Source organism: Chionomys nivalis, chromosome X (genome assembly GCF_950005125.1).
Source record: "Chionomys nivalis chromosome X, mChiNiv1.1, whole genome shotgun sequence".
Lineage (NCBI taxonomy): Eukaryota > Metazoa > Chordata > Mammalia > Rodentia > Cricetidae > Chionomys > Chionomys nivalis.
The window spans coordinates 22,333,650-22,405,738 of NC_080112.1; the positions used below are offsets into that span (position 1 = coordinate 22,333,650).

Below are 72,089 nucleotides of genomic sequence, written 5' to 3' on the forward strand. Positions count from 1 at the left end.
GTCAGCTTGCTTCTCTCACTTTGGGGCCCAGCACGCCTGAGAGCACTAGCCAGCCATAGACCTGTGGAGAAGATCTCTTTGCGATCGAGAGAGACGGGAAAGTCAAGTTAGAGAGAGCACATAATCAAATGTGAGCAGGGAGACAGGGTGCAGGGCAGGAAGACAAGGGCAGCCATGTTCAGTGCAAAAGCAAAGCAGTTCCTCCACAAGCAGCTGCCTCCCTGGCTTACTCAGTGCCTCAGGGCCCACAGTAAGAGGCCAGAGGTAGGTAATGGATAACAGGCAGATGGGCTGCAGCCCAAATGCAGGGGAATGCCTGTGAGGAAGCAGGTGTTGTCACAGAGCAGAAAGGGAAAGTGTTTGGAGGAAAGGGGTACCCTGCCAGGCTGGACTGTGTGCCACCTTGCTCATATCTCAGCCTCATGATGGGTAAACGAGGATGGAATGAGTCCCTGTCTGTGGGGCAGAGACAGAAGTCAGCAGCTGGCAGTGCTCAGATTGGCTCCAGGCATGACCTCTGTGCAGATGAGCCTGTCTCTGCTGAGGGCCAGAGAATCTTCTGATTATCATTTGGCTTATCTCTGCCCTCCCAGAACAGTCCCTAGAGGCACATAGTTCTTTTTCACCTGCAGAGTCTGTGAAGGGAATCCATAATTTCCCAAGCTCAGGTGGAGAAATCAGTGCTGGAACAGCCCCAGGTCAGGACAGCTGGGTCAGCTCTGATATCTGCCCTACAACCACCCAGGCAGCTAATTTCAGCAGCCTATTCATGGGGTCCATATGAGAAAAGAAGCATGTGGTTTACCTGTGGGACGCTGTGTGTGTCGCTTTATGCATGTGGGGGGAGCATTTGTGTGATGACTGTGTGTGTGTGTTTGTGTGTGTGTGTTTGTGTGTGTGAGAGAGAGATGAGAGAGAGAGAGAGAGAGAGAGAGAGTTTGTGGTGTAAGTGGGGGAGATAATCCCCATGTGTATCCACCTCAACTCCAGCAACTGACATGGCAAAGTGTGTGAGCCACATAGCCCCCCTCTGATGATAGAGGCTCTTGTAAATTGCTTCTCCCTGATGATTCACATGGACATTTTCTGAAGTCATGCTAAGGTGGCTGTGATAATTCGAGTAACAACTGTGGCTCTTATGAAATTGTGACAAAGACAGACAATGTATAATGAGGGAACTGTGGGATAACCCTTCCTCATAGGGGACATTGTGGCTTTGGCAGAGTTTATTCAGAGGTTCCCATTCAAACACTCTGAGGAATGCTACCTTACACACTATGTCCTTTGGGATAGGCAGTGAGGTGGGGGCAGCCTCTGGGGCTGATCCTCCTGAGGAAGAGCTAACACCGTGAGCCTCTTTGTCTCCATTAGAGGCTAAGCCAGGCTCTCTGATGTGTCTCCTGGATGATTTGTTGCATAGTTAGCACACACATACCACACTTAGGGGCCTGTGTCACTTAGGGGACTGTCCCAGACACAAGTGGAGGAATCTCCATCAGGGAGGTCACAAATTCTAACAGCATGGGCTGACACTAGGGAAGGGCTCCCACCCAGCTACAGAATATGTGTAGAGGCTTTAAATGGTCATGACCTCATAGGGAAGGAGAGTGCCTGTGTTTGTGTGGCTGCTTTTAAAATCAGCGTCGTCATCACCTTCCTGTCTATGTCTTGAAACTCTCAGCTCGAATGTCAGCCTAGACAACCTGTGCGTGTCGCACTAGGGCCATGTTTCCAAACTCCATTTTTTTGGAGCTCATAAACATTTGCACCAGGGGCGTGAATTTCTCTAACACATATGGGCTACAAAGACAATTCTGCTCAGGCCTTCCTTGATCTAGGTTAAAGGCCAGTGCTGCCCAGGGTGGAGACAAATGCCTCCTGTGGAAAACTGCTGCCTTGCACGATGTCTATCCAGGTCTGAGGTGGAGTGCACATTTAGGAAGGTCTGTGTAATGCAGCCAGAATCTTACTGCAGACAATATCAAAGAGGGACCTGGGGTTTGGATGCTTTAGCCTGTTCTCTTTGTTCTAATAGTCCACACTTCCTCTGACTGGTTCTGCAGAAGTACTGATCTGCCATTGACTGATGTGAGGAAAAGGGGCCAGCTTTACTTCACAGCACAGTGAGAGACCTCAGTCTGAGATGAGGATTCGCAACCTTCCTTATGCTCCGGCCCGTAACATTGTTCCCCATGGTGTGGTGTCCGGAATCTCAATACCATATGCCTTGCTCCTTCAGATCTATTATTGTGCTATTATGAGTTGTAATGTAAAAATCTGATTTACAAAATATGCGATATAAGACCTCTAAGTGTTTGTGATCCAAGGTTTAGAATCGCTGCTCTAAGTTCCTGAAGGTCTGCTGGGGTGTTATTCCCAATGTGTTCACAACAAAGCAGACATTGCTCATGGCTGGGACATGTCGACTGAAGGTGCATGTGGGAGTCCATTTCAAGAATGTCCCCATGTCCTCTGTGGAGTAGAAACCTTGGTCTGAGGCAAGCATGCTCCTGCAACATGCATACTTTCCATCAAGAGCACCGTCAGGAATCTGAAGCACCCATCATCGGGCAAGGAAGCTGCTCTCCAGTGCCCAGCATAATACAGTCCGGTACAGTTCCTGCCACCTGAGGAAACATTTGGCCAGAGGCTATGACAGGCCCTGTAGCATCTTAGAAGAGCCCTTCTCTGAGAACAGTGAGAGACATGTTCAGTCATAACTGCTAAGGGAAAAGCAGAGTAAAAAGACATGGAATGTCCATTGTTCTGAGGAGGCGGTTGCACATAGACCCTCACTCTCTTTTCCATGACCAGGATATTCGTCAGTTCACACGGATGGTGGTTCTGTGCTTTGGAAAGGATGATCTGAAACTACACACACGTGCAAGAAGATACACACACACACACACACACACGCAACACACACTCTGTATCTCTCTTACACACCCACCTCTTTCAAACCTGGGGATCTGATGTTGATGGATGTTTCTCTTTTTTTTTAGGATGTTCTAATCTCACCCTCACCAGCTCAAAGAGGCACACTGGTTGTATGTCTGTCCAGGGCCTGCATTCCTTAAACGCAGCTATCCAACCTCTTTGATGCCAGAATTTTTCCACAGATTCGGTCTGTTTCTACTATGGGGATTAATTCCTGGGTCATGTCAGATGGGGTCACTCCTTGACACAGTCTGATATGGAGTTGGAAGGTGACAAAGTGAAGGGGACACGGCCCCACCGTGATGATCATGTACACATTTAAATCCCTAAGGAAGAGATTCATGTGTAGGCCAGCAGGGTTAGTGAGATCCAGGGCCTTTGGGTCAAATGTCAGTGGAGGACAGTTCTGGGTGTTGTGCTGTAGTGTCTGTCTGAGTGGCAAGCTGTCAGAGGTAGGGAGTGAGTGACACAAGGAGCAAAGGTCACTTGGCTCCTCAGCCTCAGGTGCCCAGCAGTTCCAACACTCTGCTGTTGCTGTGCTCTCTAGGAAAGTGGGGATGGTGCCAGGCCTAGAGGCTGTGGCTCCTGAAAGCAAGGAGGCTCACAAACTAGGGTGTCCCTACCACTGCAAGTGGCTGCCAGCTTGAGAATGCTCCTTTTTGGTTTTTGCTGAAAGTTTGAGACTGTGCTTACAAAAAGACCCAGTCAGAATGCTGGACTCAGGCCTCCAGTCCCGTTCCCCCTCTGTTTTCTCTTTTGCCAGTTCTCTCCCTCCCCCGTGAGCAGCTCTCTCACTTGAGAAATGGGCATTTTGATATCATTCATAATGTGGGTTATTTCAAGCAGTAGCCAACAGTTGGGTACCTAAAGTGTGCTTGACAGTTACGTGACGTTCAACAGAGCCTGGCACAACACACAGGCTGCCGGCTGACCACAGGCAGCTGAGTTAATTGGGCCTTGAACGCCTGAGAGACCTCTACCCTTTCCAGATCCTGCTATTGAACAACCCTTGATTTGTGCTCGATCCGTGACCTCTGCCTAGTGCTACCAGTTCCTTTCTGCCACCCCCGTGCCAATCATTTCCCTCCCTCCAATTGCCCGATGGCAGCCTTCTCCTGGCCTTCTCATGACTCCTCTATGCCCATTTTCTCTTTTCTCAACTACAACAATACAGCACGGAAAACGCTTACAGACTCCTCTGGTCCATGCTTCTTCCATTATCTGTGAAACCTCTCCAGACCAGGCTTGTCACCCGATCCTGCCATGGAAGCTGCTCTGATGAATGTTGCCAGAGACTTATGCATTGCTGGAGGCAATGGCTGGTTTTCTGCCCCCTTTTCAACCGCCCTTGTCGTCCTGTGTTTGTGGTCAGTGTGGTTTTCATGACAGTTTCCTTCTTGTGGCTCAGAGGGCACTCTTCACTTTCCTCGTTCTTATGCTTCACTTTCCTCGTTCTCCAGCTCCTAAGAATCTACTGTTCCTTCTCCTTCATATGGACATGCTTGGATTCTATTAGTTATCTACTGTCCTTCTCCATGAACATCCACATGCAACCCCAGCTTAGCTCAGGCTAATTGTAGCTCCGGAAGCCACCTGTATATCTGCTGCACAGACCATTTATGCTGGCTAGTTGTATATCAACAAGACACAACCAATTGTTGTTGGAGAAGAGGGAATTTCACTGGGGAAATGTCTCCATAAGATCAGAATGAAGGTAAGCCTGTAGGTCATTCTCTTAATGTGCAATTGCTGTGTGAGGGCCCAGTCCGTCGTGGGTGATGCCACCCCTGGTCTGGTTCTGTGCAAAAGCAGGCTGAGAAAGCCGTCGAGAGCAAGCCACTGAGGAGAACAAATCCATGGCCTCTGCATCTCTTCCTGCCTCTGGTTGGGCCCTGTTAGTGTTCCTGTCCTGATATTCTCCAGTGAGGGGCCACTGGGGAGAGGTGTGATCCACATACACCAGTTTTCTTCCCTGGCTCATGCTACCTCATCACATAATTGATAAACCTAGCAAGGAGAGTCCTCATCCCAATCCCAGAGTTACTCTTTCAAGTTTACTCAGCTCGCATGGGTCATCTGGATCCAACATGCACTGTCCAAATTTCTGATCACCTCTCTGTCTGTAGCCCCCATTCTCCTTTGCAGGACTCCCTATATCTGGCCATACTGACCACATGTCCGTAACCCCTGGGGCGGAGAGGAAGTGAGATAGTTGAGAGAAGACAGTGAGTTCAGACTTGCTCCTTCTGCCATTCACATCTAGTCCCTCAGGAAATCTGTGGAGGCATTCCTTGAAATGCAGAGAGAGCCTGTGTTGTTCCCACCATACACTATGGAGTATGCTCAGGAAGGGCTCAGTGCTCATCTCTGCCTGGCTTCCTGCCTGCTCTCTGTGCTCTAATCCCCTTGCCTCATTTGCTCTAGCTGAAGACATTGAGTCATGAGTGATTCTCCTGGAAGTCAGGCCGGGTCACACTGCTCAACCTCCACAGTGCCTCCCCCATCACATTTTCCTTGCAAACATGAGGCAGCTTCCTCCAGTTCAGTGGAACCCAGGGGCTTGTTCCTGCCTCTGCATGTGTGTCCTGTACTTTCATTTCAACTCAGTGCACCTCACAGCTGATGGTCTTTCTGCCATTAACCCAGTAGGGTGGGACACCCTCTGGCATTAAAGCCTCATCCCTTATATCAGAACTCTACTACTATAGGTGTCAGAAACTTCAACACCCTGCTCCTCTTCCTTTCTTTCCTACAATATCACCACTCCAAGGGAGTCTACCTTCCTATCATAAACTGTTGACTCAAGCCCTCAGACCAGCATTTCCAGTAATCTTCACAGTCTTCCCCAGCTCTGAAGTCCCTCCTCATTACCACGACCACCTGGGGCCTAGGCAACTACCACCATCTTCTGTACTTTCAGACTCCTAGCTGGAAAGATGCCCATCCTTTCCTACCATAGGCACCATTCATGGTGAGAAGGGAACTTGTGATTTATTCTGCCATGTATCACCCATGTAGACCAGAACTATAGCTGAACTAACAAGTATATAGTGTGTGAAAGGATGATTTTTAGGGCATCTGTCAGGATAATTGATAAAAGCCAGTTCATTTTAGAAGACTGTCGAGCAGAGCTGCAAACAGGAGCCTCGCTGATAACATCTGGAGTGTGGAGTGGGTGCCTGGCACAGCTGCCGCCACACACCCAATAGAGCACTTGGCAGGGTGCCTTGACCTTTTTTTCTGATCCCTCAGGTTGTCCTTCCTCATATTATTCACTGTAGCGCTCCCTCTCTCTACTCCTCTCTTGCCTTGACAAGGTCTTGGTCCCTCATCCATTGGAGTGGTCCAGGACCCAGGTGTTCACTCTTGCTCCTTTGTCCTTGCAAATTGAAACTGCAGCTTCCCCACTGATTTCTTGGAAACACCTTTTCAGCCTTCTGGGTTACTCAATCAAGACTTCATTGTTTGCTGTCTCATCTCCACAGAGCTGAAGGCTGAAAGAAGTTGCATCAATGTTACTACTGAGCATGCTCTTCAGCTCACCCTCTTCCATAGGCCCCGTTTCCTGACTCTCCTGCCCCCACCCCCACCCCTCCCCAGCCCCCAGTCACTCATCTCACAGCCACTGGGAATCTCTCCCTTTTGCAGCTTAGTCCACTGAAGGAAGTGTTGCCTTGCAGTTCTTCAACAGTGTGGTGGGAGGTTTGGACCCTTAGGGAGACGAGCCTAGCCCATGAAGGCTCTCCCCCTCCCACCCCAGGCAATGCAGGTCATCCAAGCCTTGGTTTCCACAATGAAGCTGGGCAGTGCCTCCTGCTGAAGCTGTTGGGATTCCAGCAGCTATGTCTGGTACAGTGCAGCTGGAGGCTTATTCCTGTTCTTTCCCCCGTGTAGGGATTCTCCTGCTCTGGGGTCTTCTTGAAGCTTCTAGGCATGTACACAGGGATAGTCGCATTGGATCTTTAGGCCCAAGAGAGTCATCGCAGACTCAGGCAGGTATCAGATGGACATAAATTACATCTAGCCCTGAGCTAACTGGGACCTCTGTAAAACTTGTCCACTGATCCCCATGGCCTGGCAGGACAAAATGTGACACTCTTCTGGCACGCATGAAGTGTTTAAGAATATCTCTGGTACAGCCTCTCCTACTTCCTACCTGAGTTTCCCAACTGGAGTTGAATGACTGCTTAGAGGAACCTCTGCGCAAGGCAAGGAGGAGACCCAGAGGATCTCCCCGTGCCTGGCGTTGATGGCAGAGAGCTGAACCTTCATTTTTCCCTTGAAGGAAGAGACTCTGTGAGTGTGCACTGGAAAGACATAACAGATTCAGGGTGGCCAAGAGAAAGGAGCTCTGGGAGTGTGGAGAAAGATTTAGGATTATGTCAAGTTTGTCACTTCAGTGGATCTGGCCCTGAAAACCTCTTGCTGACCTCCCCTGGATTCCCTGGCTGCCCACCTCTTGATGTAGACCTGATGTCACCTGTACCTCCAGAGGTAAGTGACAACCTTGTTTGTGTCTGTCAGGCTTCTCTGGCACTTCCTGAATCATAGAAGATGCTCATCATATGTGCTGGGACCTGCTGAAGCTTGCTTCATGGGTTCTGCTTCCTGTTTCAGCCTCCTTAGCCTGCACACTGCTGGCTGTGCCTTTGGGCTTTGCAGACAATCATTTTCCACCCTGCCCCGCACCCTGCAGCTGGGCCTTGTCTTCAGCCACCAGCCAGGTGAAACTGTGGTGGAAAACGGCAGAAAGTACATGGGTCTCTGTGGTTTGTGTGGCATGCCTGGGTCAGGCACCTGTCCTTCATGTTCCCTAGAAGGAGACTGCAGTGTGTTTTCTTAGTCCTCTCCCTGTGGTAAATGTGGTCAGCTCTAGGGCCTGAGATCTCTCCCGAGTGTCCTTAGCCAGGTAGTTAAGGAGCATGGTGAGCAGGTGCCTATATCTCCACATCTGTAGTTCCCAGATCACCTCAAAGGGTAGTGAAATGGCAACATTACCTTGACCCTAAAAAAACAATACACAGGGCACACTCATGCACACACGCGCGCACACATACACTGAGCCAGTTGAGCACTGTGCAGCACCTGAGAAACTTTGTTTCCTAGTTTTAGGTTCAATCTTCTCTCAGGTTCCCCCAACATGCTGAAGGCCAGCTGTTTCAGAGTCCTGGTCCCCAGTGTCCCTGGGTCACCACAGGTATTGATGATTTTATTATCACTGCTGTGACAGCCAGCTGTGGGGCACTGGCTCTCCTGCCCCCTCCTTCTTTTTTCCCTCTACTTCCCCCAACAGCACCTGAGTAGTTCATTGAGGAATTTCTTATTCCCTAACTTTCTATGTTGCCTTCAGTGACTCCAAATTTACTCCCACACCCCAATATTACCTTGAGAACTCGGACTGATATAACCTTAAGTATTTTCTAGTTGTCTCTTCCCTGTCACTTTGTGTGTCCCCACACCTACCTATTTCTCCTGCTATCTGTCTCTCATAATAATTCCCATGTATTTATTATTTTTATAGTACTCTGGAATGTTTTCAAGTCTTTGCCAATGGCTTTTCTCTCAAGGTGTGTTGAGTCCAGTGAAACTCCTATAGCAAATACTCTATTATGGTGACCTTTTCCAAGCTTTTCTACATTCTCCAAGTGTTTCTTGGTTTTTCCCACATCCTATAATGCCCTCCTTTCCTGTTCCAGTCCCCCTAGCCTGTCTACCTTCTCCTTACTTTTCTATGCTCATTTCTCACCAACACTTACTCCATTTCCACCTTCTCCCCTCCCAAACAGTCTAGAAGTTTCTTGGAATGTAGGTATTGTCTGTTAAGGACTGTCCCTAAAATCAAAATTTGATCTTAACCGGTAGACAATAAATGAAGAAAACATACCATTTACTATGCTTTTATTTATGCTATTTGTGCAGTGAGCATATCCACAGACGGACTTCTTTACAAGACATCAGACACAAAGACAGAATGAGTCTGTTATTTTCCCTCACTCACAATGTACTAGTTATTCCAAACTTTCAAAGAACAGCCCCTCACCGTGGTACAAATCCTGTACATCCCACATGACAAATGGCCTTCATTCAATAAGGTAGCACAGCTGTTGTAGCAAATGTCAATGACAGGAGAAATAACATAAACATCTTCTCAATTATATATTTAAACATACTGTGACTCTTAATCAACAGTGTTATAAAACGAATACAAGATTACAATATCTAAAGCAAACACTATTTTGCAATTAAACAATTAGCACTGATCACAAATACCAAATACAGTGCCCTCCCCACCCTCCACATCATTTTAATTTCAGGACCCTGCCTATCTACTCCACGGAGTACTTTGGATTCTCTTTTCCACTCCTAAGCGTCTGCCTGGGATCTCTCTATGGAGTGGAATAACCCCTAGCACCTGAATTGAGTATAGCCTCAACCTCTGCATCATCATCCGAATCCCAGTCATAGTTACATGGCCAGTCTTTGGAGCATCGGTTCCGAACTCTTGCCACAAAATGCATGACTTTCAGTTTGCTGGATTCCACGTGTGCTCGAGGGCCCCAGAAGAACTCGTACTCCACCGGACTGCTGCGGGGCACTGGCTTATAAAGCAGATACCCTCTGCGAACAAACTCTTCCGTTACGACCTTCTTCGGATCTCCAAAGATGCTGTGCTGCCTCCCAGGCTGCATCCCTAACTTCCCCAGCACTTTCCACACCAGGGCCTCCTTGGCGCTGTTGCCCATGATGAAGATGAGGGCTAATATGGACATTAGGAGACTTTTCTTGGTGCCCTGAAAACTGCTCCGCTTAACAGGCTTTTGCACTGGGGCAGAGCTTGAAGCTTCTTCAGGAGGAGTGGAGGCCTTCTCCGGAGTGCTTGTGTCTTCTTCAGGGCCGCTCAGGTAGTCTTCGGGTGTGCTGGGGATCACAGAAGCCGCCATCGGGGTCTTAGAGGCCTCTGAGGCCTGGATCTTGCGATTGTTGCGATTCTCTTCTGCTGCTTTTGCGTTCCGGCGGCGCCGACTCTTCCGTCCCCGAGGCATGGCTCCGGCCAAGCGCTCAAAGCCCGCAGCAGTTCTAGAGAACGATCGCTACAGCGTCCGAGTAAAGCGGCGAGCCTCCGCAGGGAGAGCCGCCAAAGCGCAAACGCCAGCGGAGTCTTTGTAGCGAGGAAGCGGTCGCTTTCGGCCACAAAGCCCTTTCCCTGGCTATCAGACTTGCGCAAGCAGTCGCCGCCCGCACTCGCCACAGCGCCAAGCGCGCGAGAAACCGGAGCAGCATTAGCCCCGCCTCTCCTGCCACGCACACGCTGAGCACCCAAGAGGAAGTGGGACGCTCCCGCACAGGAACTTCCGCTAGCCCAAAGGAAAAGGAGCGGGCTGCATTTTGGGTCCCCCCAAGGGTAGATAAGACAGCTAAGGGTTGGCGGGGATTTGTCCTGTGCGCAGGAGAGAAGAATCTCGGTATTCTTTAGGCAGGTGCACACGTTATCCTATTGGTTCATAGGTTTTGGCAAGCAATAGGCCCTTCCATTCTCACCAAAGGCGCCGAACTGAGGGGGTGTGGGAGGGGCGCGGCGGAGCATAGTCTTGCAAGGGGTCAGCTGACCCTACCCCTCCTTGGCTGTCCTGGCTTACGCAGCACATTCATTCTCCCGCCCGGTTTTCAGAAGGCGTTTATGTGTGGCTAATTAATTCGTGGGCCCATGAGGGAGCTGAATAATAGACTTAATGACCAAAGCGGTGGGTGAGGGGAGGAGATGGGAGTGCAAAGCCAGCTAGCAGTGCTCAAGAGGTGCAGAGCCTGTACAGGGCTACGTGTTGGCCTGGGCAATTAAGCGGGGCGGTGAGAAGATCAGACATAGATTTGCGCAGCCTCACAGAGGGGCAGAATACTTCCTGGCAGGCCACAGAGGAAGCAATTAGAATAAGAAGCAGCTGGATGAAAGTGAGCTTTAAGGCTGTTGCCATGGGGACTGAGAGACAGAAAGGCATTTGAAGGGAGACCACTGGCAGGCTTCAGACAATGGATGGGAATGGGGAGCAGGGAGATGGTAGGGTGCAGTTGGAGCTTAGGTTTCTAGGCCAGCGAGCCAGCAGGCGTGCCTTGCCCTGTCTCCCCCGTGCACACTCTGACCTTTGTCCACTCCTTCTCTCTGCTCAGATTCCTCTGCCTGAATGTCTTCCCTCCATTCTGCACCAGCTAAGCTCCACCTGCTTGCTCACGGGCATCTTCCTTGTTTAAGTTTCATTTTGGCCTTCCCCAAAGAATAATGAGTCGGTCCTTACTCCCCCAAGGAAGGCCCCATAGTTAGGCATTCTGCTTTTCTTGTGTCATTTGAAATGTGAACTTGCTCAGAGCCTGGCTCCCCCACCCCCACCCCCTTAAAGTGGATGGATGTAACTCAAGTACTGGCTTCAAAGGGTTGTGTGAATTCAGTGAAAAGCCTTCATTGCGTAGTGTAAGACAGGCTTTGCCTCTAAGTGTGTTTCAAGCAGCAGCAGCAGGTGAGAGTGGCATTTAATAAATGCATGTTGAAGGATTATGTGATGGAAAAGCTTTTACATGTGTTCCTTTTTAAGATGTGTTTTAATTTGCGTGCATACGTACGCGCATGCATGCCACGTGTGCTGTACACGAGGGGCTAGCAGAGGGCATGGGATCCCCTGGAACTGAGTTACAGGTGGTTGCGATCTGCCTGATGTGGGTGCTGGCAAGGAAACTTGGTTCCTCTGGAAGAGTAGCAAGTGCTCCTAGCTGCTGAGCCATTGCTCCAGCCCCTCACGTGAGCTCTTATGTCTTAAGAGGCAAATGGGTACTTTGTACTTGTTTGGCTAGAAGGGAGAAACGTATGCTTGAGTGAGTCTCAGTTTGTAATCCTACTGGGGAAATGAGCCTGTGGGGCTCATAGATTTTGACATCTCCCAGCTTTTTGGTGGAGTTTGTGGAATCGGATATGGCTTGATCTAGTGAGTGAACTCGGTGTGGCGCGCAGTGTGTCAGTGGCAACAGCATTGCCAGCAGAAGCTCACCTAGTGAGGCCGAGACTCCTCTGTGTGTGTGTGTGTGTGTGTGTGTGTGTGTGTGTGTGTGTAGGAAGGAGATGGCTGCTGGCGAGAAACGGTCACTGAAATCAGAGCTGGGCACATGAATTTGGAGCCGGTTTGTATCGGTTCGAGGCCCTTGATAAGTTTACTGAATATCCTAGTCCTCTGACTTGTTCTGTGCAGAAAAAGCTGATCTCTCTGGCATTGTCTGTCCAGTTTGCTGTCAGTCTCTGTGGAAGTTAACATTTCACACTAGTCATTTTTGAGTTTTGTCTTTTACTTTATTTTATTTTTGTGATAATAATATAATTATATTTCTCCCTTCCTTTCCCCCTGTCCAAACTGTCTCATATGTCCTTCCAATTCGGGACTCTTTTTTTCACTAGTTGTTATTGCATGCATATATGTATATTGATAGTAGGTATATATTTCTAAATAGGACCTGTTCATTCTCTATAATGTTACTTGTATGTATATTTTCAGAGCTGACTCTTTGGCACTGGGCAACCAGTTGGTGGGCTCTTTTCTGTGGAATATGATTTCTTCTGCTCCCAGCTTTTCTTAGTTGCTTGTAGTTCTTTGTGTAGGGTTGAGATTTCATGGATTTTTTTCCCAGTGCAGTTTGCCATGTTCATGGTGTCATCCTTTTTTAGTGTCTGGGCTGTAATGTTGGTGAGGCTTTATGGGTGCGGCTTCTGATATTACTAAGAGACACAATCTCCCAGCAAATTCCTTGATCCTTTGACTTTTACAATCTTCATGTCCTCATCTTCGCTATGCTCCCTGGACCATTACAGAAGGTCCCCTTGACTCGGGATGTATTTATTATTTATTTATTTATTTATTTATTTATTTATTTATTTATTACTATATTTGTGATTCTGTATATAGACTGAAATTTTGGGTAATTTCTTTCCAATTTTGACAGTATATACGAAAATGTAGTTCCCCAAATTTACTCTCTTACTGGAGTTTCCTTTTATAAGCAAAGTTCACTGATACTTCCTACTTGGTAAAGCAATTTCAGGTATATTTAATGCTGCACTTCCTTCTGCCACACCAGTGAAATGAGGAGCAGGTACCATTTCCCCCTGTCTTTACTTAAATGAACCATTGTTTCTCTCCACAAGGACAATGTAACTTTGCTCAGCACAATAGATAGAGCGGACAAATAATGGCCTCAACTGCCAGCTAGTTTTCCCAGAGAAGTAAGTGGGAACAGGGCTTAGGCTCTAGGAATTTTTTGCAAAGCCACAAAAACTGATTCCCATATTGCTTCCCAGTTATTTATCTAGAGGAAAGCAGTCATATACTGGTTATAAAGGCATGGACTCTAAATGGAGATTTCTTGGGCTCAGTTCCAGATTCTACCATATATGAGATTAAAATCCTTGGGACGTTGCTGAACCACTGCTATCTATGAAATCATGGAGACTATACTTGTCAGGTAATTTCCTTTGGGAGGGATTAAATTAGTTGTTATAAAGTAGTCCAGAATTAAATATTAGTGACAACAATACTCTAGGTCAGAAATTTTATTTTTGCAAGAGCCATAGTTACATAACATCTATTATGTGTTAGGCATTGATCCAAAGTCATTGGAGGTTTGAGAGCTAGTCCACAGCTTGTTAGTGAACACAGTTTAAAAGCTTAGCATTTTAAAAAGTTTTGTGTAAAGGATGCTGGCTCTGATTAGCAGAACCATAGATGATGCATCCAGGCATGAAGTAGGACATATCAGATTAATTTAGTGTAATCAGGAAGAGTATATCCAAATAAATGAGTCAACATTGCGTTAAAACCTTAATGCTTAGTGGGCGTTATGCAATGGAAAAGGAAAAACGTTGCATACAAACAGATGTTTGCAAAGCTGAAAGCCAAAATGAACAGACTCCTAGTGGTTTCAGTGATTGGAAACTATTCTGTCTATGGGCCAAATTTTAGTTCCTTTATCAGTGTGATATGAAGATCGTGAGGCACACAAGAGTTTTTAGTTTCTAATACTATATATACTGTATAGTCACATCATAATTTATTATACTATAACCCACTACTTAAACGTATTTGCTTGCTTTTAAAAGCAACAGTCCGTACACATTTGTGCACTTATCTACTTATTTGTATTTCTAGTCCCAGAATTAGTGGTTTGGATGGTTTTGTACATGTAAATCATGGTACAAATATCCAGGCTTAATTCCTTGAATAGTTGTGTCCTTTCTTAGTAAGCATTACCAGCAGTGAATGGATAGTATGTTTTTCACCACATCTTTGCCTTCCCTAAACATTAAATGTATATATAATACATTAGCAATCTCATGGGTAAACTAGAACATCTTCTTGTTATTTTATATGCAATTAGCATAAATAAAGTACACATACTAAAATTGCACAATTTTATGCACTTTAACTTATGCATGTAACTGTTACTAGAGTTAAGATAATCATTGCATTCTTTTAGAATATTTTTATTACATTTGTTTAGTGGGGGTGCACACATGTTGCAGCATGCTAATGGAGGCCAAAGAACATCCCTCAGGAATGGGTTTTTTTTCCCTCCACTATGGGGGACAATGGGGATTGAACTCTGGTTTCCAGGCTTGGAAGCAAGCATCTTTATTCAACCTGCTGAACCATCTCAGCAGCCCAATCGTTGTATAGTTCATCATCAAATTTCTTCATGCTTTGTTATAACTGTATCCCTTGTTGCTTTTCTCCACCCTTCCTCCATCCTAGGCACAGTTACCAGCTTTCTATCACAAGAGATTACATTACATTTCCTGTCATTTATGGAAATAAATTCAAACAGTAAGTGCTTTCCTAGCTTTTAGAATTTTTAAATTGTCTTGATTTATCATGCAAAGTAATGGGGTTCATAGTTTCATTGGCATAGCTTTATAAATATATGCCATTTTATTTTGTTCTTTTTACTTCTAATATTTCAAATGTTTTTTGAATTTCTGATATTATAGTATAATTATGTTTCTCCCTTCCCTTTCCTCCCATATACCACTCCCTCCATACCCTTCCATATACCACTCCCTGCTTGTCTTTGAATCCATAGCCTCTTTTTCTCACTAATTATTTTCGCATGCCCCCCACTCCGTTACCCACTGCTTTCCTCACTCTTGCTTTCCACTCCGTCCTCCTGAAATACTTCTTCCTCCTTTTGTGTTATATATTGTCCCCTCTTGTTCCATACTCATCTCTCCCTTTAGACACCTTTCTCCTCATAATCCTCTTTCTACTTTCATTTGTGTGTATATATATATACATATATATATATATTGCATAGACATTTATATTTAGGTTTTGCATATGACAGAAAACTAAAGTGGTATTTATTTTTCTTTGTCTTATTTTGTTTAACCTGATGATCTCCAGTTTCAACCATTTTCTTGAAAATATCATCATTTTATTCTTCTTTATGGCTGAGTAAAATTCCAGTGTGTGTGTGTGTGTGGTAAATTTTCTTTATCTGCTCCTATCCTGGTGCATATCAAACAACAATAAGTAATGAAATAAGCAATAAATATGTGTGAGTATATCTGTGGCAGGATGTAGAGTCCTTAAGGTCCAGGAGGACTAATTTGATTCTTTTGGGGAACCTGCGTACTGCTTTGCAAAATATCTACATCACTTTATACCTCCACCAGGGTTCCTTCCACTTTTTTCACAATCACAATCTCACCATATGTATTTCTTCTTTTGGCCAATAAATAGTGATTTACAAAAAACAAACAAACAAAAAACCCCAAAACAAGATTTAGTCTTGCTAAGTAGTCCTGGCTTTGAAGGGGTGCTCTTTCTGTCTCAGACTCCAAACTGCTGAGATTAAAGGCATTAACTACCACACCCAGACTGATAATCAGTCTTTTTTCCTTGTTTGAATGATTTCACTCATCATTTTTCTTTTGTTTTTGTCCTGAATGACACATCAATATACAGATGCGGTACACTTTGATTAAGCAGCCGCCCATGCATAAACATTTTAACTATTTGCAGTTTGGCACTATAATAAAAACCAAGTGACAAGGGCACCAGCATGCTTTTACTTTTAAATAAACAAAATATTTTTCTTTTTAATTTATTAATTTTATTAATGTATTTTGTTCTTTGACAATTGCGAATGTCTTTTTATCTTAGTTATTATTACTAGTGTGTGTTGTGTGTATGATTTGTATAGGCACACTCATACCATGGCATGAGGAGGTCAGGGAACAATTTGTGTAATCAGTTCTCTTCTTCTGCCTTTATGTGGGCTCTAGGGATCAAACTAGGGTTATCAGACTTTCACAGCTAATGTTTTTATTCACGGAACCATCTCTGTCCCTTTTTTAAATTAAAAGTTTAAGTTAGTATACAGCATGATGGGTTCATTATGGCATTTTCTTTTTTTTTATTAATTAATTTATTTAATTATTAAAGATTTCTGCCTCTTCCCCGCCACCACCTCCCATTCCCTCCCCCTCCCCCAATCAAGTCTTCCTTCCTCCTCAGCCCAAAGAGCAAGCAGGTTTCTCTGCCCTGTGGGAGGTCCAAGGACCACCCACCTCCATCCAGGTCTATTAAGGTGAGCATCCAAATCATTATGGCATTTCCATACACACTTTTTTATCCACCTCCTCCTGATGCTTTCGCAGTCCTGCCACTTCCCTCTGACTAGTTCCCTTTCTTTCCTCTTAGTTTTAAGCCCCTTACTTTTAAGCCATGTAAATTCCATTACCTTTTCTTTTTCCTTCTTCTTCCCTCCCTTAAAATATCTTCTTCCAGCCAAATGTGGTGGTGCATTGTAACTCCAGCCCTTAAGAGAGGAAGGCAGGAAGATCACAAGTTCAAGGCCAGCATGGGCTTCATGAAAACCTCAAAAACAAAACAAAGGCCCATGAGATGCCTCTGTTAAGAAAGGGTCTTGAGGCCAAGCCTGGCAGTCTGGGACTCACATGGTGGAAGGAGAGAACAGACTCCTGCAGGTTGTCCTCTGATGTCCTCATACTCACATGCACACCAACACACACAAAACAAAATAAATAAATGTCAACATTTAAAACCCCAGAAAAACAACCGAAAGAACCCCAAACAAAGTAAAATCCTTTTTCCCCTTCTCAAGATCCCTTCACTTATCTCCCTCCTACTCCTGCTGCTTATCACTCTTCTCAACTAGTCCCCCCTCAAGTGTGTGTGTGTGTGTGTGTGAGAGAGAGAGAGAATGTGTGTGTGTGTGAGAGAGAGAGAGAGAGAGAGAATGTGTGTGTGTGTGTGAGAGAGAGAGAGAGAGAGAGAATGTGTGTGTGTGTGTGAATGTGTGTGTGAGAGAGAATGTGTGTGTGTGTGAGTGTGTGTGTGTGAGAGAGAGAGAGAATGTGTGTGTGTGAATGTGTGTGTGAGAGAATGTGTGTGTGTGAGTGTGTGTGTGTGTGAGAGAGAGAGAGAGAGAGAATGTGTGTGTGTGTGTGTGAGAGAGAGAGAGAGAGAGAATGTGTGTGTGAATGTGTGTGTGAGAGAGAATGTGTGTGTGAGTGTGTGTGTGTGTGAGAGAGAGAGAGAGAGAGAGAGAATGTGTGTGTGAATGTGTGTGTGTGAGAAAGAGAATGTGTGTGTGTGTGAGTGTGTGTGTGTGTGTGTGTGTGTGTGTGAGAGAGAGAGAGAGAGAGAGAGAGAGAGAGAGAGAGAGAGAGAGAGAGGTTAATTAGGGCTACTCATATAGCATAGGTAGGTTATTTTCTGGAGCACGGACAATTTACTAGTGGCTAAGCACAGAAGAAAATTACTCTCCCTCCCCTAGCAGCCATTAACTGTCAGTAGGTCCTCAGTCAGGGGGTGGGGGCCTCCCAAGCCCTTCACCTATCCACGACAGAATGTTGAAGAGCTCCATCTTGTGTAAGTAACCATAGCTACTGTGTACATGATGACAAAAGCCATACCCTATGCAGAAAACAGCATTCATAGCACTCTTCCGCATCTTCCAGCTTTTACAGATTTTCCGCCTTGTCTTCCACAGTATTTCCTGGGCCTTGAAAGAGTTTAGATAGGTGTCCTTTTAAAGAGTGAGCACTTGACAGTGCCTTATTCTGACAATTTTGACCAGTTGTTAGTCTCTGCATTCACCATCACACACAGACTCTATGCCCAAGGCCAAGAGTGGCACTAATCTATGGGTATAGACATAATGATTTAGAAGGCAGCTTAAAGAAACACATATTTAGCAAATCAATAGTAATAGATTTTCCCTAAGGGCCTGTGATCTCCACAACCATTGACTTTAAGCCAGGGTTGCAGCATCAGACATGAATTCCTTCCGGTGGAGCAGATCTCAAATCCAATCAAAAAATGGTCAGTTATCCTCAAACTAGTTATTAAAATAACTGGAAGGAACTCATGTATGATGATGTAACCTTGGCTTAAGGTATACCCTTGGCTAGAGAGGTCATAGACCTTAGAATCGAACCTATTACTGCCATTTACACAAGCCAATATAATTTCTAAATATTTTATAAATATTTATCCTTATTGTCACAATCATCAAAGAAGTTTCTTTTTGCAACAGACAGAGACTATTACAAAGATCCACAACTGGTCAAAATGCAGAGAACAACAGACCATGGGTGTCCAAACCCATATATATATATATATATATATATATATATATATATATATATATATATATATATATCCAAGATGCACATAACAAATATAGTAATTGTGTTGGTACTATGAGTTGGCAGATAGGGGCACTTGCTGCCAAGTCTGACGGCCTGAATTTGGTCCCTAGGATCCACATAGTGAAAGTAGAGGGTTGATTTCCCCAGGTTGTCCTCCGACTTCCACACAAGCAGACACACACCACACACACACACACACACACACGAGATGGGGGTGTAAATATAAAGGTACCATGGTAATGGTCACAATCTAGCAAATGGAACTTTCCACATAAAGGACATTTGTAGAAAAATAAATCAGTTTCTATAGAAATACTGAATATCACTGAGACAAGAAACCTCCAAGTCAAATGCTTTCAATTTTTAAGTGGAAATAGCTGAAGCTTGGTTCCAATTTCCCCTACAAACTCTAATGAATACTAACACTGACTGGTTGCCAGGAATTGTGCAGAACTAATGGCCATCATAGAGACAACCCTAAACAGTTCTTACTTTTTAGAATTTCACATTGTGGACACAGGTAGACATCTTGATGATGTTCTTTATTTTTATTTTAAGTTAACTTTTAAGTTAGCATGCAACATAATGAATTTCATTGGGACTTTTTCATATGTGTGTGTCATTATACTTTGTTCTTATTTGTCTCTACCTCCCACTTCTCAATGTATCTCCCTGCCTACTTCTTTTAAAAAACATTTTTATTAATGTTTTGAGAATTTAAGACAATGTATTTTGGTGTGTGTGTGTGTGTGTGTCTGTGTGTCTGTGTCTGTGTCTGTGTATGTAGTTTTTGAGACAGAAGTTTCTCTATGTAGCTCTGGCTGTCCTAGAACTCAGTCTGTAGACCAAGCTGGCCTTGAACTCACAGAGATGCACCAGCCTCTGCCTCCCAAATACTGAGATTAAAGGCATGTACTACCACTGCCTGGCTTTTAGTATTATTATTATTATCATCATCATCATTATCATCATCATCATTATTATTTTCATACAATGTATTTTAACCATATTCACTCCCCACTCCTCCTCATGGCTCTTAACAGGTCCATCCCCACCTCCCTACCTCTCCCCACTTCATGTCTTCTTCTTTTTTTTTTATGTCTTCTTTTTAAAAATAATAACTCACTGAGTCCAATTTGTGCTTCATGTATACTTATGGATGGGGGCCATCTGCCGAGTGTGGTTAACTTACACTCTTAAAGAAAACTGATTCTCCCTCCCACTAGAAGGCATCAGCTGTCAAGAGCCCATCAGTTATGGGTTGGCCCTCTGGATCCCCCCAGCGCCCCATGCTGGAATGTTGACTGCCTTGATTTGTTCAGACAGTCACAGCTGTGTGAGTTCCTGAGTGCATTCGTCCTGTCATGTCCAGAGGACACTGTGTCGTTCTAGTCCTACCTGGCTTCGGCTCTTATCATCTTCCTTCCACTTTCTTCCTCCAAGGCCAGCTCTGAGCTTTTAGCAGGGTAGTAATCGAGCTGTCTGGTTTGTGGCTCTGCAGTACACAGACATTTATTCTCTGCACTTTGACCGGTTGTATGCTTCTTGTTAACCACTGTCCACTGCACAAAGAAACTTCTCTGATGAGCTCTGAGAGCCACACCTACCTATGGGTATATAGATACGAATTTCAATTTACCCAACTCTTCTGAACCTCTTCCCCTTAAATGGCTCCCTTTGCGTTCTTGTTCTATGTATTTCACTATCCTCTCCATGCCTCCTCTATTCCTCTCTCTCCTCCTTTAAGATACTTTCTTCCCACAATACAGTCCCCTTTTTAGTTTCAACACACACACACACTTAAATCTGGATTCCACATCTGAGAAAAACAATGTTGTTCCTTACTTATAGTCATCTGTGCACAAGGCTTTTTGTACCTCTAATTTCCCTAAGACTTTGAATATAGTTCTTGAAATCCCTCTTTCAGATAAGGAAATGAAGGAAAGAATTTAAGAAACTAAGTGGCATCCAGGCGGTGGTGGCTCATGCCTTAATCCTGAAAACGAAAAACAAGAAAGAAAGAAAGAAAGAAAGAAAGAAAGAAAGAAAGAAAGAAAGAAAGAAAGAAAGAAAGAAAGAAAGAGAGAGAGAGAGAGAGGGAGGGAGGGAGGGAGGGAGGGAGGGAGGGAGGGAGGGAGGGAGGGAGGGAGGGAGGGAGGGAAGGAAGGAAGGAAGGAAGGAAGGAAGGAAGGAAGGAAGGAAGGAAGGAAGGAAGGAAGGAAGGAAATGAAAGGAAGGAAGGAACTAAGTGGCAAATTAGTAAGTAGGAAAGCTAGGGCTCCCATCTAGGTTGTGAAAGAAAAACAAAACAAAAGAAAAAGGCTGAGCTCTTTTCAGGTTCTATTCAGACTCTATACTGGTAATATTTCACTAAAATGACACATTCAATGGTAGATGTCACTTACCTTAGAGCAGTTAATAATCTTCCTTACCCTTCAGAGCATTATTGAATGTCTCTCCGTTTTGTTTCTGTCCGTGCTCCTGGAGTCTCCTGTCTTTCCGTTCTGCCACAGCCATCATCCGTTTTTAGTGCAGCTAATGTGTTTGCATGTTTTCCCAGCTGCTTGACAATGAGATAAGAGCCCATATCCAGCCTGAGAGATTTCAGAGCTATCTGTTTACTCAGCAGAACCTCAAACATAACGCTCAGTATTCACGATGAGACATGTTCTTTGCTTGAAAAATAGCAGTGACCCTTATTTGATCCTTTATAATAACATACAGTATATTATTAAAGATAGGCCGCTGCATCTCTCCTAGTCTTTTTTGGACCCTATGAAGTATGCATTAGTCAGAGTAGTTAAGCCTGGATGCTGTGTGGTTTTTACTCATACAAACACTCCTAAGAATGTTCCCCATCAGGAAGCTTTTCTAAACATCTCTCCTTCTAACAGAAAACATTACCTAGTTTCCTTACAACCCATACGATGACTACATTCAACCTTACTGAACTGTACTTGAGAGATGAAGAGAGAAATAGTCACAATGGGCTGTCTCACACTGTTTATGCTACAGATAATGCACATCACTTATGCTCATATGTCATTGGACGGAAGATGGGCCCTGCATTTCTCCTAGAACCAATATGGAAATGTTGCTTGGCTGTGTGACCAGGATAGAACTAGCTGTCAGTGAGCCTAACTGCTTGAGCCTTGTAGAGGTTTTTTTTTTTTTTAAAAAAGATTTATTCATTTATTATATATACAGTGTTCTGCTTGCATGCCAGAAGTGGGCACAAGATCTCATTACAGATGGTTGTGAGCCACCATGTGATTGCAGGGAATTGACCTCAGGACCTCTGGAAGTGCAGTTAGTGCTCCTAACCTCTGAGCCATCTCTCCAGTTCCCTTTGTGGATGTTTTTGTGTTTCATCTGTGCCCTTCTTTTAGAGCCTTCCGCCTGGAGTTCATGTGCACTTCCATGTCAGTCTTCTACTTCCCCATCAAGAAGGCGGCTCCTGGCCCATTGAGTGCAGCCCTGAAGGCTTCTCAGGCAGGCAGGCAGTGATACTGATGTAGTCAAGGGCACCATTTCAGTCACCAGTGAAATGCCAGGACAGGTGAGCTCTGTAGATATAGGGAAGGTTTGAGCTCTCTTAGTTTCTTCGTGTTTGTTTTCAACTGGCTTCTCTTCAAAAGAGTCCCTCACTCACACAGTGATCAGCACTTATAATAGGCTTATGCTATACTTTTTAAAAACTTATTTTTTTAGTATTTAAAGAATGAGAACTATGATTTTATAGTTTAAATAACCAGTTATAAGAGTGGTCTGGGATATGACAGGCATTACAAATGTTTCATTGATTGTTCTATTTTTATTGTAATATTGATAGGAAAATTAGCCTGTCCCACTTAGAGCTCATATGGCAAGCACGTTAAGAAGTAATGTATGTGTGTGCTGTATATCCCAAGTACTCTTCAAATTCTTAGAAGCTGCTTCTTCTAAATAGGTGGCTATTTACTTATGATTCATTTCAACCTCAAGTAGCTCATTTCCTACTTTGGTTATTCTTCAGATCGTATAAATCTTTCACCTTTTACTACTTGTCCTTACTTAAGGAAAAACTTCCAAAATTTCACTAATTTTTAAAACCACTGTCAAAGTACTTGTTATATCTGTTTAGCACCCACACATTTTTAAAAATTTATATTTAATTAAATATTATCTAACCCCCTTTTACCAGACTCTCTGTAAAATTTATGACCTCTTTTTCTTTACTTATTATTGTGTAAGCTGGGTATAGTGGTGCACACCTTTCATCCCAGCACTTGGGAGGCAGAAGCAGGCGGATCTCTGTGAGTTCAAGGTCAGCCTGGTCAACAGAGCTAGTTCCAGGACAGTCAGGGTGATTACACAGAAAAACTCTGTCTCAAAAAATAAAAAAAAAAAAAACATTATGTATATATGAATAGACATATAAATACAACCTGCTGGGTCAATTTTGTATTACTTGTGTATGATTTTAGGTCTGAGCACTTGGTATTGGGTAACCAACCATTCTGAATTCATATGTGAAACTATCTTACTGTGTCCAGAAAATACTATTTTCTTGTAGTCATCCCCACTTCTGGCTCTTACAATAGAGAACTACAACTGGTCAGGGTGCTGAGAATAAGACACTCCAGGATTCTCAGTCCTAAATGAGACATCTATATCACACCCCTCCTCCCAAGGCTTGGCTCATTGTGGAAGACAGAGTGGAAAGATTGTAGGAGTCAGAGAAAAGGAAGGAGGAAAGGAAGGAAGGAAGGAAGGAAGGAAGGAAGGAAGGAAGGAAGGAAGGAAGGAAGGAAGGAAGGGAAGACAAGCTTTTTTAACTTTTGATTGAAACTTTTCTATCCTATTTTTAATTCTTGCATTAATACTTAAAATAATTTTTGTTTTTAATAATCTTCCACAGGTATTTGATATACCTTAAGGTAAATTATGCTTAAAATTTGTAAGATATAATTTTCAAGGAAAATGTTCACTTACACTTTAAAATTTTGCATTATCTGAAAGTTCATAAATGTCAATCTGTTAGAGATGCCCTCAACACACTCCTAATATTGATTTGCCAGTCACAGCAGGGAGGTCACAATAGTAAAAGTTATTTAACTACTTGGATGGAGCTGGGAATGTAACAGAAAGTATCCTTTTCAGCAAGGGTTTAGTGGATACCTTTATAATTCCAAGTTGTTTTTAGAAATCTTACTTTATTCTATTTCTTGCTGTGTAAAATTATCACAATGCTAAAAGGATGTTTGTCCATTACCATCTTGTCTCAGTTGGGAGAGTTATTTGCCATGACATATTGCATCTGCAAATAATAAGAAGTATGGTTTCTAGTTTATTGGCAAGGAATCCAGTCTTGGACTATATGTTTAGATCTGTATTTACATTGTTATAAGTTTATATATTCACTTACTATCAATAAATTTTGCACAATTATTTATAGTTTCTACTTAGTAGATTTTGTGCTCTGTGATTATACATAGATTTATTTTTTTTCTTTCCAATTTGAATCACCATTCTCTATTTTTCTTACCTGATTGATCTGCCTAGTACTTCCACTATAATGTTCGTATTGTGCATGGATCTTTTCTTTGTTCCCAATGTTAAGGTAAATAATTTTTGTTTTCTACTTCTGAGCATGGGTGCAGCTATATTTCTAATTATAGATTTTTATCATTAAGAGTTTGAGTTCTTTAAACATTTGGTACAATTCAGCCAGGTACAATTCACACCTGCTGTTCCAGCACTTGAGTGGTAGAGGATCTTGAGTTCCTGGTCAGCCTGGTCTATAAACAAGGGCCTGTCTTGATAAGATTTGAAAATTTCAACAGTGATGCCAAATGAGACTACTAATTCAGTCTCCTTATTATGGGTGTATTTAGATGTTGGGTGTCTTCTTTTAAAGACCTGGTACATTTCCAGAAATTCACCCATTTGGATGAGTAATATTACTAAAAATTATCTAAAAGTGAGGGTAGAGCCTACAGTGAATTGTAGTAATAACTCTCCTTTCATCAATGTTATTTCTGTAATATCAGTAACAATATACCAAATTTTAATTAGTATTCTTAGCAACTCTGTAGGTTTTCTGTCTTTAAAGAAATAAATTGGGCATTATTTCTAATGTTTTAGTGTTATCCATTTTATCTAACACCACTCTAATGTTCATTATTTTCTTCTTGCTAGCCTTGGTTTTAGTTTGTCTTTAGAACTTCTTGAGGTGCATTGTTAGGTTATTTTAAAAATATTTCTGCTTTTAAATATTGGCATATTCTGCTATAAATTTTCCACTAATATTGCTCCAGTATATCTCATAACTTTTAGTATGTTATGTTTCCATTTCCATTCATCTCTAAGTGTTTTAGTTACTTTCCCATTCCTATTATAAAACACCATGACCAAGGCAACTTAGAGAAGAGTTGATCTGGGGCTCACAGTTTCAGAGGGGTAGAGTCCATGACCATCATGGTGGGAAACAAGAAGGCATACGGGCAGGCACAGTTCTAGAACAGTACCTGAAAGTTCATCTTAATCCACAAGCAGGATGCAGGGGTTGCTAACTGGGAACTGCATGAGCCTTTTGAAACTTCAAAGCCTGTGCCCCAGTGACTCACCTCCTCCAACAAAGTCCCAACTTCAAATCCTTCCCAAACAGTTTCACCAACTGAGGGCCAAGTATAAAAATATATGAGCCTATGGGGGTCATTATCATTCAAACCACCACACAAATAATTTCTCATTTTATTGTGATTTCCATTTTTGATCTCTTGGCTATTTAAGAGTTTGTTTAAATTCCATGGATTGGCAAAATTTCCAGCTTCTTATTATTAATATGCAGTTTTCATTCTCCTATACTTAGAAAAGACACCACATATAGTGCTGTTTGTAAACTTACTGAGACTTATTTAGTGACTTAGAAGTTTATCCCAGAGAATGTGATGTAGCTTAAATTCTAATTGATCTTAATAATGAAAACCCGGAGTAAGATATTAGAGCGTGAAAGCTGAAAGATCAGAGAAGCAGAGCAGCCAGTCACTACTTCTTATCTCTACTGAATCCTCAGACCAAAGTGGACAATAACCTGTCTCCAGGAATCCTCAGACTGAATGCCTGAGCTCCTGTCTCCTCCTGCCTTATATTCTTCTCTCTGCCCAGCTATATCCCTCTGTCTCCACCTCCCTAGTACTGGCACTAAAGGCATGTGATCCCAAGTGCTGGGATCACCTTTGTGTGAGCTCTGTTTCTCTTTTAGACAGATTCAGTTTTGTGTAGCCAAGAGTGGCCCTGAACTCACAGAGATCCTCCTGCCTCTGCCTCCTGAATTCTGGGATTAAAGTTGTGTGCCATCATTGCCTGGCCTCTATGGCTAAGTAGTGACACACTCCACACTCTGCTCCTCGGGCAAATTTTGTTTGTTATATCACAAAATATCAGCGCAATGTTCCATGTATCTGAAGTATAGTTGCTGTATAATTTTATTCAAATTCTCTGTGTGTCTGTTATATCAACTATTGAAAACAGAGTACTTAAATCCTAAGTACTTATTGCATCGCTGTCTGTTTTTCTGTTGTATTCTGGCAGTTACTGCTTAGTACTTCAGGGACTTTTTGATTGGTGAATATATGTTTATGACTGTTTTATCTTCTTGATGAATTAATCACTTTATTATCATATGAAATCCTTCTGTTTTCTGTAAATTACTCTAACTTAAATATTATTTTCTCTGATATTATGGTGATCCATCTTTTTTCTTTGTGTCTTTTTAAAAAGGCTTTTTTTAAATCGTACGTATATGTGTATGGCAGTATGTACATGCATATGTGTACAGATGCCTATGGAGGTCAGTAGATCTTAGGGAGTTGGAGTTATAGACAGTAGTGCCAGTGTGGATGCTAGCAGCTGAACTCCAGTGCTCTGAAAGAGTAGTAAGTGTTCTTAATTGCTGAGCTATCTCTCCTGCCAAAGTGGCTTCTTTAGGTTTTTTAATTATACTTTATTTATATTGGGGGCGCATGTATTGCCATGGCATGTGTGTGGAAGCCAGAGGACAATTTTCATGATTTGTTCTCTCCTTCGAAGATGTGGTTTCTGTGGATTAAGTTTGGGTTGACAGGCTTGATAGCTGGTGCCTTTGCATGATAAGCCATCTTGCTGTCCTCTGTGTGTCAAATACACTTTTTGTTCATAATTTCTGCTATCAATGACTTCTTTAGTATTTATGTTTTATCTGTGCGCCACTTCGAGCCCCTTTTCATTTCCTTTGTGTACATTATTCAATTACTTCCTTTGTGGGTCTCATAATACCTTCAACTTTGCTTAGATAACTCAGAACCTCCCTTCCTATATAGTGTAGCTTCATTATCCATATTGTGTAATTATGTATGATTTGCCTTTCTGTGTATGGTTTATTCTCCATTTTCATCCATGTTCTCACATATTGTGGAATGCCATCCTTTTATGCTGGAAACTAGACTACATTTTATTATCCATTCATTATTCCTTATCAGTTGATAGACATTTAGGTTTTTTGCTACAGTAAGTAAAGCTGCAATAAACACAGGGATGCAGATATGTATTTTGCTTTATTTTATTTTTCATCAAATTCCTTCTTAGATGACTTTGCACATGTACACAATGCATACTGACTGACTTTCATTCCCCACTTCCCCATCATACCTGTCAACCCTTCCTCGTCTCCACAAATCTCTCCCACGCATTCAAGGATATCTATTTTCTTGGGTTTTTTTTTTTTTTTTGTCCCACTGAGATTAGACAGGGCTGTATTTGTAACCATGTATTTAGTACTATCCACTGGAACCTGATAAACTCAGCAGTGAGTACATTAGTTACTTTAATTTTGATGTGATAAAACACCGTGGCAAAAAGTGAGCTAAAGGAGAAGGAGTTTGCTTTTATTTATGGTTCCAAAGGGATCAGAATCCGTGAGGGCATGACAGCAGAAGCAGGAAGCTGAGAGACCACATCTCAAACAAAGGCATGAAGCAGAGAGAAAGAACTAAAGGTGGAGCAAGGCTTTAAGTTCTCAAAGCCCATCCTCAGTAATGTACTTCCTCCACCGAGGCCACACATCCTAAACCTCAGCAAACAGGCCCAGCAATATGCAGTGAGATTAGCTAGACTTAAAATCTGTGCATCTCACTGAACTTTTATATGGCTAGAATTCTGAAGTTTTGGAATTTCACTATCAATTATACTTCATCATTAGTTACATTTTTATGCACCTATCCACCCACCACAAAAAATTAATGACAGGACTTAAAACTGTGTATGCAATTAACTTTATATCCTCTTTCACAACTCATGTGTCCTTTACCTGCATGCTGTCCTTCCTCATCACCTAACATTTATCCTTTCTTGATATCCTTTCTATATGCATGTATACTGTACACACATGTACATTGGTTTACAAACACACATAAATGTAATATATAAATATATTATGCATCATATATAATGTATATATAAGATATATAGTATAAATTAGGATTTGCATGTAAGGAAGAATATACAGGCTTTTTCTCTTGAGGATTGTGTGACCTTAATATCATACATATAAAATCTATTCATTTCTCTGAAAATTAAATGTTTAATTTTTCTTTTTACCTGAGTAGTGTTCTATCTTATATATGTGCCAGATTTTCATTGTTTATTCATCTTCTGATGGATAACTAAGTTGATTTCACTTCTTTGTTGTGGTGAAAAAATCAACAATAAACATGAAGGTGAAAATATCATGCCCAGGAATGCAATAGTTGGGTCATATGGTAACTCTATCTTACTTGTTTGGAGAGAGCCTCCAAACTCATTCCATAATGACTTTATCAATTTGAACTGCCACCAGCAATGAAAATAAAATTGGAGATAATAATGTAAAAGAAATCTGGAAAATTTTATTTAATTTTTTATTTCTTTTAAATTTCTTTATTATACTACATGTATACACAATATAAACTGCCAATCAACAAATGAAGCAATGAGTTGAATACACAGTTTTTTAAAAACCCACAAATGGCCAATATTTTAAAGTATTCGGTATCCCTAGCCATCAGGGAAATGTAAATTAAAACTACTTTCCTGTATTACCTCACCCCAGTAAGAATGGCTGTCATTAAGAAATTAGTTAAGGTCCCAAGGGGTTAGGGGAAAAAGGAGGCCTAGAAAGCATTAGATAAATACAACCTTGGGCTGGAGAAATAGCTTAGCAGGTAAGAAGAGCACAGGCTGCTCGTCTAGAAGACCCATGTTCAATTCCCAACAACTACATCACAGCTTACAACCATCAGTTGTAACAAGTCTTTGTCCGGCCAGCCAGCTCCCAAATAGTAACACAGAGACTTATTAATTATGAAAGCTTGGCCTTTAACTTAGGCTTGTTTTTAACTAGCTCTTTTTTATTATTTTTATTGAACTATACATTTTTCTCCTCTCCCCTCCCTTCCTTTCTTCTCTCCTACCTTCTCCCATGACCCCCATGCTCCCGATTTACTCAGGAGATTTTGTCTTTTTCTACTTCCTATGTAGACCCATGTATGTCTCTTGTAGGACTGTCTTTGCTGTCTAGGTTCTCTGGGGTTGTGGACTATAGGCTAGTTTTTCTTTGCTTTATGTCTAAAAGCCACTTATGAGTGAATACATATGATATTTCTCGTTCTGGGTCTGGGTTACCTCACTCAATGTGTTTTTCTTTTCCCTAGATCCATCCATTTGCCTACAAATTTCAAGATGTCATTTTTTTCTACCACTGAGTATTACTCCAATGCATAAATGTACCACATTTTCTTTATCTATTCTTTGGTTGAGGGGCATCTGAGTTGTTTTCAGGTTCTGGTTATTATGAATAATGCTGCTATGAACACAGATGAGCAAATGTCCTTGTGGTATGATTGAGTATCCTTTGGGTATATATCCAAAAATGGTATTGCTCGATCTAGAGGTAAATTAATTCCCAATTTTCTAAGAGATCACCATACTGATATCCAAAGAGGTTGCACCAGCTTGCACTCCCACCAGCAATGCAGGAGTGTTCCCTTTACCACACATCCTCTTCAGCATAATCTATCATCAGTGTTTTTGATCTTGACCATTCTTACAGGTGTAAGATGGAATCTCAGAGTTGTTTTGATTTGCATCTCTGATGGCTAAGGATGTTAAGTGTCTTTCAGCCATTTTAGATTCCTCTGTTGAGAGTTCTCTGTTTAGGTCTGTACCCCATTTTTATTGGATTATTTGTTCTTTTGATGACCAATTTCTTGAATTCTTTATATATTTTGGAGATCAGCCCTCTGTCCAATGTGGGGTTGGTGAAGATCTTTTCCCATTCAATAGACTGTTGATTTGTCTTGTTGACTGTGTCCTTTGCTTTACAGAGGCTTTTCAGTTTTAGGAGGTCCCATTTCTTAATTGTTTCTTTCAGTGTCTGTGCTACCGGGGTTATATTTAGGAAGTGGTCTCCTGTGTCAATGCATTCAAGTATACTTCTACTTTCTCTTCTGGGAGGTTCAGTGTGGTTGGTTTATGTTGAGGTCTTTGTTCCATGTGGACTTCAGTTTTGTGCATGGAGATAGATATGGATCTATTTACATTCTTCTTTAACTAGCTCTTATAATTTAATTAACCCATGTTTTTATAAATTGATATTCTGTCATGTGGCATTACTTCTCTTCCATCCTGCACCTATTTCCTCTCTGTGTCTTTTGACATCTCCTTAGAACATAGATTCTCCTCCTCTTCCTTTTTTCCCTGGAAATCCTGCCTCTACTGACTGCCTAGCTATTGGCTATTCAGCTTTTTATTACACCAATCACAGCAATACACCTTCACACAGTGTACAAATATTTCACAATAATCAGTAACTCCAGTTCTAGAGGATCCAACATCATCTTCCGGCCTCCAAAGGCATCAGGCATATCCGTGGTACACAGACATAAATGCAGATAAAACACAACACATAAAATAAAATAAAAAACCAAAAAATTATAAATACAGCCATTTAGTCCATTTAGTGATGCTTGCATTTCTATATTTGTAGAGTTGGACATTTGGTATTGGATAAGCAGTTAGGGACTCATACCTGGGGAAGACTGATGCTTTCTTTTTCAGCAGTCTTAATTGTTTGTAGCTTTTCATCTAGGGGTGGGGCCTTGTAAGGTTTTCCCCAAACATTCTTCCATGTCAACTGACGATGTCACTGTCTTGGTCTTACTTAGGACATAAAATAATACGATTCCTGTTTTTTTTTTTTTTTTAACATCCTTGGTGTTATTTATCCCTCTTCCTCCCATTCCATCTGTATTGCCCTCTCTTACCCTATCCCTAGTTAAAGCCCTCACTCCATTTTCTTTATGTCCCCTTTATAGTGCCCATGTCTTTTTTTTTCCCTCTATAGACCCACTTCTTTCGGCCACTCCTTGCTCCCTTAACCTTACATGTCAATGAATAAGAGTCACACTGCATTTTGATATCCTAAATAAGAAATGCAGAGTCTCGGAGTCTCTTGTGAAGACAAAATGCTGACTACCTGCTTCTGCTTTATGTGTTGGTGTGTACATTTCCAGAGATTATGGATCAGAGTAAAATGGGGAGATCTGAGAGGGGCACTTGTGCCACCTCCGTCTCTGCCTAGCCCAAGAGGTGGCAATTTCCATGCAGACCCCATTTAATCAGGCCCCCAGCTGCCAAGTGCAAACTCTTGTCAGTGCATATAGCAAAGAGGGCATGAGCATCTGGTGCCTGTCAAGGACATCACTATCCCTGCTCTTTAGTTGTCAGGGAGAAAGAAACAGCAATAAGCACTCGGTGAAATGATTGAAAGGACTGTTTGCTCCAGGGCCTTCTTTCCGCTCCCATGACTTTCCAAGTCCCTGATGAGGTTACAAAAGTCCCATCCATAGGGAAAAAAACCAATAATGTGAATAAATGGAACGTCAAGCTTCCAAACACCATTTTGCTGAGGTGGGTGATAAGAATGAAGCTACCCACAGGATGCATTTGAATCTCCTTTTCAGGTGCTTTGTCATTTGACTTAATAGGAATTTGACTCTGTGCATAGCTTAGTAAATGTACTGTATACATAAACCCAAACTGTTAAATATGTACTTAGTTTGTGCCATGGAAATTAGTTAATAAAAAAGAGGAAAGTAAATATGGAGACTCAAACCCACACACCCTGATAGGGCTATCTTCTCTCTGTGGATTCAGCTGCCTCAGACTCTCACTTCCCCTGCATCCACAAAATGCTCTCATGTATATTCTCATATTCAATTTCGATCCATCTAGTGATTTTGGATGTACCTATTTATATGGTTTTAGTGACATTAAAATATACACATAGCATAGCTTATCCCAAGGTTCTGGTACAATTTTATCAATGCAAGTCAATTGCAAACATCTTTCTGCCCTTTGCATTGCTGTATTCTCCTTGATTATAAAGTCACCACCTCAGTATTTCCTCTACATACATCTGGAAAACATCAGGTAGAATTGTAATTTTTGGTTCAACCACTAAACACAATAGCAATAACTCAAGAAGAGAAGGAGTCTGTTGGTTTAGTCATGTTTCTGCTTGTTGTGTTCATAGTTTCTTTCCTTTTTAAAAAAAAAAAGTGTTCTTTTCTTCCTTGCTTTATCACTTTCTTTGTATGTGAGAAACTTCCTTCTACCATGCCTTTAAAAAATTTTATGTGCATGCCTGTGTGTGTGCATGTGTGTGCGTGTGGCGTGTGTGTGTGTGTGTGTGTGTGTGTGTGTACTTGTTACATGGCATACATGTGGAGGTTATAGAAAATTTGCAGAAGTCAATTCTCTCCTTCTACAATGTGGCTTAAGCTCAGGTCTTTGGGCTTGGTGGCAAATGCCTCTACTCACTGAGCCATATTGCAGACCTTTGATCTTTCGTTTAGGGTAGAGGTGTTAGTGAATAATTTTCTTAGTTTTCTCTCATCTAATTCTTCCCTTAATATCTGAAAGATATTTGTGTCAGATATGGGTTTCTAAGTTTGCAATGTTTTTCTCTTTCCCTTTGAAATTGGCACAGCACTTCTTTATCCCTTGTGTGTCTTCAGTTGAGAGCAGCTGCTGTCACTGAATAGGTAATGTTCTGTATAGATTCTGTATAGGTAATGTTTTATTTCTTTCTCAGTGATCTCAAGATATTTTTGTTTGGTTTTTAGATATTGACTATGGTATGTCTTGACTATAATTCTTTGTGTTTATTTCATATGTAATTATTATTGAATACAGGGGCTTATGACCTCTCTCAAACTTAAGGAAATACCAGGAATTGTTGGGGTTTTTTTTTTTTCCAAATACATTCAAGCCCCATCCTCTTTCTGTTTTATGGTCCTCCAGTTTTCCAAAGATTTATTTTTCATGTTCAGTCTTTTTACCTCTGATTTCTATTCATTTAGCCCCAATTTCAAGAAATCTTTTTCTTCTCTCCCTTCTCCTCTTCTAATGCCTTATTCTACTTCTACTTTCAGTTTATTATATTTTATACCTTGCCTTGCTGGGGAGAATGAAGCCATTGTTTTTCAGTGGTGTTTGTCTTTCTTTTTTTAAAAAAAAGCAATTACTATCTAAAAGTATTATGTTAGCCCTTTCTTTTCCAGGTTCCTTGGCTGAGTAAGCAAGAATTTAGAAGGCTCTATTGTCTGCATATGTTGTCTTTTATCTTTTGCTACTTTTTCTAATACCACAACTGGGATATATTTGACAAAAAGAAATGTATAGAACTCATCACTGTGTCTTTTCTTATTGCTTAAGATCATATCTGTTCTTCTTCTTTGTATCTTTCATTGTATCAGGTCCCGCCAGCCAGTTCCCAAGTCATGACACAGAGACTTCTAATTAATTATGGAAGTTTGGCCTATAGCTTAGGCTTGTTTCTAACTAGTTCTTATAACTTAAATTAAACCCATTTCTATTAATCTATATCCTGCCACTTCGCTTGTGGCTGTTACCTCTCCTCCAGCATGTACTGCTTCCTCTGCATCTTTCAGCATCTCGGCCTTCTTCCCAGCATTTTCTCTGCCCTGAAAAATCTTGCCAAGCTATTGGCCATTTTGCTTTTTATTAAACCAATCCTAGTAACACATCTTCACAGTGTACAAAAAAGATTATTCTACAACATTTTATTGTATTATTATATCTGTTTTGTATATAATATATGGGGTATTATTTGTAGTTAGCATCAAATATATATATATGTGTGCCTATATTACCTTCTCAAAAATCAAAGTCAAATCATTTTTATGGTTGGAGATTTTTTTTTTGGAAAAAGTAACAAAACTAAAGTAATATTAAGGTAATAGCACCATGGAATATATGAACTGTTAAGAATTTAAAATCAAAAGACTAAAAATGCTTGTGTATTATCTGTTGTTTATAAAATCATTTACATTCACCATTATTAACTTTATGCCTTTACTTCCGTTCTTCTCAACTTTATAAAGACAGAGCTGCCAACTCTTCTCTAATGAGAAGCAGAGATAATCAGTCCCTTATCTCATTAATGAGGCGAACCAGAAACCTTTCCACTGCACATCCCTTAGTTATTCTTGTATAGATTGAAGTCCTTATTTTACACACACACACACACACACACACACACACACACACACACACATCTGACAAGTAAGCCTTCCATCTTCAATGTTATCTAACTTTCTTCAATACTATAAAATACAGCTTCCTAACTTGTGACTTGTATAGTAAAGGCTAGGTAGAATAGATAAGAACAGAATTAGCTAGATCAAAACTAAATTTTTCCATACAGGAAAGTGTAAAAGTACTGATAGGCTTTTGACAGGACATCAGAGGAGCAGATAAAAGAGAAGTAGTATGTGGAGAAAGAGGAAAGACAGGAAGAATAGAAGCTAAAAAGACTTGAGGAGGAAGTCTATCCAAGGTAGTTTCTATTGTGAAATTCTAATGGAGTAAACTCACCAATACCTTGAAGTTTTTTTTTTTTTTACAAAATTAAAATAACCCACACAATTTGCAAGTGATTCTTCAATCATGTTATTTCAACTCTTGTTCATCTAGTAATTTGCATTTTACATATTTAGGGTTTTTTTTTTTTTCAGATTTCAAGGAATCTGGCTCTAGCCATAACAGAATACTGTAAGACTAGGCCTCTGGTTTCTTCAGGACCAGAAAGCAAGGGGTGACCAGGCCTCTGGCTTTTGTAAGACCAGAGAGTACCTGGCCTTCAGGTCTTTGGTTTCTGTCAGACCAGAAAGCACCCTGCAATAAGCTCTCCATACCAGTGACCACTGAGGTAAATACAGAATCTAAGCCTTGGCACCTGGTGTGCCCAGGGTTTCCTGAGAGACTGGAGCTTTTCCAGTAGTCTCTAAGATCAGTGAGGATGTGGCTTTCTGATGTCTAAGATTCCAGTGGTCACTTCAGGATCCAGAGTCTATATCACTGTGGTCTCAGAGATTACTTTGAGCTCATGGCTCTATCCACAACCCCATGATAGTAGACAGACTTTGATGGATCTGATGTTTGGTATCTTCCCCCTCCCCCAGCAGGTTCACGGAAGCCAAAGGTAACAAAGGTATTGACTATACCATGTTTTCTCAGAACTCAGCCTCCAGCCCCACCCTTGGTCCTATTGTCACACTGACAAGATCACATCAGTGACTCCATTGGACAATCAACACAAAGTTTCATCAGTCCCCATAGCTAAATTTCAGGCAGATGTACTCTAGGTACAATTAGTGGTGCAGAAGAGCGGAGGTAAAATCAAATGTAATAGATCGACAACAAAGTAAAAGTATAGCAGAACATTTCTCAAACTTAAAGAATAAAGGAGACATCTAAATACAAGGAGTATATAGAACTACAAAAAGACATGATCAGAGAAGAAACTCCTCAGGGCAGATCACAGACAGAATGTTAAAAATTAAAAGTAGGTTTCCCTGGGACTCAGATGATGATGTAAGTCACAAAACAATCCCACACTAGTTCAGAATTATGAATAATTAAAGGGTTATTTATTTAAGGGGAAAACTTACAGATCACTGTCCTAGACAACAGTCCTCTGTGCAAACAGGAATAGAGTCTAGCAGATGGAAGCAGGAGCCAGAAGCAAGAGACCGGGTGCAAGGTTACCGCTGCTTTTACAGTATAAGAGACCATGCCCAAGTGGGCTGGTATCTTAAAGGCTATTGGCTGAAGGAGCTGAAGGAGCTCCCGCAGCACCTCCCCCTTTTGTTTAAATAAGAGTTCAAAACCCAATGCAAAACTATATACACTAAGAACAGATATCAAATATAATTAGAATTACAACGAGTATAAACAATATTAAGCAAGAAACATATGCTAAATGTTTTAATAAACATTCTATCCTATGGAGTCTAAATCATGTATAGGAAATGGCTTGGCTAGATCATAAGAGTACAATAACTACGACTATCTAAACTTCAATGCCATCAAAGGCCTGAGAAGGGAGATAATATTACTTGAGCAGGCAAGAAGTACAATCAAGTAGCTTCCAAAGTGAGCAATATATAATGGAGACAATTAGCTACCTGAGCAATCACCCAAAGTCTCATTTTGCAATGTTGAAGCAACCAACTTTGGCTAAGGCCTAGCGTAACTGACAGACCATTTTCAGAGGCAGGAAAATTTTTCAAAACCATTTTACCCTGTCTTGGCAAGATTTGATGGTCCTGCTTATCCATTTTGGGATACTATGTAACTTGTCAGTGGTTGAGGCATTGTCAGTTCCTTGTCCAGTTTTGCCAAGAAGAAAACAAGCTCCAAGTGGAGTATCTTCAATGTTCAACATTCTTTTACATTGGGCGCCGATTTGTAGGAGTTTGGTTCCCGGCTGCCCAGCCCCAAAATAATCACACAGAAACTGTATTAATTAAATCACTGCTTGGCCCATTAGCTCTAGTTTCTTATTGGCTAATTCTTACATCTTAATTTAACCCATTTCTATTAATCTGTGTATGGCCATGTGGCAGGGGCTTACTAGGTAAAATTCCCAGTGTCTGTCTCTGGTGGATCGATGGCATCTCTCTGACTCTGCTTTCTTCCTCCCAGAATTCAGTTCCATCTTCCCCACCTCCCTAAGTTCTGCCCTCAACAGGCCAGGGCAGTTTCTTTATTCATTAACCAATGAAAGCTGCACGTGGACAGAAGGCCCTCCCACACCACTCAGCCACTATTCCTGGTGTGAATCTAGGGTCTCCCTAGGTTTTCTTCACTACCTGCCTCAGCCATTTACCCCCGCCCATCTCCAGTCTTCTATAACTCCCCACCAAACATAGGACCACTCTCTATCAGGCATAGCCACCACACTTGGCTGGCACCTAGGTAGGCTGGCTACCTGTACCCCCCGTCTCCTCTTCCATTCTCATCATTCATTCTCATTCATTCCCATAGGTCAGTTACTACTGCATGTATCAGCCCCCTTTTCCAGCCTATCTCCATTTCCTGGAGACTCCTGCCATCTGTGGCCTTATCTAGGGTGCACCTACTTCTGTGTCTGCTCCCCTTCATGAAGCTGGACCTTGAGCCCTGTTTAAGAGACCTCCAGAGTCAGTCCCCTTCCCCTGCATGCTAGCTTATCACCCACCCAACCCCCTGCACCCATCAGAAACTGCTTGGGGGGTATGAAACCTTAAACCCAGAGTGGCCACAAGATGGAAAACTAATCTTCATTCTGCTGATTCAAAATACATCAGATTGGCGTGACAGCAACCAAAGAACCAAACATTCACTCAACAAAGGTGAGATCAGATATTCACACCAAGAAAAATACAAATGTTATAACTTAAGATACCTAGATCCCATTGCAAAAACACAAACATCAACAACCAAGACAAATGCCTCCTCCAGAAATCAGCACCCCATTGTAAGATGCCCTGAGAAAGCCAATTTAACTAAATCAAGGAATAAGAACTTCAAAATAGCAATTATGGATATGTTCAAGGACCTTAAAGAGACTATGAATAAGTGCTACAATGAAGATCATTAAAACACAAACAGTTGTATGAAGTAATGAAAAAAATCAAGTTATAAAAGTAGAATTTAACAAAAAATAGAATCTCTAAAGAAAACTCAAGCTGAAATAAAACTCAAAATGGAAAAACTCAGGTAGTCAAACAAAAGGCTCAGAGATAAGACTGAATGAAGTAAAAAAGCAAATTACATATCTTGAAGACGAGGTAGAAGAAATAGATAGGTCAGTCAAAACACTCATAAAATATGGGGCATTAAGAAAATATCAAGTGTACAAATAGTAGGTACAGAAGAAGAAGAAGAAACCCAGGTCAAAGACACAGAAAATGTTTTTATGAAAAATCATAGAAGAAAATTTCCCCAATCTAAAGAAAATGATGTCTATCAAGGTATAATAGGCATACAGAACAACAAATAGTCTGAGAACAGAAACTCCTCGTGGAACAAAACACTAAATATTTAGAACAAAGAAAATATATTAAAAATGGCAAGGCAAAAAGACCAAGTCACATATAAAGGCAGGCCTAATTTCTGATTTTCGGTGGAGATACTGAAAACAAGAAGACTTGGATGTGTGTTCTACAAGCTTTAAGACACTGTTATAGATGCAAGTCCAGACTACTAGACTCAATAAAACTATTAATCACATTAGGAGAAAGAAAAACATTTCATGATAAAAACAAATTTAAGTCTTCTGCTGAGTTCGCCCAAACAAGCACCATTTTAATTTAAATATCAAACATGTAGCACAGCAGGCTACTGAAATGTCCATAGTGTTGATGGGGGGTTTTACTCTTACTTTTTGCTCTTTTGAGGGTCTGCCACCCAGCTCCCAAATAAATCGCACAGAGAGAGAGAGAGAGAGAGAGAGAGAGAGAGAGAGAGAGAGAGAGACTTATTCTTACTTATGAATGCTCTGCCTTAGCCTAGTTTGTTTCTAGCCAGCTTTTCTTAATTAAATTATCCCATCTATCTTTTGCTTCTGGGATTTTACCTTTATTTTTGTATAGTTCTTCTTTCCTTCTTATTCTGTGGCTGTGTTGCTGGGTGGCCAGCTACTTGCATCTTCCTCTCCTCCTTTTCTCATTCTTTCATCTTTTCTCCTTTTTATTCTCTCTGCCTGCCAGCCCCACCTATCCTTTCTCCTGCCTTGCTTTTGGCCATTATCTCTTTATTAGACCAATCAGGCATTTTAGACAGGCAAAGTAACACAGCTTCACAGAGTTAAACAAATGCAACATAAAAGAATGCAACACATCTTTACATCATTAAACAAATGTTCCACAGCGTAAACAAACGTAATGCATTTTAAAATAATGTTATATAACATCATAGAGCCAGGCCCTGAGAGGGAGAAAGGGAGAGTGGCTACTCTGGGCTTGGGATCTTCTTCCTCTAGTTTTCTCCTCACCTGGGAACTTTCTCTCCATCTCTTATAGCCAGAGATAGAAGAGAGAGGTCACTGCCTTGGGAGATAAAGTCACAGCTCTCCACAGTCTACTTTAGGTCTGGTAGCCCATCTAGGTAAAATAAAAAGTAATAGAACAGTTTTCAAGAGAGCTGGTATAAAGAAAATAACTTCATTCAACAGGAGTATAGACAGAAAACTTAAGTTTTGTTTGAAATTTCATAAGCTTAGTTCATTTTGAGATGTTTTAGTTACTCAGGTTTGTCTCTTGGAACAGAAACCACATAGAATATAATTCCTTGTGGTTTTAAATTGTGTATATGAGGCATGTAATATTTAAAATATTGTTACTTTATAGTGTTTCCTTAAGGAAGATTGGATTTGCTATGAACTTTAATTTCACACAGACTGAACTAAACCTCTAAGTCCTGCTCAGCCTAAAGTGTGACATGCTGAAACAAAATGGCAGCCATTGAGCAGAGATTTAATTTCTTTCGTAGCTGGGATGTAGTATGCAGTTGTGGATGGCTAAGTGCTCTTTAAAAGCTGTTGTGAACACAGCCAAAAAATAAAGTTGAACCACTGACTACAGCCAAGTTTTGTTGAAAAATCCAATTAGTATTCACTCTGCGCAATGGTTGCCTAGTTATAAATTGCATAGAATCCAACAAATTGAATGACACTTCACCATTGTTTAGGTCATAGGTTCCTAATATGATTGCTACATAGGAGTATGTAGCTGCTTGTAATAGTCTTTCATTGGAAATTTGAGATTTCAAAAGACTATTGTCCTTCCAATTCGAAGGTTCTTGTGGAGCTGAGTTTGTGAGTTAGTATGCAAGTGTCTCCTCTCCCTTCATGCTGTCATTTGTAGTGTTTAGGAGAACCCCTGAGATTAAAGTGCTGGTTAAAAATGATTTAAGTTGAAAGTTTCTTTTTCATTGCAAGCATATATGATGATTTGGTACCAAGACCAGGGATTACACTCCTATTGGAACATATACTTATATTTTCTTACAAATTGTGTTTGAATTAATGAAATAGTAGCATATTTGTATATAAATGGAACCCATAGAAAGGCAGAAAAAACAGAGAAATAAAGATAGCAGAAGTAAAATTTCAGACTAACGCTATAAGGTATCAATAATTGTAATTAAATGGAAACAGAAATGTACTACAAATAAGAGGCATGATATTTGAGAATAGATAGCAATACTTGATACAAAAATGTGCTAGCTACAGAACGAATAGCAATACACATCACAAAAACTGTGCTATGTGAAAAAAAATCCTTAAATAATAAAATAATAAAATAATAAAAGGACATAGGGGCTGATGAGATAGATTAGAGAGAAGCCATTTGCCACCTAACGACATGAGTGAAATCCCTAGAACCCCCTATGATAGAAAGAGAGAGGTAAATCCTGCAAGTTGTCCTCTAACCTTCACACACACACACACACACACACACACACACACACACCTGAGCACTGAAAGCTGAGAGTGCTGGTAGCAAACACAACTCTTCAGTTTGACATGGCCACAGACAGAGAAGGACCATGCTCTCAAAGGTATGCTTCACAGACTGTCAACAATATCTCATGTTCATGACTTAAATGGTACAATTCGGCCCATTCGAGCTAAATGGATTTTGATGGGTTTTGAACATTAAATTAATAATGTTGTGGAGAAAAACTCAGGACTTTAAATGAGGATGCCTTATAATTTCTATGTTCTATGGATGTGAATTTCTGAGGCTAAGAAGGAAGATGCTAAAGCTGCCCTACAAAATTTCCGTTCTCAGATTACTCAATAAGACATTAATGTAGGTTTCCCTGGGCTGACTTTTACAGATGTAACTTAAGACCTGAGTCAGCTGACCTTAAGATTACCCAGGAATGTGTGACCGAACCAGAATAGCCATTTCAAAGTAGTTTCATTGTCTTAGCAGCAGAAGGGTAAGTGAAAGAAATACAACTCATGAGAATGATTCAAAACTTGCTGGTTTTGAAGGCAGAGAGGGCCATGCACAGAAAATAGAAAGAAGTCTCTCAGAATTAAGGACCTCAGACCAATAGACAGAGGAGAAATACCCTAGTCCTACTATATGATGGGCAATATTCCAGCTGAGTTTACAGTTTGGGCTGTAGTTAGTGGGCTAGAATGATCATTAATCCTCTTTTTAGCAACCGTTTTGAATCTAAAAATTGCTAGTACACTAGTGAGGCATGCATTAGGATGTATCTGTGAGGGAGTTCCTAGGGAGAATTAACTAAAGCAAAACATCACACCTTGAATGTGTAATTCACCATCCCATGGGATCGGGCTGGGGGCTGGACTGAATTACAAGGGGAGAAGGGGAAAGGCAGCTGAGAAATGGCACTCCCCTTTCTCTGCATCCTTCCTTTTTGCAGAAGTGATGAATCTATAAGGAGATGTGGAGTCCCAATCACATACCTTCCTATCAGTGAACCAAAATCAACCTTTCCTCCTCAAAACACTTTTTGCCCAATGTATTTTTTCCAGCAATGAGAAAACTAACATAACTTTTTTTTTTTTTTTTTTTTTTGGTTTTTCGAGACAGGGTTTCTCTGTGGTTTTGGAGCCTGTCCTGGAACTAGCTTTTGTAGACCAGGCTGGTCTCGAACTCACAGGGATCTGCCTGCCTTTGCCTCCCAAGTCAGAGGCGTGCGCCACCACCACCCAATTATCTTACTTTTACTCGGTGGCTGTGTGGTTGTGTGGCTGGGTAGCTGGGGGGAGGGGTGGCTGGCCCCTAGTGTCCCCCTCCCTTGTTCATGCTAGGGTGTGTGCACATCATTGATTTGGTTGTTCTATCTTAGCATATCTCATGCATCTATGGCTAGGCCGTGAATTACACTGCTTTGAGAATATGAAATATAGGGCATGGTGTTAACAGTGGCACACACCTTTAACCCAGAAGAAAGGAGGCTCTCTCTGACCTCAAGATTACTCTGGTTTGCATAGTAAGCTCCAGGGCAGTCATGACTACAGAATGAGATCATGTCCCACCTTACACACACACACACATGCGCGCGCACACACACACACACACACACAAAGAAACGAAAATGAGAAGAGAAATGAGAAAGAAAAGTGATATAGGCAGTACCTCTAGGATCCATAGTTCTCTGCACTGAGCTGAGGCCTGAGTGTTGAGGCTCCTAAAGCTTCAGAAAAGCACCAACAGGCCATTTCTACACTAGAGGCTGACTATGTGAAGCACAAGGCAGAGGAGCACAGGAATCTTTACTTTTTCTAGTGACGATAGCTCTTTGGTGATGTATGTCACAAATTCACAGCTTCCTGGAGAAAAATAGTAAACTTAACATGTTTAGTTAATAGTTAAACCTAACAGTGAAGTAGTTAAACCTAACACTGTTCACAGAAAGACACTGGTCCTGGCACTCAGGAATCCCCGTACCGGATGCATGGTGAGGGCAAGAAACTGAAGGACAGCTATAGAACTTGCCTCTGACTGATGGGCATCCCAGAATTTATTGTCTTTTTGTCCAAATGAACTTGAGATATCACATGTCCCTAAATAATGACTTCAGGAGAATGGTAAAGGTGACTTTCTTTAGGCTTTTTTTTTTTTCACTTTTTGAGACAGGGTTTATCTGTGAATCCTTGGCTGTCCTGAAACCCACTCTGTAGACCAGGCTAGCCTCCAACTCACAGAGATCCACCTGCCTCCGTCTCCCAAAGGCATGTACCAGCATGCCTGGTTTCTTTAGGATATTCTTGTAAGGCAGAGACATTTACACATTCAGAGACTAACAAGGGTGAGGCATATATTCAGAAATTTTGGTCTCAACAATATCAGGCCATTTTTTAATTTCTCATTTTCTTTTATCACTTCCTCAAACTGCCATTTCTCATTCCGAATTCTTGGATCTACTTAACCAAATGAGATTTTTTTTCCACCTCTCCCTCTCCCTCTCCCTCCCTCCCTCCCTCCCTTTCTTTCTGTGTCTGTCTCTCTTGATTGTGTATGTGTGTATTTTAGCACAGGAATAGTGTTTTCTTGCCGTCTGTATATCTAATTTCTACAGGCTTATAACTTGACTGATCTCACTATTTCTCAAAACCATTGCCATTGAAAGCAATGTAAATCACTCCTCAAACACACCATAAATGATTTCAAATAGAAATGTTCACATGATATAGCATTTAACCCTTTTACTTTTCATATACAATTGCAATGCCATTAGACTTTGGAGTAATAAGGAGGACCAAAACCTGGTTCTGCATGGCCTGGCTAAGGACAAGCCTGTATAAGAAAGGACTTTATTCCACAAAGTGGGTGAGCTTCAGAAATGCACAGAGATAATATTAGGGTATCCGAAGAACGCAGAGAAAAGGGTGGGCAACCCAGCAAGGCAAACAGAATGCAGCTCCAGCTGGGCTACTCACCAAATGGGAGAAAGGAAACAGATGTTCTGAAAGGCAAGCAGATGAGCCTGGTGCAAATCCATTGGCAGGACTGTGCTTGAAGCAAGTCCACAGAGCTCAGGAGCCTCAAGTCATGCTGAGAGTTTGGTGACACGGTGTTTCCTCCAGCAGATGAGTTAGCAAAGAATAGAGATCTCATTTTGCCAGTCTATATGACAGTGCTGAGATACCACATTGAGAAAGAATCCATCATTTAAGAATGAGCTCCCCGCCCCAGTCGGTGGGGGGTCAGTACTGAGAACAAGGAACAACCACAAGTCAGGGAACCCCAGGGCATGACACAGCCCTGAGTGGTAGCTGTGGGAAGTGGGGGACAGGGGGCCCAATATTACCATGCAAAAGTGCAGATGGCTCAACTTAAGGAGTGAAGTATGTAGCCTTGCCCCCAGTGGCCTGGAGCAGATCTCATAAACTGAAAAAAACACAGTGACCATTTGGTAGCCCTGAGTCTGAGGTGAGCAAGTGCACCATCTTCTTGAGCCATCTGTCTACTCTTCACTCATACAGAGCCTGACAACTCTGAGGACATGCTGCAACGGGATATTTGTACTTAGGAGATACTGAATTATGAAACCAGCTTCTCGGCCCATAAAAAAAAAAAAAAAGCATCTCAGTTGTTGTGGTTGCTTTTCACATTTCCAACACACTTAGGAGACAGTGCCTCAGACAGAACATTAGCCACGCGAGAAGACATGATCTCGGAAACTTTGAGAGGGTCAGAGAACCTGCCTAGCCCACACACTGTAGAGCTAAGGATGGGCAGCACTGACCCCTGGTATGTAAAGAAGGGAAACTATATGCGATGAAGATAGCTGTAATGTGCACACATCACAGGCTCAACTGCAGCATAATCCATAGCAAAGACAAAAGCTTTTCACATTCAACTGACTCTCCTCCATTGGTCATATAATTGGCAGTAGTTGAGTTTCGAAGTTTGAGAAAGAAGTTTGTCCAATACATTTGTTAGCTTTTTTTCTTCCTATTTTACCCATGTATTTCTCCATTTGTTTTGTTTGTTTCTTTATTTTAACTGCCTCTGGTGCATCTTCTTAATTAGTCCTTGATGTGGGAGAACCCAGACCATTATGGGCAGTACCACCCCTGGGGAGGTGCTCCTAGGTTGTAGAAGAAAGCAGGCTGAGCAAACCATGGAGAGCCAGCCAGTTAGCAGTGTTCCTCTGTGGCTTCTGCTCAGTTCCTCCCTCCAGGCTCCTGCCTTGAGTTCCTGCTTCAACTTCCCTTCATGATGGACTACAAGCTGTAAGATGGAATAACTCTGTCCTCCCCAAGTTGTTTCTGATCGGTGTTTCATCACAGCAACAGAAAATGAAACAAGATACTGTGATAATGAAGTAGTACTGAATGCTTTCTTAGGGGAAAAAAAAGCCCATGGCCAGCCCAAGTACCACTTCTTCCAAACCTTTAGGGAGTTAATTACCAACATTCCTCAGACTGCTTCACAAAGTAGAAGCAGAAGGCACACACGGAACACACTCTGTAAAGTCAGTATCACTCTGCACTCAAAGCCAGAGAAAGATAAGAAAATGAAAGCTATATACCAATTCCAAATAGCAGTGAACACGAGGATCAAAATTCTCAATAAATTCCTAGCAAATTGAATTCATGACTTCATTAATGTGGTTATGGTAGGATAACCCATGACCAAGTTGGTTTCATCGCAGAGCTGTATGGTAGGTTGTTGTAATAATTAGCGGCGGGGCTGCTTCCCACCGCCACCCGGCTAGCTTTACCCGAAATAATTACACGGAAACTGTATTCTTTTAATCACTGCCTGGCCCATTAGTTCCAGTCTCTTATTGGCTAGCTCTTACATATTGATCTAACCCATTTCTAATATTCTGTGTAGTACCACGAGCTGGCTTACCAGGAAAGATCTTAACCTGCGTCTGTCTGGAGTGGGAGAATCATGGCGACTCCTTACTCGGCTTCTTTCTCCCAGCATTCTGTCTGTTTACTCCACCCACCTAAGGGCTGGCCTATAAATGGGCCAAGGCAGTTTCTTTATTAGTTAACCAATGACCTTCCTCCATCATTTCCCCTTTTTCTGTTTAAACAAAAAAAAAGAAGGCTTTAACTTTAACAGCAAAATTACATATAACAAAACAGTTATCAAGTAAAAATTACAATATTTACATCTATTTTATCTTTATCATAACTAAGGAAAACTATAACTATAACTAACCATTCTTCAACTCCATCAAAGACTCCAGAAGGATATAATATTACCTAAGTAAACAAGAGATTCAAAACTCTAGAAATGACAGAGACATCTCACTGCCTGGACAGTCACCCAAAGTTCTTTTGTACCGTTGGGGCATCCATCTTCAGCCTTCAGGCCCATAGTATCCAGCAGACATTTTCATCAAGCAGGAAATTCCAAAGACAGTTTAGTCACTTTTTGCTGTGTCCTGCAGAATGTCTCGTAGACTCTTTCATGAGTCAGGAACCCCGAAAGACCATCTCACCTTTAGGCAAGTTCAGCAGTCCTCTCTCTGCAGGTTCTTTGTGTCCAGTTTATGCATCAGTCCATGCAAGAGCAGTTTCTTGCCCAAATGGCTATCAAACTCCATAAGGAGCCTCTTCAATGCCCATCTTCCTCTTGAAGTAGCTGGTGCTGCCAGAAGCAGACGTGCCTCATTGTCATGAAAAGCCCTAAGTTATTAAAACATTAAATGCCATATTCTGCAGTCTTTGAAAGATATGAAGAATGTCTATCTAATTGAAATATATCTCTATATCTCTAGAAAATCTAACTAACATGACTACAAGCTTGACTACTGATGATTATCCATTAATCTATATTTCTTAATTATACATTACATTTTTAAATGAACTACACAATCACAATACCTTAATCAAGATTAGAAATATGCATATACATATAACAAAATTGACCTTAAAATCCATACCAATGCAAATTATTCATACCTATATCATTTCCCCCTTTAAATGTAAAAGAACATTTATAAACAATATTTGGGAATATGGGCGCAGTTATTTCTCTCCAAACTGCTTCCTGCTGAATGGGGGCGCTGTATTCAGATCTTTCATGGTGTAACCTTTGTGTCAGGGTCATCTCAGTCGGCAGTTGAGTAAAGTAATTTTTTGAGGGTGTTCACAGCAACCTTTCAGGAGGGCGTGGTCTATCATACCATATTGGTATAGACGCAATCCATAGAGTCTCATCCTCTGTGAAAACAAAAGAAGACCCTCTCCAAAGCATCATATCCTTAGACCCATATTCTGAAATCATAATACCCTTGTATCCATTTTGGTTTAGCTTGGCAGCCCATATAATGAAATGTCTCTCTGTAGTTAGCTCCTTCACAGTGAAAAATTTTAAAGAAAACACAATAATACAAAGAATCCAGACTCTCTGTGAATTTTCCATTTTTACGTGGCTTATTTTTCTTTATTTCTTTTAATCTATAACTATCTGTACTCTGTCTCTTTAAAGACTTTACCCTTTTTTAAAACATTAACTTTATTCTTTATATATATTTTTTTCTCTCTCTCAAGCCTACGTACATTCATCCAACAGTGTCTGAATCAGTTCTATTGTGAATCTGTAATTTTTTTAGTATCCAGGAGCACTTTGTTTTGTGCTTTTAAATCGCTAAGCGCTTAAGAATCTAAGCTGTGACATTCCTAGGTCAAAAACAGGTACTGCCTGCTTGCCCCGCCCAGTCCAACATGGCGGAGCCGCTCGTGCCTCTGATCCTTGCACATTGCACCAGTAGCATGGTGGAGCTGCTTGTGCCTCTGAGCCGCAGCACAAAATGACTTCCTTTTAGGCACACAGTGAGTCTAGTTGCCATCAAACAAATCATAGCACTTTACTCCAAATGCTCCGTTTAAAAGCTCTGTCTCCCGCAGGAGCCAGACAGAGATTGCAATGGCGGCACAGCGCAGAAAGCCGGCATTTTAAAACAGCCAGTTTTTTCCTGTTGCTGAGTCAGGACAATTTCTTTGCCGCACGCAACCCACAAACAGCAAAAAGCTGTCTTAAATTCTCTCTGTGTCCTTTTCAAGCCCTCTCAGGTTTTACATGGAGTTCATTAGCACGTTGGGTGCCACTCTGTTGTAATAATTAGCGGCGGGGCTGCTTCCCACCGCCACCCGGCTAGCTTTACCCGAAATAATTACACGGAAACTGTATTCTTTTAATCACTGCCTGGCCCATTAGTTCCAGTCTCTTATTGGCTAGCTCTTACATATTGATCTAACCCATTTCTAATATTCTGTGTAGTACCACGAGCTGGCTTACCAGGAAAGATCTTAACCTGCGTCTGTCTGGAGTGGGAGAATCATGGCGACTCCTTACTCGGCTTCTTTCTCCCAGCATTCTGTCTGTTTACTCCACCCACCTAAGGGCTGGCCTATAAATGGGCCAAGGCAGTTTCTTTATTAGTTAACCAATGACCTTCCTCCATCAGTAGGTTCAAGGTATGCAAACAATAAATCTAACACAGTACATAAATGGACTCAAGGATAGAATTTACATGATCATGTCAATAGACCAAGACTGACAAAGTTCAGCATTGTTCTATAATAAGAGCCTTCAAGAGACATGAAATACAAGAAACACATCTCAACATAATAAAGACTGTCAATGACAAACTTATAGCAAATACTGTGCTAAATAGGGAGAAACTGGAAGTATTTCCTCTAAAGGCAGGAATGAGCCGAGGGTGCCCACTCTCTTTACTGTATTGAATATGGTCGTGATGGTTTAGCTACAACAAAAAATAATAAGAAAAGAAATAAAAGGTACAGAAATAGGAAATGGAGATGCCAAACTATGCATATCCAAAGAAGATATGATCCTGTACTTAAAAGACCCTAAAGACTCAGTCACAAAACTTGGACCAGACAACCACTTTCAGCAAATGAGGACTATACAAAACCAAAACATGCTTTCCTATATATCCATAATTAACTTGCCATGAAAGACATTAGGGGAAAATATATCACATATGGGATTAATAGCTAGAATTACAATCCAAATATCCCTAATAGGGGATTAGTACATAGAATACATTTTTAGAAACTTGAGAATTAAACACACACACAATCAAATTATCAACTATTAAATGGATTAATGAACTGAATTGACACTTCTCAAAAGAAGTAAAATAGCAAAAAGTATTTGAAAAAGTTTTTAAAAGTTAGCCAATTAGAACTCCCTGTTTAAAAGCAGAGTATAGTTTAAGCCGAATGTTATAATTAATGTATTATGTGTATTCTTATGTGCTGAGATTCTTCACTAATGAAATACAGTTAAATAGAACTGGGAGATACATTCTTTTGTGTTGGAGATAGAACTGCCTAAACAGTGTTATTCAGCATCCATAATTAATAATTTAAAGTTCTCAATGTATATTATTTCAGGGCTGACTACTTAAGGGGCTCATCCCTAGGGAAGACTAATTCTCCCTCTCTCAGCAGCCATTGGCTGATTGTAGTTCTTGGTCTGGGGGTGGAAGCCTGTGAGATTTCCCCCTTACACTTCAGTATATATATCTACTAGTATTGTCCTTGTTCGGGTCGTGGTTAGGTATCTGTATTGCTGAGGTGTCATGGGTAGAAAGGGAAGGGGGGATTATGTAAATATATTTTAATTTTAGAAGTTAAAAAAGTATCAATCAAAAAAATTTAGCCAATTAGAACTGCTTTGGGACTTCATTTCATCCCAGTCAGAAGGTCTCAAGAAAACAAAAAACAATAGATGCTAGTGTGGGTATGGAAAAAAGAGGAAGCCATACTCAATGCTAGAAATTAGAGGCTGGAGAGATGACTCACCAGTTAAGAGCACTCACTGGTTTCTCTTCCAGAGGACCAGGATTCAATCCCAAGCACCCACATGGCAGCTCACAACTGTCTGTAACTCCAGTTCCGGGAGATCTGATGTCCTCTTCTGGGCTCTGATATATTTGCAGGCAAAACACTCATACACATAAAACAAAAAGTATTCTTTAGAATTCTGGAAATAGGGGCTGGAGAGATGGCTCAGTGGTTAAGAGCATTGCCTGCTCTTCCAAAGGTCCTGAGTTCAATTCCTGGCAACCACATTGGGGCTCACAACCATCTGTAATGAGGTCTGGTGCCCTCTTCTGGCCTGCAGACATACACACAAACTATTGTATACATAATAAATAAATAAATATTTTTTAAAAAAAGAAATCTGGAAATAGAACTATCATATTACCCTGCTACACTACTCCTGGGCATATATCCAAAGATATTTTCATATCCATTTTTTGCCACTCTATTTACAATAGCTAAGAACACCAATCATCCTTGATGTCTATCCACTGTTCTGTGGTTAAAGAAAATGTAGTATATGCACCTCTAGAAAATGTTTCAGCTATAAGGAAAAAATAAATAAATCCTGGCATTTTCAAGAATAAGGGAAAAATTAGAAATCATATTGAATGAAATATGCCAGCCTCAAAAAGACAGATACTGCATATTTATCTCATATTATACCACCAAGATTACAAATTGTGCGCAGGGGCATGGAGGTAAAAATGGACCCTAGAAGGGTGAGGGAAATGAAATGCCATGAAAGGAGAAGGGACTTGGGGAAAGAAAAGGACCACTAACCATGGAGAACGAGAGGAATGGGAGAGGACAGTAAGGAAACAGTGAACAAGAGCAAAGTACAAGGCCTGGAAGGACGCCTCAGTTGTTAAGAGCACTGGCTGTTGAGTTCAATTCCCAGCAACCACATGGTAGCTCACAACTATCTGTAATGAGGTCTGGCGCCCCCTTCTGACCTGCAGGCATGCATACATGCAGAGGAGCATTGTGTTCATAATAAATAAATAAATCTTTTTTTTAAAGAACACAAAGTATAATAACATATGTGTATAAAAATTCCAGTCAAGTGGTGGTGGCTCACACCTTTAATCCCAGCACTCGGAAGGCAGAGGCAGGTGGATCTCTGGGAGTTCAAAGCCAGAGTGAGTTTCAGGACAGGCTCCAAAGCTACACAGAGAAACCCTGTCTCGATACTCCTCCCTCCCCCGCCAAAAGAAAAAAGAAAAGAATTCCAAATGATACCAGTACCAAGTTTGTAACTTAAAAGTTAAGAAAGTTGGGCAGTGGTGGTGCACACCTTTAATCCCAGCACTCAGGAAGCAGAGGCAGGTGGATCTCTGTGAGTTCGAGGACAGCCTGGTCTACAAGAGCTAGTTCCAGGACAGGCTCCAAAGCTACAGAAAAACCCTGTCCCAAAAAGTTAAGGAAAAGTGTCAGGCCTTGGTAGTGTGCGCCTTTAATTCCAGTACATCTGGAGACAAAGGCAAATGGATCTCTGAGAGTTGGAGGCCAGCTCTACAGAGTGAGATCCAGAACAGAGATCCACACAGAGAAACCTGGTCTTGAAAAGCAAAAACAAAACACAACAAAAATTAAGCAAAGTATACTAATTTAAAAAAAAATAAAACTGGTCTTTTCTAAGGGAAACAGAGGAGCAAGTGACTCTGGGGGAGCGGGGAGGTGGGAGCAACTGGGAGGGGTAGATGGAGAGGAGGCCATGGTCAAGATGTGTTATATGAGAGAAGAATGAACAAAAAGAAAAGTATGTAAAGTAATAAAAATGACATTAATTGAATGTCCTCCTTATATATCATAGATTACTCAATTACACAAAAATATTATTCTGCTTTTTGTATGCAACTTTCTATGTTGCATGTTTACTTGCGACTGAGTAGATATTCAGGTCTTTTATGCATGAGCTATATTTTTTGTATTTTTAAAAATAGAAATTGATTGAAAAGAATTTATTGTAGTCCCTAATTTATAGCATGTACTCAAATTTGAATTTTCATTATTTGTATATCTCAATTATCAATAACTAAAAGTTAATGACATTTGATATTATGCAATTTTTATATGAAACAAAGAGCAATAGCACACAAGTACGAAGTAAGAGATTTCAGAAAATGTATTTAATGTGTATTTTTGTAGATTTTCTAACATTTTATGTTGGTATATTATATATTTATGCATATATATGTAACAATAATACACAAAGAAAAAGAGTCAATCCATTTGAGAGGGAGTGAAGAGAGGACATGGAAGAGACTGGAAAGAGGGGACATAGGAAGGGTTAAAGGAAGGAAAGGGAAGGGGAAGTGATGTAATTGTATTTTAATTACTATTTTTTTGAGACAGAATCTCACTATGTAGTTCTGACTCTTCTGGAACTTGCTGTAGATCAGGCTGGCCTTGAACTCCCAGAGATCCACCTGCCTCTGCCTCCTGAGTGCTGGGATTAAAAGCATGCACCACCACATCCAGTTCAATTTTTTAATGAAAAAAAAGTAAAGCATTATTATGAGTTTCCTTGTGAATAAAAATTAACTGACATATATAATTTTGTATTTACAATTTCATACTTCTTCTTAAAGCAGTATCTCTATAAGCTTCAGGTTTACTTTCCAGAGTCTGCTGAGGTGTGGTGTTTGAATGGTATGTATAGGGGTAGTGTACAACTTTCTCTTCTATGCTTTTAATTTGCAAAGATTTCGTGAGAATCTATTTTACATATATATTCATGTGTGCATGTGGTGTATGTGCATGTGAATATGTGTGTTTTTGTGTATATGAATGCAGGAGTGCAACATAAAGTATTGAGAAGAATGCAGTCTCCAGGTATAAGACAAAATGAATAGATTTTGCTGTGTTTCGGGCAAAACTAATTACTAGGAATTTTTTTAAATACAGTTTAGAATGAACTTATTTGATCAATACATCCAGTGTCTAAACAATAGATAATCCTTGTAGTTAGTTTGCTAGTCATTGGCAGCACATCTTTGTCAGAGAACAACATTCCTAATTTTAATAAGACTTACAGGGTTTCCACCATTTCAGATTCTTGGAATGATTTATGTATTTTTTCCCATTTGGTTTGGACTAATTTTTGATGGGGGTGGGTTTTGTATTTATCTGTTGCTTTCATTGGTTAATTAATAAAGAAAACTGCTTGGCCCTGATAGGACAGAAAATTAGGTAGGCGAAGTAGACAAAACAAAATACTAAAAAAAAAAAAGCCAAGTCAGTAAGTCGCCATGATTCTCCCACTCCAGACAGACGCAGGTTAAAATCTTTCCTGATAAGCCAGCTCATGGTACTACACAAAATATTAAAAATGGGTTAAATCAATATGTAAAAACTAACCAATAAAAGGCTAAAACTAATGGGCCAGACAGTGTTCAAAAAAATACAGTTTCCGTGTAATTATTTCGGGGCATAAACTAGCCATGTGGGCGGCTGGGTGCCGGGGACACAGCCCTGCCGCTTTTATTACAACAAATTTTAGTTTATTATGTATATTCTGCTCATTGTCTTTCTTCTCATGTATCCCAGGCTGACTTTGTAATATATATACATACGAAGACAACCTTGAACTTCTGATCCTCCTGCCTCTACTCCTAGTGATGGCATTACAGGCAGGGCTACCACAGCCATTTTGGGGGAGGGTATTGTTATCATTTTTGTTATTGTGCATTGTGTTGCTGGGGATCAAACCCAGAGCTTCGTGCATGTTAGGGAAGTACTCTACAACTTAGCTATATCCCCAGGCTCAATTTTTTTTATTTATTTATTTTTGGTTTTTCGAGACAGAGTTTCTCTGTGGCTTTTGAGCCTGTCCTGGAACTAGCTCTGTAGACCAGGCTGGTCTCGAACTCACAGAGATCCGCCTGCCTCTGCCTCCTGAGTGCTGGGATTAAAGGCATGTGCCACCATCGCCCGGCCCCCAGGCTCAATTTTAATATTTAGTAGATTTAATGTTTTATTGGTGTATATTCATTGTACACAGTATGGAGTTTCATTAAGTGTGTGTGTGTGTGTGTGTGTGTGTGTGTGTGTGTGTGAAAGAGAGAGAGAGAGAGAGAGAGAGAGAGAGAGAGAGAGAGAGAGAGAGAGAGACTGGGTGCATTTGTGCAGTGCATCCACATGAGGGTAGGAACAAATGCCCATGAATGCATGAGGGGAAGCCAGAGAAAGACCTTTAGATCATCCTTATTTTTTAAGACAGGGTCTCTCACTGAATCAGCAACATGCAGTTTCATCTAAGGTGGCTAGCTAGCAAGCTCCTGGGACCCACCTGTGTCTTCCCCTCAATGCTACTGCTCCAGGTGTGAGGGCCATGCCTGGATTTGTGTGATATTAGAACTCGGGGACTCATGCTTGCAGAGAGTGTTCTTACACGCTCCACATCCACTGAGCTCCATAAGGACATTTGCATGCAAATATATAAGGTACTTGTTTAGACAATAGTTTTAATAATTATTTGAGAATTTTGTACAGTGTAGTTTGGCCAATTTCACCCTAACCCGCCCCCAACTCCTCCCATAACCACTCTTTACTATCCCATCCCTTCCCACTCAATTTTGAGTAGTCTTCTCCTCCTCCTCCTCTTTCTTCTTCATCTTTCTCCATTAAGGTCAGTCTGCGCAGCCTAGCTAGTCTCCAGAGTATGGTCTACAGTGGTGTGTGGTCAACCTTGCTTCATTTAAGAGAACTAACTCTCTCTCGCCTGGTGGGATTTTGTGCCCACCTTCCCATCTTTGTCCTAGCATTTTGTTTGGCTGGAGCTTGTGCAGTCCGTCGGTCACAATTGCTGTGAATCCATATGTACAACTACTCTGTTGTATCTGGAAAACAGTTCCCTTGATGTTATCAACCACCTCTGGTGATTCCTTCCACTGCTTCCACAAAGATCCCAGAGCCTTGGCCATTTGTGTGTGTGTGTGTGTGTGTGTGTGTGTGTGTGTGTGTGTGTGTGATATGTAAGCCCCTTTAGTGCTTAGCACAACACAGTCTCTTATTCTCTGCACATTGGCTAGCTGGGAGTCTGTGTGTTAACTGCCATTTACTGTAAGGAGAAGCTTCCCTGATGAGGGCTGAGAGATGCTCTGCTCTGTGGAAATAGCAAAAAAAAAAAAAAAAAAAAAAAAGTACGACCTATCTGACTCAGGATTTTGGCCCCTTTAATGGTGACAGGTATGGACAGCATTTCATGGAACAGGACTTAGATCCGATGAGAAAGTGCTTAGTTACTCTCGTAACATTTGCGCCACCATCACACCAGAGGTCATATCTGGTTAGACCAGTCCTTGTAGCTTCACAGATGGCTGGTACTGTGGGTTTACTTTTCTCTTCTAGCAGTAGGCATAGCACCTTCCAGTGCCATCAAAGTCAGCCAATAGGGATGAAGGTTCCAGGTGAGTACCACCATGATTTCTCCATGTTCGGGGACTCAAATGTGCAGTGTCTGTAACAGTCAGGTCGTAATCAGCAAGTTCTGGAGTCAAGAGTACTGGAATTGTCTATTATTCTGGGGGGAGGACTATGTGACCCCCACTGGCCAACAATTTAAAAAGAGGTAACCTATTCCTGGTGTTGGGGATTTGTTTGCTAGCATGAGATGTCTCTTTGGGGTATTGTACCTCTATTGTAGGAAAATTCTAACAAGACTTTATATATCTGTATGGCTATATCTTATGATACTTCTATGATGATAGATTTCCTTATGGCTTTTTCACAAGGCATTTAATGTTAGTTATCCCTCCTCATATTCTGTCATCTGCCCTCCCCTTCCATGTTCCACTGCAGTGTAATGCTTCTTGTTCCATTATACACCTTTAACTTTTTATAGCACTGTGTTCTAACTCCCTTCTCTTGAAAGACCCTCCTCCTAATGGCTCCTTACTAAATTCCTGACCTCTGTGGGTATTCCAAATGAACTACCACTATCTAAACGTTCAAAGCTAATATCTAGAAATGATAAGAAGCATGCCACGTTTATCTTTCTGTGTCTGGGTTGCCTCATTCAGAATGATTATTTTCAGCTCCTTCCATTTACTTGTTAATTTCATTCTTTTAACAGCTGAATAATATTCCATTGTGTACCACATTTTCATTATCAAATCATCAATTGATGGATGTCGTGGCTGTTTCCATTTCCTGGCTATTGTGAGTAAAGCAGCAGTGAATATAGATGAATGCGTATCTCTGTAATAGGATCTAGAATCCTTTGGGTAATCCAGGAGGGGTATAACTGGATCGCGTAGTAGATCTATTTTCTATTTTTTGAGAACCCCCACTCTGATTTCCATAGTGGTCATGCCAGCTTGTACTCCCCCAAGCAGTGTATAAGTTGTTTCCTTTTCCCCACATTCACACCAGGATATATTGTCATTTGTTTATTTGATAATGTACTTTTTATGCTTGTGTGCTTATTTGTGTACATGTGTGTTTATATATGTGTGTATACTTTTGCACACATGTGTGAGTCTGTATGTCCATGTGCATGTGAAGACCATAGTACAATCTCAGGTGTCATTCTCAAGAATGCTACCCACCACATTTGTAACAGGCTCTCTCGTTGGCCTGAAGCTCACAAATTAGCTAGAATGGCTGGCTGGAAAGGCCCAGAATCCTCCTGCCTCTGCCTCTCCAGCACTAGGATTACAAGCACATGCTTCCATACTTTTTTAATGGTGAATTTGGGGGATCAAACTCAGGTCCCCATGTTTGCAAAGCAAGTGCTTCATAGACGAATGAATCAATAAAATGGACTTTAACCATGTTCTCCCTAATCCAATGCCATTCCCCTTTCTGGCCCTGCCTATTCCCATCAGTCCATCACATTCATCATCAGTTCCCTTTCTAGTTTAATATCACATATACATACATTATGTCATGTTTCTAGATAAAATCTAGATACAGAAACACTTTTAAAATGTGACATTTGTCCTTCTGAGTCTGAGTAAACTCATGTCATATAACTTCGCTTGCATCCACTTCCCTGCAAATAACATAATGTTACCTTAACAAAGAATGGAATTTTATTTTAAAATGTCATCAGTGTAAATGTTTTCAAATTTACCGCAAAATATATGAATTGTGATTATCGACTCATTTAGAGTTTTTGGCTTTCTAAGATTCTATATACTTTTGTACATGACAATGTCAGAGTGAAGCTCGTTACTTTGTACAATTAATATATGGTTTTCAAAGTTCCCAAAAGGCTATTCCAGCCTCGAGTTAATTTACCCATTTATTCATAATTTTTGATTAATGTTTGTTTTACATTTAATTACCTGCAGCTCCGGGTAATTTTTATATATCCACAATAAAATGTTATTATTATCTGACACATTGCAACCATGTCCCTGGCACAGTTGCTAAAATTTCATTTGAGTAAAGATGCTACATAGATTTCAGAAGACACTACTTAATGCTATGACTATGAGAAGCAACGTTCCTTCCTGTCATAGTATCATTTGTTGTGGGGATATAAGTAGTCTCTGAGTTGAATGATGTATCACTTATATTCTTAGAATATCCAAGTTAGAGTCTACTTCATGACATGGGACAGGAGAGGATTCTCTGTTTCTGTGTTAAGGTTGATTCACTCCAGAAGAGAGCAATCAGAATTGATATATTAAGAGACTTCTATCCTTTTGTAAATGTTTTATTCATGGGAAGACATAGTCCTATCTCCAGATAACACCTTCTTTCATTGATAACATAGTAGTACGCTTTAGTACCAGTACTTCTGACAAAGTACCGATGTAGAATTTTCTCAATCATTACGCATCTAGGACAAATCTAATCTTTCATTTCACTGTGAAGCTCTGCAAAGTAGGCCAATCGATGGTGTTTATGTCTTTGTTCATTCTCAAGGATTCTACCTCATGTTAGTGATATTCTATAAATTTTTCTCCCTTTCAATACATGCTTGACCTAGTGACTTGCTTCTAATGTCAAAAATAATGAAATGCCAGTTCCAAGATTATCATATGACTGTGCCTTCTGCCATGATCAGACTTCTGGTCTTGCATTTGCTCATTCTGACGAAGAACTTTGCCATGTTGTGTCCTATAGCGAGGCCCACATCTTCAGAAGGAAATGCAGGTATTGTCTAGACAAAAATCAACAACTAACTGAGGCTCTAGCAGGTTGCAACGAATTGAATCTTTCTAAAAACATCACGCTTTATTATCTGGTCATGAATTTACTAGTATCTGATAAAGCTTTGATGAAGAGGAACCCATTAAGGCTTGCCTGAATGCCTGATTCAAATAAAGTGAGGTAATAAATATGTATTGCTTTAAGCTGCTAATAATTAGTATAAGAATATACTCCTTCAGAGGAATTAGGTATTCTCGTGCCACTTTAATCACATTTATTTTTTCAAATCCACAATTAAAAATTTTACATTTATGTGTACAACATGTTTTGAAACATGCATTATATTTCACACATATATAATAAAATGACTAACTCTAAGTAATTAGTATTTATTACCTCCTATATTTAGCCCTTCTGTAATAGGAACACCTAACATTTACTGTCTTAGTGTTTTCAAGAACATAATGTATTGTTAATTATAGACGCTGTATAGCACAGTTGATCTCATGAACTTACTCACCCTATTTTAATACTGATATTTTGTATCCCTTGACCAGCCTCACAACCATTCACCACCGTAACCTCTTCATAACCACCTTCTATATGATCAACTATTTTAGGGTCTACATATATGTGATATTATGTGACATTTGTCTTTCTGTGTCTGCCTTATTTTCTTTATCCATTCATCTACCAGATATTTAAATTGTTTTCACATCTTGTTTATTGTGAATACATTGTCTACTTTCCCTGCTGTGTCCTCCCCAATCGAGTAAATTATGGATAAATTCATACAGAAGTTATGCATTACAAAAAGTGGTCCTTAGTTCATTCTTATCTAATTTTCTTTGAGGCCATCCCCCTTAAAACAATTAATTGATCCTAGGTTACTTGTCTTATTACTTAATCATTCATCAATATCTAAGGCTATGGAAATAGCTTTTATGAAAGATTAGCAACCACTCTATGTCCTTGCACTTCTGACAATGCTTTGCTCCAATCCCCGGACAGACTCACACAGTTTTGGCATGGTACATTTACAAGCACAAGTATTGCTGCTTCAGCTGAACCTTCACACCAGTTTTTCACACTCTTAGAATCATCATTTCTGAGAGGATAGGATCAATATACATTGTTTAAGTGTATCAACTTTTTACAGAATAAAAGCTATTTTATTGTTATGCAGACAAATAAGCATGCTTCAACAACAGTCAGTTTTCAAATTATGTTATTTTTTTACCAAAGAAAAACCAGGAAGAAGACAATCTTGTGAGCTAAAAAGTTCCACCCCAGGTAATTCTAAATAATTTCCTTTTTTAAAAAAAAAATTAAATTTGTACCTTTTTTACCTACTAATTCCTGAGACACTTTCGAGGAATATTTTCTATTGTGATTGCAAAACACTTGCTTTCTGTTATTATGAAGAACTAACCTCAAACTGTGTCTCACAGAATCTAATTTGTGTTTCCTCAAATGATTTTCCTAACATGTGACCTGTTATTTAAATGTACAGAAGTCTGTATTCTAAATTTCCTAGCTGATTTATTTTTACTTTTAACTTTTAATGGCACTAATGATTACAACTGTACCATCTATGATGTTAGTGTTGATTATCAATTTGACAGTATCTGGAACCAACTAAGAGACAAGCCTCTGGGCAGGCCTGGGAGGGAGTACTGTGGTTAAGTTAACCGAGTTGAGAAGAACCAGCCTCATCGTGATGGTGCCATTCCCTGACCTTGTGTCCTGAACCGCTCAAGAAGGAAAGAGGCAGCTGCACACCCAAGCTCATCGTAATCTGCTTCCTGACTGCAGATGTAACGTGTAGACAAGTTCCTGCCACCCGCATTCCTGCCACAGGAGACTGTCCCTTCACACTGTTTGCCAAAATAAATGCTTTCTCCCAGAAGTTGTTTTTGTCAGGGTGTTTTATCAGAGCCACAAGAAAAGGAACTAAGACATCCTCTTAGACTGATACTTTATTTGTGCTTATTTTTGCAATAAACCACACGTCTTAATACCATTCCTCCCTGAATTGTCTTTGCCCTGACTCTGTCAGTCCTACTAGAAGCAGACCATAAAACCCACATGCTGCAATATATTTTGCAGTTTCCTCTAGCAGATAAACTAGTCTGTCAACTTTAAGTTCAGCTTCCCACAGAAATCTCTGAAATGGACAAGATGCCTCCAGATTAGTGGCCACAGTGGAACATGAGTGGCCTGTAGAACAATTTCTGTCAGATTGCTCATCTTTATCTGAAATCTCATCAGCCTGGCTGTTATCGATCAGCATTCTAATCCATTGAGCCATCACAGAGTCAACCCTGAAGTCACTTGCAGCATTATAGGCTTTCTTGAGTTTGCTAGGCCAATGTTTTCCAAACTCTTGCTGCAAACCAATACCAATGCTCTTCCACAATGTTTTAGGTCCAGCAATAGCTGTCCTCTTTCTCTTTTTTTTCACAACAAAATATACTTTCTATTTCCAAATATTTTTACCAAATTTGTTCTTTAGTAATTGTCCAAATGTACATAATGCATACTGACCACCCTTGTAGCCTACCCTCTCCCATCTTCGTATGATTCCATCATGTACATTTTTAATTCACTCATCCCATTAAAGTCTGCCATCATCGTGTAAGCCAAAGAATGATGATCTGTCTTTTTTCTTTGTGTAATTTTTATTTATTTTTGAGATTATACTGTAATTAAAACACTTTCCCCTTCCCTTTCTTCCCTCCAAACCTTCCCATATGCCCCTCCCCGATGTCTTTCAAATTCACGAAGTTTTGGTACGTTACATTTATAAACACAAGTCTTACTGCTTCAGCTGAACCTTCTCACCAATTTTTCATGTGCTTAGGATCATCATGTTTTAGTTTAATCAGTCCCTTTAGAAGCTTTTAACCACCTCCTCAAACATTCTTCATTTCCTACTTGAAAGAGGGGCAAGCCCTTCCCAGTGTGTATAAGATGCACAGGTAAAGATGGAGGATATTTCGGAATATGCACTGAAATGTATCAGTTCGCATCAGAGTCAAATTGTATGTCAACATAATGCGTATGACAAACTGAATATGAAAATAACTACTATAATTCTGTTTAAACTTTTTTCTTGAATGGTTTCTATAGTCTGACTATAGAGATTTATTAGATTTATTAGAAAACTTCATAAGACCATTAACTTGGCCAAATAATAATTTAGTAAACAAAACTGAGACAAGGTCTCATCTATCTCAGGCTGGCCTTAAACTTGCTGTGTGGTTGAGGATGACCTTGAACTTCTGATCCCCCTGCTTCTACCTTCTGAGTTCTGAGATAAAGCCACGCCCAGTTTATATGGTGTTAAAGATTGGGAGTCAGTGGTTTATCAGGCTAGACACTGGAGGGGGATGTAGAAAGTCTGGCTGTGGAGTGGGGTGGTGGGGGCAGCATAAAAGGTCCCTTGTGGGTACCTAGATGTTGGCTACGGCACAGGAGGAAATGATGAAACTAAGTCAGAACCCTGGGTTTGGGACCCTGCCCGTAGCCTAGCAGTCACTACTGCAAAGCATGGTGGTTAGACTAGGTTAAATGAGCAACAGATCAGAAGAAATGAGGAAGCAAAGTAGAAAATATTGAGATGAATAAAAATACTAACCCCAAAAGATGCTACCAAAGGAGAGGTAAGGGGAAATTTATACTTATAAATATTTCCCTTAAAGAAAGGGAAAGCAATCCAGGCAGTAATCTTTATTGGAACTAAAAGCAAACTAAGGAAAAGACTCAATGTGCTGGGAAAATAAGTACTATGAGAAAGAAAACAGCGGTTAGAGATAGTTGAAAAGGAAAATAGAAAACAAAGTACCAACTGAAAACAAACGTTAGTTGAAAAGAGGAACCAAATGATTAAACACGGTTTTCTAAGAATTAAAGAAAATTTCAGTGTTAGTATCAGCAGAAAGTAGACACTGGAAGAATAGCTAATCCAGTCAATACCTGTGTGCGTGAACTAAATGCTGTGAATGAGCTATGCAGGCAACAGACGCTTTCCAGATGAAAGTGCCAAAGGGCAGTAAGTGTGCAGAAAAGTACTTACGTATTTACTCAAAAGGGAGATGCAAATGGAAGCGACATTAAGATTATATCTCAAAAAAATAGATTGTATCTCACCCAAATCAAATGACAAAACTTTTTGGTGAGTGGGTGGGGATGGTTCAGTGATTAAGAGCACTGGCTGCTCTTGGTGAGGACCTGGGTTTGCTTCCCAGCATTTACAACATGCAGATGGAGGAATAGTTTCGCATTCCCCTCAACCAATTACAGGGCTGAGTCTAGAAGACCTTGGTTGGAGCAGCCCACCTTGTTCAAGGGGTTCCTAAAGGACTGACCATTAGTTCACCTCATCTAAGCTTAGGGGAAGCGATGCAGTAGACGCTGCCTAGGACAGCTGCAGAGAAATAGTCGTTTTTAGACAAATGGGGCCGCAGTTTATAGATGAAGGTAAAAGTGTAAGTACAGTGTAGAATAAAATTCTGCAAGAGTTAAGACATTTAAAAGAGTGCACACACGGTATGTAGAGTATATATTTTGCCGTTTTTATTGAAAATATTCTTTCATACGGTATATTTTGATTATGCCTTTCTCCTCCACGTTCCCCTTCCAGATCCTCCATACCCACACACACACACTCACCAATTCCTTTCTCTCTAAAAAACAAACAAAAATAGGGAACTGGCACACAAGAAAACAAAATCATAAACCAAAAAACACAAACAAGAGACCAGTGAAACAAAAAAAAAAGTTCAAACAAAGTATTATGAGATCAAATGTCTACAAAATTAGTATTAAGTTCATTTTGTTTTGGCCATCTACTACCGAACATACCCTGAAATCTGAAGTATGGTTAATATACCCAGTGAGACTCCACTGAAGAAGGCGTGTGTGTATGTGTGTGTGTGTGTGTCTGTGTGTAGAAGCCACACAAAACACTACTGAGAGATGCATGTTCACTAAAGACAAATAATGACAAACTTCAAACTTCTTCCACAGTCTGATGAAAGAATACAGAATATAATCAATTAACTGATGAAGGACTATTTTGGCACAAGGCCAATTTAAAAAGAAAAAACTGCAAGAAATGTTTGGTTTTTTAAATGCATAATTTTTGTCAATAGAGAACCCTATAAAATGTACAAAACAACAGTTTTTTAAAATCTATCAAATTCAGAGAAAGAAAGAAAATGAAGTTATACACCATCCACAGAGAAACATAGGCCGAGGAGTAACAAGTTAAACAGTTCTTTGTTTTTCATTTTGTTTTGATTTTGGTTTTAGTTTTTTGGTTTTTACAGACAGGGTTTCTCTGAGTCACAGTTGTGGCTGTCCTGGAACTTGCTCTGTAGACCAGGCTGGCCTCAAACTATCTGCCTGCCTCTGCCTCTCAAGTGTTGGGATTAAAAGCATGTGTACCACTCCCAGCTATTGGGTTTTTTTGTTTTGGTTTGGTTTTGATACAAGATATTTTTCTGTATTATATAACCCGGGATGGATGATTTCAAGCTTACAGTTCTCATGCCTCAGACTCTTGAGTGCAGGTAATTCAAGCTCATTCTACAATGCCTGGCTTAGTCTGAGACCTTAAGACAACAATCTTCCTTGTCAGGATTTATTTCCTTTTTAGCTGTGTGTGTGTGTGTGCACATGAGCACACAAGTGTAGGTGCTCTAGAAGTTCATCAGATCTCCTGGAGGTGGAGTTTGAGGCAGTTGTATACTAACAATAAGAGCAGGGAACCAAACTTTAGTCCTCTGAAAGAGACTCAAATGTTTTTAACCACCCCCACAGTGTCTTAAATATATTCACAGGGCTAAAAAGAAGCCCAAAGTACTAAGGTTTTCATTAAAATAACATAAAATGAGCATATCTATGAAGAAAATAAAAATTATAAAAAGTAACAAAAAATTATAAAAGCACTAGAAATTCCGGGACCTAAACATACAGTAACTGTATTGAGGCATTGAGTCAGCAATTCAATACATAGTAAGCAATTTAATTGAGCAGATAGAAGGAATAGAATGAAACCTGAAAACAAGGCATCTGAAATTGAGTCAAAGAAGAAACAAAAAATAAATAAATGGAGAATGTGGACAAATTTGAAGGAATATACAGACTATAATCAAGTAGACCCATGTATACACTGTGGTGGTTCCAGAGGAGAGGGGAAAGATTGTCTAAAGAAACAATGACAAAAAATGCCCCAGAGTTGTACAGAAACCTGAATCTGAACACCCAAGAATCTCAATGAGATCAAATAAGAAAAGCAGAGACTCACGTTGAGACATCTTATATTTAAATAGTTGATAGGCAAAGAGAAAAATTCAAAGCAAAAAAAACATATTAATTACATTAAAGTGATCCTCAGTGACACTATCAGTTTGTCAGCAAGAAACTTTAAAGACCAGAAAGCAAAAAATGATATCACACATACACACACACATGCAACTGTGCAAACACACACACATACACACACACAGAGAAAGAGAGAGAGAAAGAGAGAGAGAGAGAGAGAGAGAAAGAACACTGAACACTGAAAGAGATTTTAAAAAGAAATAAAATAAGAACTCTAAAATCACTGAAAATGGCCCTTTTTATAATGAGAGAGAAACGAATATTTTCAAATAAATGAAAGCTGGGGAAGTTAATTGCCACAAGGCCTACCCTAAAAGATGGTGAAAGGAAAGCTTAACAATGGAATGAAAGGCTGTTTCATTGTAATCCAAACCTACTTGAAGATTAAGAATACCTGTGGGGGCTGGAGAGATGGCTCAGAAGTTAAGAGCACTGGCTGCTCTTTCGGAGGTCCTGAGTTCAAGTCCCAGCAACCACATGGTGGCTCACAACCATCTGTAGTGGGGTCTGGTGCCCTCTTCTGGAATGCAGACATGCAGGCAGAACACTGTATAGATGATAAATAAATAATTGGTATTATTGTAATATTGGTTTTTAACTTCACTTCTTATTTTCTATTGCACTGAAAACACATATAAAAATAATTATAAATCTTTGTTACTGGATAATATACAATTTGCAGACCAATGGGGCACAGATTATGGGTGGAAACATACAGTCTATATCAATAATGTGAAATATAATAAGACTGAAATTGAGATCAAATTAATTAAAACATATCTACGATAACCTCAGGTTATTATATGCAATCCCTATGCTAACAAAGAAAACAGCTATGGGGCTGAAGAGATAGCTCATTTGTTAGAGGGCTTATTGTATGAACATCAGGACCTGAGACTTTGAATCTCCAGTGTCCATGTAAAAAGTGCCTCTAACCCTGGAACTGGGGGATGGGCAAAAGAAGGGGTGGAGACAAGCAGATTTCTAAAGTCCATACCAAATCCATAAACTTCATCTCCAGTGAGATCCTGTCTCAAAAGACAGTGGTGCAAAGGGATCAAGGAAAGGCACCTTGTGGCAGTCACTGACTCCACGTGCAAGTTTTCACGCACACACAAATAAAAGTATTTAGATTATGCACAAAAGGAAATGAAAAGAAATCAAAACATCTAATGAAAAACTAACCAAACACAAATTAAAACAAGTACTGAATATATGAGGAATAAATCTATGTGCTTTACAAAAACAAATGTAGAAAAAACTCCTAATTATACGTGAAAGGCATTTCTGTAGTTATTCTTTTAAGAATTTTCTTTTTCGAGCCGGGCGGTGGTGGCGCACGCCTTTAATCCCAGCACTTGGGAGGCAGAGGCAGGTGAATCTCTGTGAGTTCGAGACCAGCCTGGTCTACAAGAGCTAGTTCCAGGACAGGCTCCAAAACCACAGAGAAACCCTGTCTCGAAAAACCAAAAAAAAAAAAAAAAAGAATTTTCTTTTTCTAAACCATTACAGATATAACATACACATTATGTTGAATTAAAACTAAAGCCACATTTTATCGCAAAGTTCAGTAGTAGTAATTACATTCACTTTGTTGTATAGTATCGCTTGTCATTAATCTTATGACTCCATTTTCATAACCATTTAATTTTTATTGTTTTGAAAATGCAGGATTTAGTGTTTTGACCCTTAAAGTCACTTTATTGTAATTAACTCACCTATGAAAACATCAGATAGATTACAGAAACTATTCAAAGAAACACTTGTCCAGTCCCAAACTATGCATCTTGCGAAACCTTTATCCAATTAGAATGGTCATTCTGAAGCTTGGAGTTCCACTCAGGGTTCTGTACTTTCACTACCAACTATAATTTTTATGATCTTATCTAATACACACACACACAAAACCTATGGCAGAGTTGAAACTAAAAATAAGCAAATAAGCCTTCTGGCCTTATATTCTCTTTCATGACTCATGAAAGCCAAACAGTGTGATATATTGTATCTAGCTAAACCAGGGTCCCTAAGATGATAAGGACCAATGGTAAATATCTATCAGAGAGAGAGGGGGAAGGAGGGAAAAGATGGGAGGAAAGGAAAGAGCAAGATTTGTTATAAGGAATAAAGTCACATAATTATGGAGAAAGAGGATCAGTGATGAGTAAGCTGGGGATTCAGAAAAATTGGTGATGGCATAGCTTCAGTACAACTTTGAAGGCCTGAACAAATGAAGACAGTAAGCCAGAAGACAGAGTCTTACTTGTCCTGCCTTTAGTTTTATTCAGTGGATTTAGTCCTTAATCCGAATGTTAATCTCAATGTTAATCTCACCCAGAAAGATACTCAAAAAAAAAAAAAAAAGAAAAGAAAACAACAACAAAAAAAAAAAAAAACAAAAACACATCCAGAATGAGGCTAGCCAAACATATTGTCACCCTTTGGTCAGTCAAAATAATACATAAACTTAGTAATTATACCATCATATCAATGGAATGGAGAATCAAAGCCTTAATGCAGAAAATACTTTATAAAAGTCAACACTTTTTTTTTTTTTGGTTTTTTCGAGACAGGGTTTCTCTGTGGTTTTGGAGCCTGTCCTGGAACTAGCTCTTGTAGACCAGGCTGGTCTTGAACTCACAGAGATCCGCCTGCCTCTGCCTCCCGAGTGCTGGGATTAAAGGCATGCGCCACCACTGCCCGGCAAGTCAACACGTTTTTATAATAAAAAGTCAGTGAGCAACTATTATTGCTACTTACATAGTAAAGTCACGTATGAAAAACCCAGATATAACTTAGTGCTCAATGGCTAAAGGTGACAAGCTTTCTTTGAACCATGAGAAACAAAGCATGGATGCCTACTTTCACCACTTGTATGTAACCTAAGTATGGGCATCAAATGTGCACCTCTGGAAGAACAGCCAGTATTCTTAAGTGCAGAGCCATTCCTCCCGCCCCGCATTTTACAGTTTCAAATGCTTGCTCAGTTTTCTGGTCCTATGTGTTTCTGTAAGCTCTTATCTAGATTCTAGATTGCTCATATAGAGCAATTTGGACTAATTAGAAAACACATCTAATGAGAGAGCATTCAAACTGAAAAATTAAATGATATGCTTATATATGGCATGACTTTCTAAGTATAAAATCCTGAAGATTCCACAAAATACATGTTAGAACAAATGCTGCAATACAGCAAAGTCATGAGCAAAATATCTGCCTGCAAAAGCCAGTTGCAGCTCTGTGCCCATTGCCAGCACAATGCTCCATTTGCAAGCCGAGTATGGACTACATGCCTGTAATCACAGTACCATGAGGCTTAGGCATAAAAAAAAAATCACAAAATGCGATCATCCAGAATTACACAGTGACATCTAGGACAGTATGAGCTGTACAGTGAGGCTCTGCCTCTAAAAGAAACAAAAACAATTGACAATGTCATCAAAAACAATAAAATAATTTAGGGAGAATTTTTCCAAAAGAGATCACAGAAATGTACACAGAAGCAAGTATGTACACTCAAACTGTGGCTAAAAATAATGAAAAACAGGCATAAATGGAAAAACGTCATCATATTTTCATGGATTGGAAGATTCTGTATTACCCAAAGCAAATAACATATTCATGGAATTACCACCAAGATCCTAATAACATCTTAAAATATTCATCTTAAAATGGATATAGAATCACAAGTGATCTTGAAATATTAAACAAGAAAAAATGGGAAGAAGCACATTTCCTGACTTAAATACACATGTATAAAGCTATTCTGATCACAAGAGTAAATGAAAGAATACTATCAGCAATATTATCAGATTTCAACCCTGATCACCAATATGGCTATCCATGCACAAAAATACCTGTATGAGCAATCTAGAATTTACATAAGAGCGTACAGAAACACATAGGACCAGAAAACTGAGTAAGCATTTGAAACTGTGTAAAATGCAGGGCGGGAGGAATGGCTTAAGAATACTGGCTGTTCTTCCAGAGGTGCACATTTGATGCCCAGCACCCACATGGCAGCTCACAATAATCTGTGACTCCAACTCCAGAGAATCTGACACCCTTTTCTGGCCTGCAGCATCAGGCAGGTATATGGTGTGCAGAAATACATGTAGGTAAAATTGCCATTCACACAAAGCCATAGGTTGTATTATGTGAATGTAATTCTAGGTAAATAAAAAATAATGTGATTCCTTATGGCTTTTTCAACCACCCTTGGTGTTCTTTTTCTCTCCTCCCTCTTCCTTCTGTACTGATCTCCCCTTCCTCTCCCCAGATCCCACTTCTCATCATTTGCATCCTGCTCTAGCGCTCCCCACCCACCTTCCATAGTCCCCTGGCACTTTCCTGACCTCTGCAGTCATCCGTGGCTCTATGACATCTAAAGACTCAAAGCTAGGATCCGCAAACAAGTGAGAACATGTAACATTCGTTTTTCTGGGTGTTGGCAAAGCTGAGTATCTATCTGTAAAAGAAAGAAATTAGATCTGTGCCTTCACCTTACATAAAAATAAACTCAAAATGGATCAAAGGCTTTCATTTCCAAATGAAAGCACTGAAACTGCCGGAGGCAGACCCAGGGAAACAAGGTTTAGGTACAGGCAGCCACTTTCTGAGCGGGACTCCAACAGCATTGCAATTAGCCCTGAGAATGACCAAATGAAAAGACATAAAAGAAGAATGTTCTCCACAGCAAAGGAACCCAACCAGTCACAAAATGACGGCACAGCCCACAGCACGTAAGAAAATATTTACTTCACAAAGGGAATAAATATCTAGAAAACGTAAATAATAGCAACCATTAAGCACCCAAATCCCCAAACTGCTGGTTGAAAGATAGGCTCCTGATAAGAAGTAATTCTCAAAGGAAGAAATACAAATGACCAAAGTAAAAAAGTGTTCAACGTCTTTAGCCATCAGGAAAATGGACACTAAAACTACTTTGGGCTTGTCTGTCACCCCACTCAGAAAGGCTACTATGAAGAAAAGAGAAAACAGCACAGTAATGCTTATTGTTGCTCTAGATAGCTATAAACAGATGAGTACATACATACATACATACATATATAATTTAGCTGTATATTTATTTATTTAACTGTAAGGAAAAATTAAATAATAACTTTTTGCGTAAGAATGGATAGATGTCAAAAGTACTGTATTAAGCTAGGCAACCAAGCCATAGAAAGATGAAAAATCACGTGTTGTCTGTCATACATGGATCCTGGAATATAATATCTCTATAGATAGTAGCAGTGGGGCTGAGTGTGGGTGGGTATAGGCTATGAAACGAGCAAGGAGATGACAGGATCGGGAATGACATGTTGAGGATGATAGGGAGGTCAACAGGACGCATGTGCCATGAAAGCAGAAAGGAAGCCATCTGTGTGATGGGTGGAAGTGCACAATGGGGAAAACTGGAGGATGCGAAAGAAGACAGAAGGGAGACTCAACAAATGCTAATTTTGTTTGAAAATGTCACAATGAAACCGAATATTGTGTCTACTAATTCATGTTTAAGTAAAACAAATACTGAATCTCAAGCAAAAAAGAAAGGAAGTAACAACAAGGACAAGAAATAAACCAAGCCTGGCGATGGTGGCACACACCTTTAATCCCAGCACTTAGGAGACAGAGGCAGGTGGATCTCTGAATTTCAGATCAGCCTGGTCTACAAAGTGAGTTCCAGGACAGCCAGGGCTGTCTGAGAAACCCTGTCTTGAAAAAAAAAAGCCAGTCCTGCTTGTGCTGACTGTATAGGGTTACAATCCCAGCTATTCTGGAGGCTACCGTAGGAGCCCTGTACGTTTAAGGCCTGTATCTGGGTGAATTTAAGGCCTTTTATAAATATTTGAAACACATTTTATTAGTTCTTTGAGAATTTCACACAATGTGTTTGATCATATTCATCCTCCCTTCCCCAGCTCTTCTCAGACCTTCCTTCCCTTCTCATCCAACTTCATATCCTTTTCTTTCCTATTAAGGCCAATTGTGCTGCCAAAATATTCTTGGATATGTGATATTCTAGTGGCATGTGGTCAACTTATCAGAGACTATATTCTCAGAAAAAACTAGCCTTTTGCTGCAGCTAACAGTTATTCGTAGATATTTGGCTAAGGGTGAAGCTTTATGCCCAGCTCCCTTCTCCATGCTGTAATAATTGGGTGATTTTATATATAAATGCATGTATATATCTAAATTATATAGATATGCATTTTAAAGGAAGTTATGCCAACTAGAGTGATAAAGTTTCCTTAACAGCAGTTAACACCATCAAAAAGATACCCACACCATGCATGGGAAACCTCCTTTTAAGTTGTTGGCCAAGGCAGTCCAAGAGATTCCGCAAACAATATAGGTTATTGCTATTGTCTCTGGCTACCTCCCAAAACTTAAAGGTAAGCCCCTACTGAAGACGCCATACCCTTCACACATAGGATATAGAGAAGTCAATCCCTAACCAACATAGAACCTTCTCCCTGAGGACTAGCTCTCAGAGTATTTGAAGGTTCTATGCAAACTCCTAAGGGAAAAGGTTAATCAGTAGTCCTAACCAGCTGTAACGCCAAGAACAACAAAGGCAAGACATTCCCAAGTGTACAATAGTGGCACTTTTATATCTTGGCGCTAAGCAGTATCTGTCTGATTGGATTAAGGCTCACTTGATAAGAAAGAAATCATGCCTGGTACTAAAAACCTAGCCAATTAGTCATGGCTGGTAAGGTCACAGTGTCTAGAGGAGAACCTACCATTGCCACTTTCCTAAACTAGTACAATTTCTAATGCATTCTAAATATTTATCCTCATACCCACAGAAAAGTGCAGGTTTCATCCCTAATCAAAGAAGCCTATTTTTTAAGCAAATATGGACTACTACAGAGATTCACACACAACTGGCCAAAACACAGCACTAGCCATGAGGAGCCCAACACCAACTGATGCATCTAACAACACAACACCTACAACTAAGAATGTCACAGAAGAGGGCTTAGATCGATTGTGACAGCCAGGGGACCAGGGCATCTGCTGTGAGACAGTGTCTTCGAGGCATGACACAAAAGCTACGCACATGGCATCTCAACAATGTAGTTGCATAAACAAGACATGAGCAGTGACACCACTGGCTGAAATGACAACAATGGAAGAAACTTCACCAAACGCCAAGGCTAGATGAAAGACTACAGGCAGTTAATGGCCAGGAAGAGAGGGAAGATCAGTTTTCTCCAGGTACAAACCCCCTGATAGTTATCAAATTCCAAGTGGTCATCCCAAAACACATAAGCATTATGAGCAACACTAAATGGACTCAGGAAGTTGTACTTAGACACACACACAAAACAATCATAATTAAAGAAGAGGTTATAGTTTTGAGAGTGAGTGTGAGGGATACAGAATGAGTTAGAGGCTGGGAAGGAGTAGAAATGATGGAAATAAAGTACTCATGTATGAAATTCTCAAACAAAATAAAAATTTAAATTAAAAAATTAGGAGTATAAGGGGATACATAATAACCAACACTACAGGAATAAAGAAGGTCATGAGGCACTATTACACACCAAAACATTGACAGAAAAGAGGTAGGTAATGAAAACAATCTCACAGTACCAAACTTGAGCAAACAAGAAACAGAAAACCTGAAGACATTAAAAACAAATTATGAGGTTGAATCAGTAATCAAAAAAACTCCTCAGATCCCAGGATCAGATGACTTCACAGACAGATAATACAGTTGCCTAAACAAGCCTGAACAAAGACAACAGCAGTTGACATGTCAACATAGATTGGGGAAATGCCGCAAAACCCCCATCCCTAGATGAACAGCTACAGGCAGCTAATGGATGCTAAGAGAGAATCGTTCTTCTTCAGAGACAAGCCTTCTATTAAGTTATTGAATCCCAACTGGTCAGTCTGAAACCCATAGGAGCATAGGAGTAACAACACTATAGTGTGTGTGTGTGTGTGTGTGTGTGTGTATGTGATAATCAAAATTAAAGAAGAAAGGATCATGAATTTAAAAGCGAGTGTTGAGGGCACAGGAGGAGGTTTAAGTGGGAGAGACAGAAATGATGAAAATACAGTACTCATGTATGAAATTGTCAAACAAAATAAAAATTTTAAATTTAAAAATTAGGAATAGGAGTGAAAAGGGGACCATGATATGGGGAAATAACAGAGACAGTAGTAGGGTAAAAGTAATTTACGAGAGAAATTAAAGTTGGGAGTAACTTGGAG

The 72,089-nt window shown here is 40.4% G+C and overlaps 1 protein-coding gene and 1 long non-coding RNA gene across 2 annotated transcripts; one reads left to right on the top strand and one right to left on the bottom strand.

Moving 5' to 3' along the window:
* Positions 1 to 8,826: 8,826 nt before the first annotated feature.
* Mageh1 (MAGE family member H1) lies at positions 8,827 to 10,227 on the bottom strand. The gene has a single exon (XM_057760027.1). It carries the CDS (start codon positions 9,978 to 9,980, stop codon positions 9,324 to 9,326), a length of 657 nt encoding a protein of 218 aa, XP_057616010.1. The 5' UTR covers positions 9,981 to 10,227; the 3' UTR covers positions 8,827 to 9,323.
* An 81-nt stretch (positions 10,228 to 10,308) lies between these two features.
* Positions 10,309 to 55,520, top strand: LOC130868257 (uncharacterized). The gene is made up of 4 exons (XR_009056511.1): positions 10,309 to 10,415; positions 13,343 to 13,431; positions 14,718 to 14,789; positions 55,441 to 55,520. It is a non-coding gene; the product is annotated as an uncharacterized LOC130868257 (long non-coding RNA).
* The last annotated feature ends 16,569 nt before the right edge of the window (positions 55,521 to 72,089 follow it).

Excerpts from the sequence above, each read along its gene's own strand:
- Mageh1 (XM_057760027.1), bottom strand. The coding sequence starts at position 9,980 with ATGCCTCGGGGACGGAAGAGTCGGCGCCGCCGGAACGCAAAAGCAGCA.